At 44.1% G+C, this 72,089-nt stretch overlaps 1 protein-coding gene across 1 annotated transcript; it reads left to right on the top strand.

The window, feature by feature from the left end:
• Positions 1-35,469: 35,469 nt before the first annotated feature.
• On the top strand, positions 35,470-54,618 carry AADAC (arylacetamide deacetylase). The gene is made up of 5 exons (XM_081911278.1): positions 35,470-35,706; positions 47,452-47,674; positions 50,018-50,087; positions 51,404-51,575; positions 53,784-54,618. Exons 1-5 carry the CDS (start codon positions 35,569-35,571, stop codon positions 54,387-54,389), a joined length of 1,209 nt encoding a protein of 402 aa, XP_081767404.1. The 5' UTR covers positions 35,470-35,568; the 3' UTR covers positions 54,390-54,618.
• The last annotated feature ends 17,471 nt before the right edge of the window (positions 54,619-72,089 follow it).

Raw genomic sequence — 72,089 nt, 5'->3', positions numbered from 1 at the left:
CACATGGCATGCAAAGTTCCCCAGGTTATACTGGTGTTACTTAGAGGCACCTGGCAAAGCTAAGCACAGTAATGGGTCTGTATTGCGTTTTCAGCTGTAGCTGATTAAGCAGAATTTATTTCAGGACTAGACGCACAAGCCAAGAGGGCTGAATGACATTACTGATACGTTAACTCATTTCCGGAGACAGAGATTGTTTTCCTGGCTTCGATGGCAGAATGCGCGATCCAGTTCTTGTTTCTGACTCCTTTTGGAAAGAAGGGAAGAAAAAGTTGGTTGAAAAATGTGCTGACATTGCGAAAGCGTCGAGCCCATGTTGATCCAAGTTGATAGGTTCTTTGGAAAATTGTCTGGATAGTCCCATGTTAAACACACACACACGAATAAATTTGCCCTAGGTATTGCTATTTATTGAACAGACGTTGTGCAGAGGGAGAATGTAAGAATTAACTTACCATTGGGTTAAAGCTCATTAAGTGTGATCGGATTATACATACCGCATTCTCCAAAGAACAGTAAACTTTCAGAAATAAAATATTGAGAAGCAATAGTAGGTTATATCCAAAGAATACTAGATACTCGTTTGCCAAATTTATTTATTCATTTCCTATAATTCTCTGCTTCCCTGTGATCAGGGCCCCCTGAGAAAACTAATTGACAGTAGATTTGGGACAGGCAATAGCAAGTATTTCTTCAGACAATGTGCAACTAAACTTGTGGGATTTCCTGTCATACAATGTGTAGTGGTTTTTGGAAGAGGGTTAGACAAATTCACGGAGTATCTATGTCTATATCAACATGATAGCTAAGTAGAACCTCCATGTTCGATGGCAGTATGCTGCTGAATACCAGCTGCTGGAGAGTTACAGTTACCATAAATTCCATCATAGAGCTTCATTATACTGATGACAATGTAGTGTGTGCACACTCAGAGGATGACCTCCAAACCACCCTAAATATCTTCACAGAAGCTTATGGATAGTTTGGCTTATCGCTCAATATTTTTAAAAACCCAAAGTGCTGAACCAACAAGCACAAAACAACTCCTCTGCAGCACCACAAATCCAACTTAATGGTGTAACGTTGGAAAATGTCCATCACTTTTCCTACCTGGACAGTTATCTTTCTTCAAGGGCCAAAATTGATGCTGAAATGCAGCATTGCTTGAGCTCTGTGAGTGCACCTCTCTCCTAATTGAAGCACAGAGTGCTTCAGGATTGGGACATTCTCAGGGAAACCAAATTGCTTGTTTACAAAGCTATTGTACTACAAAATTTAACATGAAACATGGACCGCTTATAAATGCCATCTCCAACTCCTTAAAAGAATTCATCAATGGTGTCTCTGAAAAAAATTACACATCGCTTGGGAAGACAAGCGAACTAATATCAGTGTACTGGAAGAAGCAAAGACGCTCTCAAGGCAAATCTAAAAAAAAGTGGTATAAGCACCGATGACTGGGAAACACTTGCCTGCAAGCGCTCCAGTTGGAGAACAGCCTTTACCAAAGGTGTCATGGACTTTGAAGAAGCAAACTCAGGGCAAAAAGGAGAAATGAGGTAAGAGGAAGGCACACTTGGCAAACCTCAACGTGATCAACTCCTTCCTGGAAACCTATGTCCCCACTGTGGAAGGACATGTGGATCCAGAACTGGCCTACACAGTCACTTACGGATTCATTGCTAAGACCATGATCATGGAAGACAATCTTACTTGGCTATGAGTGATCGCCAAAGAAGAAAGAAACTGGAAGGCTTAAATGATCTGCTTGGAGATTCTCTGGGATCATGGGGCTAGCTATTGCTGGAAAGAGAATAGGTAACTAGGAGAAGGGGACGACCGAGGATGAGATGGTTGGACAGTGTTCTCGAAGCTACCAGCATGAGTTTGACTAAACTGCGGGAGGCAGTAGAAGACAGAAGGGCCTTGCGTGCTCCGGTCCATGGGGTCACAAAGAGTCAGACACGACTAAACGACTAAACAACAACAACAACAACTAGGAGGATGCTGATTCTATAGAGCAGGGGTCAGCAAACTTTTTCAGCAGGTGGCCAGTCCACTGTCCCTCAGACCTTGTGGGGAGCCAGACTATATTTTTTTTTTGGGGGGGGGGGAGAACGAATTTCTATGCCCCACAAATAACCCAGAGATGCTTTTTAAATAAAAGGACACATTCTACTCATGTAAAAACACGCTGATTCCCAGACCATCCACGGCCCAGATTTAGAAGGCGATTGGCCGGATCCGGCCCCCGGACCTTAGTTTGCCTACCCATGCTATAGAGCACTGTTTCTACTCTTAATGGTGCATATTCAGGACCACTTAATCCTGTGCACCAGTATGCCAATGGAAAACACTTCTAGTGAAAGTGTATTAGCAGAAGCCCCTCTCTTTTTCTCCCTTTATTCTTCCCATTTAACCTGTTACAAACTTCCTTCACCAAAACTGTTTTTGTGTTGAACATAGCATAAAAGATTTTAATGTGCAGTTCTTGTAGATGGGTGCAGGTGTCACTGTGGTGTAAAACGTGACTTCAGGGCAGTGTGGTGTTACATAACGGTAGGGCTATTGTAGAAAGCTAAGAGTTGCCTCTGTGCTGCACCCACCTGTGGCAAGCAGCCACTGGAAGTTGGCATCGGAGGAAATGTGGCTCTCAGGGTGAAAAAGATTCCTGGTGTAAGCTATATTAGAACAATTGAGTTGCCCAATGTAATGTTTGAACCAGTGGATTTCCCCATGTTCTTGGTTTCCTTTAACAACTGCCCTCCCCATAAAGAGTCTTCTGTTAAAATGTACATAACAAGACATTTCTGCCTCATTTCTTTTACTGTACTTGTTTTCAGCATTCTCTGCCCTTTAGATCTATTTTTGTTCCCCTGCCACGTCTAGCAGGGGACCTTGCATAACCTCTGGATTTCTTAGTGCTGATCTCTTTCCAGACGCACAGAGAGAACAAAGGCCCTTCCAGCTTCTTAGTATCCCACTTTCCTATTCCTTTAATGAAACATTTTAACATGAGGAACTTGGGTAATTTAATCAAGATCATGGCTGTCAAGGGGTTAATTTGTTTCTGAATGCATTTGCTGATACAGTATAATACTTTATAGCAGAGCTTTCCAAACTTTTCATGTTGGTGACACACTTTTTAGACATGCATCATTCTGCGACATAGTAATTCAGTTTTACTAGCAAACCAGAGGTTAAACTAACCCCTTTCCAGCCCTGGGGAGCATTCATGCGACACACCAACACACAGCAGCTGACACACTAATGTGTTGTGACACAAAGTTTGGAAAATTGTGCTTTATAGAAATAAATTTGTGTATGTTTGACCTAGGTTTTACAAGATTGTCTTTAAAATAAACTTGCTGGGTAACTAAAGCCAGCAAATTTCCCCTCTTTTCAGGCCAAAAAGAAAACCAACTTTTTACAGGGGGAACCCAGTTGACATTTCACACAGTGCAGAACAGAAACACACATACACAAAGCCTCATCCAGAACCAATGCAATTTTTCATGAACTTATTTTCCACTTAGTACAAACTGTTAGAATATTGTATGTATACGATTTGGGGTTTTTAAAAATATCATCTGAAAAACCAATTTTCTATTTCATTGTTTTTGTTTAAATTATGGCTATATTTGTATGTATGTTTGTTTTCACAAAAGTCCAACTAGTTTTAGCCGGTCGGTTTAAAAAATTAACTGAAAAAAGGAAAACAGAGATTGCCAGAGATGATCTTCCTTGTCGTGCTAATTTGTACGTGCTGCTAATATCTTGCAGATGGGCTGATAAAGGCATATGGTCTTTTATGAGTTGAGGAAGCTATTGTGGTGGCTCAATAACTTGTTCACACATTTTGGTAAAAGGAAAACCAACACATGGCAAGGAAACCACATTACATCACTGTGGTACTCCTGAAAAATGATCGTCTCCAAAAAGGGCTCTGTTGTTTTTTTATGTGGCATGAAGCTCTGTATCTTTTTTTACAGCTGTGTGATCAAGCCAGCAGGTGTTCCTTATCATTACTGCATTGCCATGGTGGGGAAAAATACCCTCTAGTATCAGCAGTAGCAAGACTGGCTCACCCATGAGCTGCTTCAGGTGGAATCCTTCAGGGTGGTATCTCTGTGGGCACCCTGCCTGCCCCAGCCACCAGGGCCATGCAGTTGTGGCTTCTGGCAAGATCTCATTAGAGACGTGGGTGGTGCTGTGGGTAAAACCTCAGTGCCTAGGACTTGCCGATCGTAAGGTCGGCGGTTCGAATCCCCACGGCGGGGTGAGCTCCCATCGTTCGGTCCCAGCTCCTGCCCACCTAGCAGTTCGAAAGCACCACTAAGCGCAAGTAGATAAATAGGTACCGCTTTATAGCGGCAAGGTAAACGGCGTTTCCGTGTGCTGCGCTGGTGCTGGCTCGCCAGATGCAGCTTCGTGACGCTGGCCACGTGACCCGGAAGTGTCTTCGGACAGCGCTGGCTCCCGCCCTCATAAGCGAGATGAGCGCGCAACCCTAGAGTCGGACACGACTGGCCCGTACGGGCAGGGGTACCTTTACCTTTACCATCAGATGCCACCACCACCACCACCACTGGTGAGGCTTTGGAGATTGGGGAGATGGCACCTTCTCTTTTAGCCCTGAGCAGTAGGACCACTTATGTGGGTACCCCCAAAGCAGAGGAAGAGCATCACCCAGGCTGAAGGTAAGAGTGGGCATGGATTTTCATGAGATCTGCGATTGGATAACATTTAGATTTGCTGAAATATGCTAATCTATTGCATAGATGCAGATGTAGAAAGAAATGCTATTAGTTAAATAGAAACACATCCTATCCATAATGAGGAGGACTCTCAGGTGGCCTGTCTGTGCAATCTGCTATCCAGGTTCTAATGGTTGAAGGACAGCTTCAAGGCTGTTGTTCACCCCTCCTTACTGTTCTTTGAAATGGACTTGAGTTGGACAGCTCTTCAAACAAAAGACACATTCAAATCTGATCTTATAAAGCAGTCCTCATAGGCTAGGGTTACCAGATGTCCCCGTTTCCCGGGGACAGCCCCCGGATTTACGAATAAGTCCCTTGAGGTCAAGGCGGCGGCCGCTCCTCTGCCACCGCCATCGCTGCAGCATTAACGTCCTGAACGTGTAGTAACTAATTAATTAATTAATTAATTAATTGAAGTGTCCCCAGATTCATTGAAATAAATCTGGCAACCTTATCACAGGCACTTTAGATAATAGATATCTCTAGATCTAGATCTCTGTCAAGGTAACTATTTGCCCTTCTTATGGTTCTTTACCATTAAGCTGCGCTTGGACTAGAGAGTCTTTTTACATAGGGCAAAAAGCTTCTCTGATCAGAGACGGTGTGCCTCTATATAGCAGTTGCTGAGGAACATGAGCAAGAGAGGACTATTGCACCCATGTCCTGCTTGTGGGCTTTCCATGGGCATCTGGTTGGCCACTGGTGGCACAGAAGACTTACTCTTACGCTCTATTATTCTTAACTGCCTCATCAACTGGGTCTAGCAAAGCTGCTCTTTTGAAACAAAGCCCTGCTGCCTGTTGATATCACAGAAGCAGCACTCAAGAACTCTTGTGCTGGGGCATAGACAAAGCTGCTTTGAGAGCCAGAATGGTCCAATGGCTAGGACAGTGTTTCCTCAAACTGTTGTTGGACTACAACACCCATCATCTCTGATGATTATCCTGTTAGCTAGGGGTGATGGGAGTTGTAGTCCAACAACAGCTGGGGACCCAAGTTTGAAAGACACTGTAGAGGGTTGGAAATAGATTGAGGAGACTTGGGTTCAAATAGCCATTGATTCACAATCATAAGTAAATTTTCTTTCCAGTCTGAGGACCATGTCCCCTTTTGGGAAGCCTTCCAGGTACCACGTGTCAGTGGTGGGTGAGGACAGATGCGAAAGTGAGCAGAGCAATGTGAATTTACCTATGTACTATAGGTTAGCTCCTATACACTCTATCCTCCGCCCAGGCAAGCAGGAAGCATTACCAGAGTGTAAGTACACATTCCAGCCAGGCCAAAAACACTCAGGGAGGGTACAAAGCAAGGCTGGTGAGGAATGTGGCTGGGGAAGGGGTATGGGCTGTGCAGAGTTCAAGGCACAGATAGAGAGGGACACATTTGGCCCCAGGCTTCAGGTCCCCTATCCCTAGATACTGGGTTATTTTAGCCAGTTACTATGTTTTGTTTGCCGATCGCAGAATAATTGATGCTTTTGAATTATGGTGCTGGAGGAGACTCTTGAGAGCCCCGTGGACTGCAAGAAAATCAAACCTATCCATTCTTAAGGAAATCAGCCCTGAGTGCTCACTGGAAGTACAGATCCTGAAGCTGAGGCTCCAATACTTTGGCCACCTCATGAGAAGAGAAGACTCCCTGGAAAAGACCCTGATGTTGGGAAAGATGGAGGGCACAAGGAGAAGGGGACGACAGAGGATGAGATGGTTGGACAGTGTTCTGGAAGCTACAAGCATGAGTTTGACTAAACTGCAGGAGGCAGTGGAAGACAGAAGTGCCTGGCATGCTCTGGTCCATGGGGTCACGAAGAGTCGGTCATGACTAAATGACTAAACAACATGTTTTGTTCCAACCTACCCCCAAGGGTTGTTGTGAGAGTAAAGAGAAAACACACTTATCATGCCATCTTGAACATCCTGGAGAAACACATCCTGGAGATACACACAGACACATGCGTTCTGTAACATGTGGACCCAAAGTAATTTTTCATATCACCAACAAAACAACTTCTTCTTCTTCAAAATTAAAATTTATTTACCACCATCACAAGCTCTCAGGTCTGTTCAGTTTGGTTTCCTTTTCCATTTGAAATGTTGTTCTTTGTGATCTGTGAATGAATTCGCAGGTAAGGTACGAGGCACATACATTGTCCACCAAAGAGAGCACTGAAAGACATTCAGTAACCTCATCAGTTCAACATGTTGTTTTTAAAAATTGGTTCTATTTCAAGAAGCTTACTGAGTTTCTGTCTGGTTTGTTCATTAGATTGGAAATACTATGGTGGTTTTCTCCTTGTGTGGCTTCCTCCAAGCACCTCATCATGCAACCCTTTTGCTTCCCACAAAACATCTGAAGCATTCAAAATGCAAGCCTTGCTGCTCATCCGTGACAGCATGAAAGTCATCACGGCTTCACGTTGTTCTGCAAGCCACCCTGGCTTTGTCAGTATGTGGCAATTGAAAACACCTATTGTTGTTGGGATAGGTAGTTGCATAACTCCACATAGAGTCAGGGAAACAACAAACTGAACTGAGACCAGGACACGATAAGCAAATCACCTGCATGCCTGGGTTTCCATAAAACTACCACCCTGTTGACCACAATCTGTGTTGCATTAGGGAAGTTAGCAAACTTGAAAGCTTTGTTATTTCAGACTGATCCAAGCAAAAGGGCAGGAGCCCTTCTGAAATTATAAACAGATCAAACTGACTCGAGACAGAATGGTAGTAATAAACGCCCATAGTTTTTCTACAACTCACAAATGTCCCATTCTGTTCTGATCATTAAGAGCTACATTGGATGGGGTCAATGATAATAGGGGTAGCAGATGCTTATAATCTGGAGGATGTACTGCATCACATTCCTTTGATGTTATAAACTTGCATAATCCCAGGTGGCATTTAAAAGTAAGACACGGCTCCTGTGGCTTTTGGAATGGTTCGTGGAAGTCATTGACAGTTCAGTCCACAAATCAATTAAGATTAAGTACTTGGATGCCATCAGAGTTAAGATGGTTTAATGAATATTAGGCGCAACACACCAGCAACTCTCAATGAGATTAATGAGGCCTACTTTCAGGTAATTGGATATAGGATTGTAGACTAAAGCTGCTTGTTTGGGGCTAGCTAGCATGATAGATTATGCATGTCTGCATACATTGTTGCATGGTATTGGCAAAGGATTCCACAACACGGAAAATCACAGAGTTTGGCATGGCATATTTGCCCAATAGCAAACAATGGTGTGGAATGTGTCAGGGAAGGTGGGAGCTGAAGTCCACCACTGTCTGGAGGGCTGCAGCTAATGCATGTACTCCAATGGCTTGCTCTGCCATTTTGAAAGCTAGTCTGGAGCCATCCTCAAGAGTCAGACTTGACATGGCTTTAATTATATGGCAACAAATGTGCTTAGAATAGCTACTTCTCTCTGTTTACCAAAAGGAAAGGAAGGGGAAAGGAAAAGCAGGCACACACAACTTAATATAGATTGGGATCATGGCACAGTGAGAAGGTGAGTTTCTCCTGCTTTCTACCCCAAAACCTTGGAAATCACCCACAAAACAAGTTTAAATGTTTTGAAGTTGATAAAAATAGCAGCTTGTGTATGGGGTTGGGTGTCAGTAGAAAAATGACATGGTTGGAAAGGTTAGTAAACTCCCCTGTGCTGTATTCCCAATCTGGATCACAGCCCCTCCCTGGGCTGCTTTTAGTAAACAATAAGATATGGTCACTCTAAGTGTAGGTTTGAATCACGTGCTTAAAGTCCTATCTAGTTTTGCAGTCCTACTGGCGTCCTGATTTTTTTGTGACTCAGCATAGCCTGACAGCCTAAACCAGGCCTAGGCAAACTCCGCCCTCCAGGTGTTTTGGGACTACAACTCCCATGATCCCTAGCTAACAGGACCAGTGGTCATGGATGATGGGAGTTGTAGTCCCAAAACATCTGGAGGGCCGAGTTTGCCTAGGCCTGACCTAGACCTAAACATTGCCAGGAGCAATTCTGTCTTTGTCCGGAGCGCTAAAATGATGCTACTCCAGTCTATGACAGGGCGTTGATTGCTCTATCCTAGGAAGACTTAATGCTACTTTCTCACTTTGAAATTCACAAACAGGGGCTTACAGCTACACTGCATTTCTTCAAGAGAAACCAGGCTAACTATTTTCAAACTGTACACCAGGCCAGTGTCACCAGGTGCATTGCTTGAGTACCGGTAGTTGAATGTGCTTTTAATTTAGTGCCTGCCAAGAAGCACATTTCACCTCCAAATACATGTCAAGACCCTGGCCAGCAAATAGTTTTGCTGGAGGCCCACTTTGCAAAAGTGTGCAGGGGAAGGGGAGACAGCAGGGTAGGACCCTCGTGCACCCCCACATTAGCAGAATCCCTCAGTCATTCCACAGCCTCTGCTGCTGCTCCTTCTTCCCATCCTTTCTTCACCCTGCCACCTCTGCCTCCTCATTTATTTATTTTTATCCATTCTGCTAGATGCTGCTGATTGCCTGGCCTATTCATTCCAATGCTAAAGGGTAACTAGTATTTCCTTCTCATGCAGACGTGGCAGTCTTTTTCTTGCAAGTAACACCTGTTCAGACATAGCCTTATCTGGCTTAGCTCAAGCAAGCAAGGAAAATTAAGTGCATCTTCCCTCTAAACATGACGTCTTGTCATCAATGTGCAGATGTGTAATATAAGCTCAAAGTTGGGAGGGGATGTATGCAGTATAGATTTTCCTTGGTGCTGCTTCACCAGGAATAATGTCACAGGTACATTCCAGGACTCAGTGCCTGAGACAAAGCTGAGTCGCCCCCCCCCCCCAGTGGCTTGGCTCATATTATGCACAACAGAGGCTGGTACATAGGGAAAATGGGGCACTGCCCCAGCAACTTCAATCTGCCCTCAGCCAGCTCCCCACCTGCATGCCTTCCTACATGTGTTTGGTATTTTTAGCATGGTAACTGGGTTAGGCTAGCCAATAACTGCCTTACATCCTATAAAGAAAAGTCAGAGCCTTCCTGGTCCCATGATGTAGTGTAATAGCTCAAGAATAGTTCATTGTACAAGGAGTGTGCCTACCCTGCTTTCAGTGATGCCTTTAACATCCCCCAGAGCTCAAAATACGATGCCTGCTTTCTCCATCATAGGAAATGGAAGCAGTGGAAATCGTAAAACGCTGGTAGTCTGCCCAGTTTGGAGAACAGAACAGTCAGCAGGTTTCAAGTAAGTGAATATAAGAATGAAAACTTACATGGCCTGGTCTACACAAACCAGCAGGTGAGATCGTAAAAGTGCTCCTGGACTGAATGGCGTTAGATTGCAGGTGTGTGAACCATACAACCTTCCATATAGAAAAAGTAGAGAGAGCTTTGCCTTTTGAAAGCAGTGCAGCAAAATAGTCTGGCATATCCCTTTCCCCAGTGGATTTTGCTTAGGGCTGACCTTGAAAAAGATAACTTCACATCCTTTGTACAAAAGCTAACAAGACTGGTAGCTCCTGAAATCTTACTTCCAGTGCTGGACAGCTTCTTCTGATGCATCTGAGGGCAGCCAGCTAGATTAGGAGGTGCAGGACAGGATGTATCTCACACAAAGCTCTGTCCTCCAACACCTCACCAGTGTTCCTTTCGCCTCCCAACATGAAGCATCTGCTTCACTCCGCCTAATGGTAGAACCGGCCCTGTACGTCACAGATAGAGGTGGGGGCAAACCCTTCCAGTTTATTTAAAATGATGAGGCGAAGGTTCTCACTAAAATATGCTGTATTTCTCTTTCTGCTTCTCCAGATGAAATTTGGTCCCAGGGCTTATGTGGCCATGATTGTGATAGTATATTGTTATGAGTTTGTGTCTATGTGTGTGTCTGTGTGTGCATTAGGCTGTATGTCTATGAGTTCCTTCTTTGTTGCAGCACAGATTCAATACCTGGAATAGACAGGCTATCTCCCCGGTGAGGTAATGGCCATTAAGGTAACAAAGGAAATAGCTCCTTGTCAGTTGGCAAGTGGATGGGCCCCCCCTTCCCTCAACTCGCTGGTATTTAGAAAGACAAAGGCCAGCACTGACAGTTGTGTGTGCAAGCTAAAAGCTGGCAGGCTGGGCAGCTGGAGGACAGAGTCATGCCTGATTTCTGTTGGAAACCAAGGTTGTTGCTATGAGAGAAACAAGACCCCATTGATCTGTTGAGACTGTGAACCTCTCCATCATAGGCTCAGGTTGTATATGTGTAAATAACTGTATATCATAAAGACACAACAGTCTCTGATGTCCCTCATTCCAAAGGAAATGCAAACCCTGGGTAAGTGCCTGGAAACCCCTGGAATCTTGCACCGTTTCAGAGATTGGGGTGTCATGCAGTGATAACGTTTGCATGCATGCAGTTTTTGCTGTGTACAGAAAATTGCCAGATCCACACTGCTACGGGGAACAGTTACCATAGGGAACAATTTTAAAGCATCTGTATTGGCCCTTTATTGTTTTATGAAAGCAGGTGAGCATACTGAATTCCTAGGGATGAAGGGAGTGTGAAAACAGTGTCACATTCATAAGAAACATATTTGGAATAGAAAACCAGAGAATATTGCTTTTCAATCTGGTCAAAGGTTTGGCTCGCTATAAATCCCGGGAGTCAGTTCTAAGGAAGGTCTCTCTGAAATAAATCCTAAATTTAGGATTCAATAGAGTATCCAAACTGATTGCTGAAACAATTTATTTTTTATTTAAAAAATCCACCTCAGAGAGCTGTGGATCTAATCTGAAGCTCTGACATACCGTACTCACTGCAGCATTACATTAAGTACTTGATTTGGTCACAGCTTGTTCTTCACTACTTAAATCCCGGGTGAACTTTTCCAGAACTTCATATGACATTTCATTACAGCTTTCTCCACTAGTTAAGGTAATCCGCCGGGATGAAATGCTACTACGTGTGTAGATAGTATCCATCTGGAAAGCTTGTCCTGGGGGTATTTATGATGATGGGAAAACATCAGCATTCACCTTGGAAGCAATTTAGAAGTTTCATTACTCTTACTTATCCTTCTGTCGAAGGCAGTACTGCTGAATATTATACAAATCTAGCAGTCTTAAGGTGTTGTTGTTTTTTTTGTAAATTGCAAGAAGAGGATATAAATGGCACATCAGCCCTAGAGCCCACTGTAGTTTTGCTTCAAGTGAAAATGCATGGCACACCAGTCAAGAAACAAAGATTTAATTACAATATCTGCATGGGTTTTTTTTGGGGGGGGGGTTGTTCCATCTTTCTAAGAGCATCCTCAAAGCACAGAGTCCTCCTGCCTGCAATCCCAGCTGCTTCCATCTTCTGTCACATACAAGCTGTCCCTTGCATAGCTTTATACAGATCATGGGAAACTTCTGTGTTGCTCTGCTAGGTAGGACATTATGATGTGCCTATTTTAGATGCTGGATGTGAGGAGGAATTTTGAACAATGTTGTTTGGCGTCAGCCCAAAGAGCATATCTGCACCGCAAATCACTTGGAACTGAAACTTGTTTACATGGTTTCGCCAGGCCACACACCTGGGAAACATCTTTTCTTTCACCATCACCAAGCTCACCCCAGAGGAATGAACAGGCAGTAAGGTCCAATATGAAATCAGTTTGCCTTGTGGCCACACAGTGGTCACAGAACTCTTTGGGGGCCTGTTCAATAACCTTCTGAAGCTGGTAAATTGCTGGCCAGGGATGGGAAGGGACAGAAGCCAGGGTTGGGGAAACGTTATGAAAATGGGGGTCTGAATCGTTACATCCTTTCTACAGTATAATATTTTTTACATGTGGATGGCTAGAGAAGGACAAACCTCAGAGGTTTTCCTTTGGATGTGTGGTCTCGCTTTGCATGTTTCTTTCTCTTTGCCCAAACCTCTGTGGCCTGGATCTTTTGAGATTTCCACTGCTGCTTTCCTGAGAGCTAACCTCAACTTTTCCTGAGAGCTAGCCACAAGAACAAAGGTTCTTGCAATATGAACCCTCTTCCCCGTTCTTCTCTGTTATATGAAGTTTCCAAGATACAACAGTGTCCTGAAAATGAAGCCCAGATCTATTTGTTTGTTCACCAATAAACTGGCCACTTCAGGGTGCCCACTCAGGCTCCCAAAAAGCACACAGAGGTTTTTTGTGTGTCCCTTTGCATGTGTAGATGCAAATGCAGAAATCATGACTGTAATGTAAGAAGAAATGCACAGGGAAGCCTGTGTCTAGGTGATGTGTTTGCCTCCTTAGAGGCAGATCCACAGAACACATTTAAAGCAATCCAACACATATTTAAAGCACATGAATGTCCCCAAAGAATAATAGGAGCTGTAGTTCCCTCCATTGAGTGGGGTCACTCAAGGCTGCTCCTCGCCCTTCTTATGGGATGTGAACTGAATAGCTCTTCAAATGCATTCACAATTGATACATTCACATAGAGGACTGGCCTTGGAAAGCAGATCACATAATAATAATAATAATAATAATAATAATAATAATAATAATAATAATAAATTTTATTTATATCCCGCCCTCCCCAGCCAAAGCCGGGCTCAGGGCGGCTAACAAAAATAAAACAGTACAAAGTACAGTACATACAACACTCTAAAATCATTCATTGTAAAATTGATTCGATGTGACCTCTCCATCATCATAGCCTATAGAAAGTGGAAAGTCTACTTTGATAGTTATTTTGTAGGAGTCGTGTGACACCTTAAAGACTAACAGATTTATTGTGTGGTAGGCTATCATGGACTAGAAGTATCATTAGATGCTTTTGATAGTAACTGGCTCTGAACCATGAAAGCCGATGCCACAGTAAATCTGTTGAATGGTTCACAAGACTCTTTGTTATTTTTGCTGCAACAAACTAGCACAGATATCCTTCTGGCATCCATTCAAGTCAGTTTCTGATTAAAACATTTTCCGTAATGCACATTCATCAGCTACGACGTGCCTTACTCTGGAGAACTGGTTACTCTCTCCCTCCCCCAGTGGCCTGCTTCACTTCCCTAGATAAACTTCCCAAGCAGTTTAGTCAGCTCAGCAGTTTCACATTACCCCAGATAAAGAAGGGTGCATTTTAACAGCAGTAACTTTAATGAGCCAGCATGTAATAGCTGTCCTTTTAAAATCTTATGATTCTACCAACATATGTATCATTCCAGCAATGTCCTGTTCCTGTTGCTTTCTTTGTTCCGGTCACTTTCTTTATTTTTTTGCATACAGCAGATAATTTGTTCTGGAATTATGTAATGCTGCTTTGTTAAGTAGTAGCTTCTTGTGACCTTTCAGAGTTTTTAAAAATAACATTAAATTTAAAAATTTGGATCCAGTCAGTCTTTCTAGTCCCGCAGAGTTGAAGTCTATGAAAGCACTCCAGTGGAAACTTTGGAGGGTGTTCGACATGATCCAGAGGTTGCCTCATTCTTGCTGATGCTGGAACAGCTTTGCAGACGCAGTGGAAAAACACATGTGTGGAGCTCTCCTTGACATTAGAGCAGAGCAACATCCTTTGCACAGAGTAGAATTGATGCTTTTGAATTATGGTGCTGGAGGAGACTCTTGAGAGTCCCATGGACTGCAAGAAGATAACACCTATCAATTCTTAGGGAAATCAGCCCTGAGTGCTCACTGGAAGAACAGATCCTGAAGCTGAGACTCCAATACTTTGGCCACCTCATGAGAAGAGAAGACTCCCTGGAAAAGAACCTGATGTTGGGGAAGATGGAGGGCGCAAGGAGAAGGGGGCGACAGAGGACGAGATGGTTGGATAGTGTTCTCGAAGCCACCAGCATGAGTTTGACCAATCTGCGGGAGGCAGTGGAAGACAGGAGGCGTGCTCTGGTCCATGAGGTCACGAAGAGTCGGACACGATTAAACGACTAAACAACAACAAAACCATGCACACATCAGAACCCTCCCTGCACAATTTTTGAATAAGGTTAATTGTAGTCTTATCCATGTTTAACTGACTTCCATGTGGCTATAAGGAATGTGTCCAGAGGAGGGCAGCCTGGATGGTGAGATGTTTATGCACTGGCTTTCTTAAGAAAGGGTACTGGTACTGAGCACTAATTCCTCTGCCTCCATGGCTGCCCCTGGAACACAACCATTGCCCCCTATTTTGACCTCCTTGCTTCCTTTATGTCCTCTGTAATAGTGCCACTGTATTCTGCTCTGGTCAGACCTCACCTGGAGTACTGTGTCCAGTTCTGGGCACCACAGTTCAAGAAGGACACTGACAAACTGGAACGTGTCCAGAGGAGGGCAACCAAAATGGTCAAAGGCCTGGAAACGATGCCTTATGAGGAACGGCTAAGGGAGCTGGGAATGTTTAGCCTGGAGAAGAGGAGGTTAAGGGGTGATATGATAGCCATGTTCAAATATATAAAAGGATGTCACATAGAGGAGGGAGAAAGGTTGTTTCCTGCTGCTCCAGAGAAGCGGACACGGAGCAATGGATTCAAACTACAAGAAAGAAGATTCCACCTAAACATTAGGAAGAACTTCCTGACAGTAAGAGCTGTTCGACAGTGGAATTTGCTGCCAAGGAGTGTGGTGGAGTCTCCTTCTTTGGAGGTCTTTAAGCAGAGGCTTGACAACCATATGTCAGGAGTGCTCTGATGGTGTTTCCTGCTTGGCAGGGGGTTGGACTCGATGGCCCTTGTGGTCTCTTCCAACTCTATGATTCTATGATTCTATGAATCATACGGTGTTCCTGCATTGCAGGGAATTGGACTAGATGACCCTTCAGTTCCCTTCCAACTCTGCAATTCTATTATTCCCCCTGTCCTAGTCTGTGCCCTGAGGAGGGTGGCCGGGTAGCTGTGGGATTTTGGAAACCAAGGACTCAGCTACATTAGTAAAGAAAAAATGTTTTGTATACATTATAATGCTGTGACACTAGATGGCGCTGTGGAGTCTCATGTTTCACCAAGATGATTTTCCACTTTGAGTTTACAACACGTTTTCTCGAAAATGTTTTTTTTTTAATGCGCCTAGATCCAGCCCAAGTCTTAGGAGGAATGATATGTTTAGCCTGGAGAAGAGAATATTAATGTGAGACCTGATAAAGGTAAAGGTAAAGGGACCCCTGACCATTAGGTCCAGTCGTGACCGACTCTGGGGTTGCGGCGCTCATCTCACTTTACTGGCTGAGGAAGCCGGCATACAGCTTCCGGGTCATGTGGCCAGCATGACTAAGCCGCTTCTGGCGAACCAGAGCAGCGCACGGAAACGCCGTTTACCTTCCTGCCAGAGCGATACCTATTTATCTACTTGCAGTTTGATGTGCTTTCGAACTGCTAGGTTGGCAGGAGCAGGGACCGAGCAACGGGAGCTCACCCCATCATGGGGATTCGAACCGCCGACCTTCTGATTGGCAAGTCCTAGGCTCTGTGGTTTAACCCACAGCACCCAAATGTCCTAATGGCTGTTGGGCAGAAGATGGGCAGACCTGTTCTCTGTTGCACCAGAGGACAGGTGTAAAACCTATTGATAGAAGAGTGCAGGGAAGCAGATTTGGGATAAAACTTTATAATAGCAAGAGTCATTTGACAGTGCCCAGTGTGGCAGGCTCTCCTTTTAAGCAGAGGCTGAATGTTGTAGCTTTACCCTGCATGGCAGATCCTGCACTGAGCAGCTGGTTAGATTAGATCAGTTGTTCTCAAACTGTGGTCCAGGTTTATTCAGGTTTGTGAAGAACATCGGGAGCTACAGCTGTGAAACGAAGGCACGGCAATTGCTACAACAGGCAAAAAACAACATTGTGGTTTGCTAAGACCCTCAAAAAAATTCTCAAAATTTCTCTTCTGTACCATGAAAATAAAAACACACATACTTTTTAAAAAATTCAGATGGTCCATGGTGGGGTGATTTGGGAACCATTCCATTAAATAATGCAACAAAATTTAATTCCATTAAAACTGGAAGTTGCACAAAAAAGTATACACTTCCTACAAAAGAGACACAAAACTTTAGATTCCAGGATATGCTAAAGCTATCCAATTATTAGATTCCATAGTTTCCAACTATCTGCTTCTATGTTTCTCTGGAGTGAGGAATCAGAACTTATATCCAACTGCCCAGTTCAGGCATTCCTATCTGCTATCCTGTCACATGTATTGGGAGTCACATCGTACAGTGGTCTATGCAAACTTTACCCCCAGTTTTGAGATGCCATGACAGCATTGATTGTGTCTACAAAGGTTGGGTTCTGTGTAGGAATAGATCCTATAAATGAAGCAGGCACTGAAGGAAGGACCGCCGCACTTCAGAAATGGAGCAGCTGAGCCACATCCTGTTAATTCACTGTAACTAGGCTTGGTGTCAGGGTATTTTTCTGCTCCTAGTAATAATAATAATAATAATAATAATAATAATAATAATAATAATAATAATAATAATAATAATAATAATTTAATATTTGTACCCCGCCCATCTGGCTGGGTTTCCCCAGCCACTCTGGGCGGCTTCCAACAAAGATGAAAGATACACTAGAAGATAACGTTGCTTTTAAACACACACATTCACATACTAAATATATTTTCAGAATTTCTTAGAAGCCACATTTCATCTGACTTATGTTCGTGTACAAAATCTGCATTCCACTCGGATGTACTAAATAAATCGCCCAATTACACTTAACACACATACACACACATATATATACATGGAATAAGTATAGGTTGGGGTTTGGCTAGCATAATTTATGAGGAGGCAGGCTGGAGCCAGTTCACACAGAGTTTGCAGCAACATCTGTGGGAACAGATATTGGCTATTGCTTGGTCTGCTTTATGTCTGCTCCAGGCAGCAGTTTTATTATCTAGCAGGAACAAACCCTGTGTTATGTCAGTGAAACAGAGAATTACTTAAATCTGGGGAAGCGCCGTAGTTCAGTGGCAGAGCATCTTCTTTGCCTGCAGAAGGTCCCATGTTCAATCCCAGGTTGGGCTGGGAGAGACTCCCTACCTGGAGAGCATCTTGTCAGTGACTGAAGACAATACTGAGCTAGATTGACCGATGATCTGATTCAATGCACATAAGGCGACTGTGTAAGCTTGTTTTGAAATCTGAAATATTGCTCTAAAACATCATCATCGTGCAAAGCAATCTTTGCATACAGTAGGCAGTGAGAGCTGGACCATAAAGAAGGCTGATCCCGAAGAATTGATGCTTTTGAATTATGGTGCTGAAGGAGACTCTTGAGAGTCCCATGGACTGCAAGAAGATCAAACCTCTCCATTCTTAAGGAAATCAGCCCTGAGTGCTCACTGGGCTGAAGCTGAGACTCCAATACTTTGGCCACCTCATGAGAAGAGAAGACTCCCTGGAAAAGACCCTGATGTTGGGAAAGATGGAGGGCACAAGGAGAAGGGGACGACAGAGGATGAGATGGTTGAACAGTGTTCTCTAAGCTACTAGCATGAGTTTGACCAAACTGCAGGAGGCAGTGGAAGACAGGAGTGCCTGGCGTGCTCTGATCCATGGGGTCACGAAGAGTCAGACACGACTAAACGACTAAACAACAACAACAAGGCACTCTTTTCTTCCTAGTAACTTCTTAGCCAAGATGCACATTAAGATATTTTATTTTTTCTCTTTTTCATTAATTATTATTATTATTATTATTATTATTATTGTTATTCTGCTCTGTATACAGAGGAGCCGGCGTTTCTGTTAGTATTTCATTCTCCACTGCTGGATCATACAATCCTGTGTTTACTTTTCTATACTGTTGTGAGTATGGGAACGGAAGTAAATCTGTGAGAACTTCCGCTCTTTGTTCTCTCACTCTCTTCTGAGAGACTGTCTGTGTGAGAAGATGCAGCTTACAGCTCGTAGTGATGCTTTTGTTAATTTTGCTGTAAATAAAGACTCTGATGCTACATTTCCGACACAACCGCGTGTTTCGCTGAACTCTGCAATATGATACCTGGTGCCAGCATGTGCCATATTATTTATTTATTGAATTTGTATACCACCCTTCATCCATAGATCTCAAAGCGGTTCACAACATTAAAGTACGCAATAAAAACATAATAATAATAATAATAATAATAATAATAATAATAATAATAATAATACCAATAACGCCTGTCCCCCACCCACCCAGTCCCACAACACAAAAAAGGTATCAGCCCAAGGCCTGGTTGAAGAAGAAGGTTTTGCTTGGTGTATAATGGAAGGCGCCAGCCAAACCTCCTTGGGGAGAGCATTCTGCAAATGGGGAGCCACCAAGAAGAGAGGCTTCAGATAATAATCTGAACACAGGGTCCGAGTAGGTTCATACTCAGGTTAATGCCAATGCCACCAGCAGGGGGCAGTCATTGTAGTGTCTGAGCCCACACAGCACCTCAAAGTCCCCCAGCACCACTCTCTGAATTACACCAGTTCCATCCCTGATGTCAGTGTAATTCAGATAGTTGTGGCAGCAAGTACAAGCATGTAGATAAAAAAATCCACTCGGGGCCAGTGCTGCTGAGATGCCCCCTAATTTGACAGGACTTGGGAGTGGCCTCTCTGCCATGCTGGCTGGAACTGTCATGTAATTAAGCCGCCTTCACCTGATGTCTTGGGGAACTAGGCTGCCAGGGGCCCCACTGAGGCCCGGATCACCCCACCCCAAACTTGAAGCCAGGCCTGAGCAACACATTTTAAGCCAAACCACTCAGAGTAGGGGTTCCTTCTTTGCAAATTGGCCAACAGATGCATATCTTTAAGTCTCCCAACAAAGGAAAAGATTAAGCAGCCACAGGTCATTGTTGTCGTTGCCCAGTAATGTGGCTTTAAAAAAATAATAATAGACAAATTCATGGAGAGGAATGCTACCAGTGGCTACTAGAAGCCACAATGTCTAGGCTCTACTTCCACTTTCAGAGGTTTTGTGCCTCTGAATACCAGTTGCCAAGAGTCGCATGAGGGCAGTGTACAGTGGTACCTCTTGTTAAGAACTTAATTCATTCCGGAGGTCCCTTCTTAACCTGAAACTGTTCTTAACCTGAGGTACCACTTTAGCTAATGGGGCCTCCTGCTGCTGCCGCACCACCACTATGCGGTTTCTGTTCTCATCCTGAAGCAAAGTTCTTAACCCGAGGTACTATTTCTGGGTTAGTGGAGTCTGTAACCTGAAGTGTCTGTAACCTGAGGTACCACTGTATACTTTACTGCCTCTATTGCATCCTCACTGTGCTATCCATTTGAGCTTTTCCAGCCAGTATGGGGCCTTTTACCCTGACATACAGCCAAGGTGGTCGACTGAAAGGAATGGCAGCATGTTTCCTGCCAGTGCCGTCACTGCTGCTTACCAGGAGGGAGAAGGGGTGGGGTGAGCTGGCGGTGGGGCTGGCATCATATGGGCGTACTGGCAGAGCCAATCAAAGCACCTTCTTCCTGTCCAATGTCCCAACCTGTGACAACCCCAGATGGCTCTGGGAGGCCTGACTCAACTCTGGGGAATCCGGGGTTGTCTCCACTTGACTTGGTCAAAGTCTAGTTCTGCCCAAATTGGCCTGATTTGGTTTGGGTGATGGCCAAAGTTCTTAACCCGAGGTACTATTTCTGGGTTAGCGGAGTCTGTAACCTGAAGCGTCTGTAACCCTTTAGCATATGGTTGGCCACTGTGAGAATAGGACTAGATGGGCCATCAGCCTGATTCATCAGGGCCATTCTTATGGTCTTATGATACGGGTTTTCAGGGGGAGGGAGGGATTATTTCCAGCTCCTTGCCAAACTTTTTGTGCATTCGTATGACGATCATCACCTCTCCCAAAGCAATGTGCAAAATACATAAAGCAGCCCCAAACAGTTACTTAACAGTTAACAAAAATATCAAATGGGTTCCAGCATGGTGACATCTCCACCCCAAGTTCCCAATATACTTTTCAATACCATCAAAGTTAACTTGCAAAACATGCAGTGTATTTTATCAGTATCTGCTGTTGTGTTTTCCATATATATATATATAGAGAGAGAGAGAGAGAGAGAGAGTGCATAGGCATTGGCAATCATACCCAATTTATAAGCCAACTGGACTGATTATAGCAAGCATTATTCATCGGGTTGGACCAATGGCTTGGCCACAAATATGAGTGTTTCTGAAGAATGATTACATGTGGTCTGAAGACTGGGACAAAGGGGATTGCTCTTTGTGGTGCTCTTCCTGCAAGACAGTTGCATGTACGTCTGTTCGTTCAGTGGAATCCAAGCTTTGTCTAAATCAAGCTGTGAAATGGGCCAATTTGGAAGAAAGAAGTAGCACGCGTGATATTTTTTATTCCTAAGCTGCTGCTGCATCTTCCTATAAGAAAACACAGAATTAAAATGCATTTGTGGAAGCTTATAATAAATTAATGACTGCAAGGCACAAGTGTGTTGTTTCCCATAAATTAGAAGAAAGAGTAATAATAATAATAATAATAATAATAATAATAATAATAATGCTTTTTTATATGCCAACCATATGGCTGCAGGACTTATTATGTGATCCCAACAGCTAATCCCTACTCATCTATAAAGCCAAGCAATTCTGTTTGCATTTAAAGATGAGCCTTCTGTATTTTCTGAAACAATATGCAAACTGAAATACAGCCATTCTTCAAAATCCACACTTTGAATCTGAATTTTGTGGTGCAGTTCTGCAGCCAGGGAATGTGTGCACAGAATGAGATGAAGTGTCCATAAAAATGCATATGTTGGTGAAATAGCATATGAAAATACGTTATTTCAGAGGGAACTGCTTTGGAAAGATGTGTATAGGAGGCAAAGTCCCATACAAAAGTGTGTATGTTAGGAGAAATCCACACTAATTCACTGGTGAATTTTCATGAGAGCATTAAAAAGAAACATGCAGGCTGACGGGAATATGTTCAGAACTGCAGGAAAAGAATGAGAAACAAAGAGAAACCAAAACTGATGGCTTTACCCATGCCTAATTTTATTCTTATTTTAATTTTGCATTTCATTTAATCATCAATGCAACTTTGTAGTTTGTTGTACATTGCCCTGTGTTCTACTCAAAGAAGGGTGATTCAGGAATACAACAAACAAACTGGGCCACTGTCCCTGACCCCTCAGACTCTAATCTACCTACCAGTGGTTCCTTGGACCCTGATTTGCTTGCTCTGCCAAAATGGAAAACTGGACAGAATAGCACTTCCTGCGTTCCTTCAGACACATAGCCTTATCTGAAAAGGGTACTTCCACATCTCACTCTATGGGGATAGAGGTATGCTAAATCTATGAATCATATACTGTACATACACATATCTGTGTGGAAACCTGTCTAAGGCTGTAGTTCTATACACTTACCTGAGAGTAAGTCCCATTGAGCAGAATGGGACCTGCTTTTGAACAAACACACCTAGGCATGCAACCGTCAGTTCCCACTTCACGGTAGTGATACACATGAATACCAGAAGCCAGGTTTTGCTCACGTATCATAAAATATCAGAGGCAGTTTTGGTATGCCAATGACAACCTGCTCTGCCTCTCCTCCCCATCTGATCTTCATTTTGCAAAGTCTTGGTATAGATGGGGATGGATGAGGAGCCCTACTTGAAAGCTTTACACATGATTCTTGTATCCATGAAATATACTCGGAGTTGAGAGTGGATTTCATGCTCTTTATTCAGCTCATAATGGTGAGGAGGAATGGAAGTTCCCTCAGAATGTCTGCTTTATATATATTATTTACACAATGGGCCCCATGTGATTGGCTAATTCCGGGATTCACCTGTAGGCCAATCAGGTTGCGGATTCACTTCTACCTGCAGCTGGATTGGGTGGCTCCTGTGGACCAATCAGACTGCTGCATTCTGGATCTTATTGTTCTAGGACCAATCAGACTGCTGCATTTTGGATCCTATTCAACTTGGTACATAACAATCCATGTGGGAAGGCCATTCTCTGAAGCCTTCACCCACATAGCTAAGCCTGATGTCATGACCCTCACACTTCCCCAGATTCTAGTCGGCTGGCACTTTTGAAAAATCTGCCCCTTTCCTTTGTGTGCAAAGAAAGAGCTAAGTCCTGTTCAAAATCTGGTATTTATTTTGGGGTAGAGAGAGGGAGGGAGAGCACTCTCGTGAATCTGGCTCTGAGCTCCTTTCAAAACTCTGGCCCTCGCTGTTATTATTGGCTTTGATGCAAGCACATTTGCAGTGAAGTCATTAATTACTTGTAACTGGATTGACTGATCACGTCCAACTCACATCCCCTTTGTATGAAAGAAAATTGAATCCTGAGATCCTTCTTGGAATAGAAATATGACACAGGAGCATCTATTAAGATACATGGTTATTCACAAGGAAAAATAGTTCTTAATTAAAGCCACTTCCCCAAGGGCAGCAGCAGCAGCAAAAAACCACAGACAGGAAACATTTGACATCTCAAATATAACATGTCTGTATTAAGAGTCATATTCACAATTACAATAGCTTCACTTCAGCTAAAGTTATTGAATCCCATTGAAATGGGATAAGTTGGGCTGTGGTTCTATACACTCTTACCTGGAAATAAGACTCAGTTATGTAACCCGCTGTTACTGAAGTCAGTGGGACTTGTTTCTGAGTATAAGTATATGAGTGCACTGTTGGTCACAAATAATTTCAGTCAATAGGATTTAGTTACAACTAACTCTAGCTAGACTAGAGTCCATTTACCAAATCCTCACATACTTCCAATCAATGCAGAAAGGCAATTCCAAAGTTCAAATAGAGCAATTTGAAGTTCGTAGCTCTTTAAATGTTTATAACCAGTTGTGGTCCAGCAAAAAGCTTCAACTAATAATAAACAGGCTGCTCCGTCAAAACACATGCTACTCATTGAAATCTCTTGAAGAATAAAACCAGCTAAATTCAAGGTTCTTGGAATGGTTTTGGGATATCTGATAGCTAATTGTGATGTTTCTACCATAAGTCAAATGGAAACACATGATTCTAGCAACTGTAGGCCTACCAAAACATTGGTCCTGATTTTCATTACCTTCATATAAATGAGGTTATACCCTGTGCCATTATATCCGCCAAAAGAGACAAATAGCCACAAGCTACCACTGAATAGAGTGACCACCTAGATAGACACAAAAACAATGCTTCTCCAAGATATGTTGGTCTACGTGGCTGACAATCCAGATGTTCCCACCCTAGAAATTAACAGTGGTAAAATGAACTGAGAAGTCCTTGGCTGCACAAAACGTTCTAAGTGAGCCTAGGAGAAATTTCAGCTGCTGGAAGAATATCTTGATTGGGATCCTAAAGGGGGCAGAGGATTAAATTCCCTCATCATGCCATACAGTTCTGATTCTGATCACCACCCACCACCGCTAATATTTAGGCAGTTGTAAAGCTGCCCATAAGGGACACGGGTGGCGCTGTGGGTTAAACCACAGTGCCTAGGACTTGCCTATCAGAAGGTCAGCGGTTCGAATCTCCGCGATGGGGTGAGCTCCCATTACTCGGTCCCAGCTCCTGCCAACCTAGCAGTTCAAAAGCACATCAAAGTGCAAGTAGATAAATAGGTACCGCTCCAGCGGGAAGAAGAAGAGGAGTTTGGATTTGATATCCCGCTTTATCACTACCCGAAGGAGTCTGAAAGCGGCTAACATTCTCCTTTCCCTTCCTCCCCCACAACAAACAGTCTGTGAGGTGAGTGGGGCTGAGAGACTTCAAAGAAGTGTGACTGGCCCAAGGTCACCCAGCAGCTGTATGTGGAGGAGCGGAGACGCAAACCTGGTTCCCCAGATAATGAGTCTATCACTCTTAACCACTACACCACACCACACTACACGGCTTAGTCATGCTGGCCACATGACCCGGAAGCTGTACACTGGCTCCCTCGGCCAATAAAGCGAGATGAGCGCCGCAACCCCAGAGTCGGCCACGACTGAACCTAATGGTCAGGGGTCCCTTTACCTTTGCCTATGCACTCTCCGACACCCAGATTCATATCCAAAAAATATCACTTGTGACTATGCACCTAATTTCTGCCCCCAGATTTCCTTTCACTATGTTTGAATGGCATCTGTACAATTTGCTTCATATACTTTTTCTCCAGGCTAGGCTAATAATAACAATGATGATGCCAGTAATACTTTAAACATCTTGAAATGTGAAGTTTAGAAAGCATGAGTGTTGTTTCATGTAACGGATATTTTAGCTGAGTGGGGGAAATGGCAGAGCCATAATTTCTCACTAGAATGCCCCAAACATTCATATTTTTAAGGACATTGCAGAGAACATACAGAGAAAGAAAAGATGCAACCCTGTGAAATACGTGAAGGGCCTTGATGGTTGCATTGTTTATTTAGCCTACTTCTGTGAAGTCTCTGTGGCGCTGTGATGTTGCCTACAAAGGGGACTGCTTTGGGATGGATAACTTTGGCATGCCCAGGAAACTTACATAACTCCATCGCCTTTACATTCAGAAATGTCACGTGCTGAATGAATGCTTGTTTTTCTTTCGCACTGTAGTGAATTTCTGTTTGCGCAGATGACAGAATATGAATGCAGCATTGAGGAGGACATTTCTTTCCATTTACATAGCTCATGATTCGGTAATGAGAAGCAGATGGGGGGAAACGAAATCCAAAACGGCTTTGTTACAGAAATGATCGTGGAAGCCACATCTCCTCATTTGATTAGAAATAAAGCAATAAAGAGAGCCCTACTACTTCCTCCTCACATGCATCAGTTCAAAGGACATTCGGCAAGAAATTCTAATGGACCCCTTTTTGCATAGGGATTAAAGGTAATTGTATAGCTAAGCAAAACTAACAGAGAGTAAAATAACCGTTCCAAGAGCAGTCAACCCATTAGTGGAGTGTGTCGAAGTGATTACTGTGTTATATATTTAAAACAGTTAATTAACCATGTACTACGCTTTTAGTTGGGGACGCGGGTGGCACTGTAGGTTAAACCACAGAGCCTAGGACTTGCCGATCAGAAGGTCAGCGGTTCAAATCCCCACAACGGGGTGAGCTCCCATTGCTCGGTCTCTGCTCCTGCCCACCTAGCAGTTCGAAAGCATGTCAAAATGCAAGTAGATAAATAGGTACCGCTCCGGCGGGAAGGCAAACAGCGTTTCCGTGCTGTGCTCTGGTTCACCAGAAGCGGCTTAGTCATGCTGGCCACATGACCCAGAAGCTGTACGCCGGCTCCCTCGGCAAGATGAGTGCTGCAACCCCAGAGTCGGTCACGACTGGACCTAATGGTCAGGGGTCCCTTTACCTTTATCTTTACCCTTTTAGTTATACTTCTGGTGCACCTGTGAATCACTACCTCTGGTGCACCTCTGACCACAGAGAAGAAGTTCTGCAGCATCCTAGGTAAGGTAAAAGGAAAAGTCCCAGTCCAGTCAAAGGCGACTATGGGGTTGCGGCGCTCATCTTGCTTTCAGGCGAGGGAGCCGGCGTTTGTCCACAGACAGCTTTCCGGGTCATGTGGCCAGCATGACTAAACCACTTCTGGCACAACAGAACATGGTGACTGAAGCCAGAGCGCACGGAAATGCCGTTTACCTTCCTGCCACAGCGGTACCTATTTATCTACTTGCACTGGCATGCTTTCAAATTGCTAGGTTGGCAGGAGCTGGGATAGAGCAGCAGGAGCTCATTCCGTTGTGGGGATTTGAAAAGCAGACCTTCTGATCGGCAAGCCCAAGAGGGTCAGTGGGTTAGACCACAGCGCCACCCATGTCCTGTAGTCCCCTCAGCCTAGGATTGTACCCTTCAAATATTAATAATTCATCATTCATTATAGTGAAATTAATCACTTTTACTTAAAGCTAAAGCCAATGTGGCTATGAATAAATATATGTGCTCTCCGTAAATTCAATGTGCTCTCCATAAGTTTTGGAACAACAACAACAACAACAACAACAACAACAACAACATTCTTTATACCCCCTGCTCATCTGGCTGGGTTGCCCCAGCCACTCTTGGCAAATCTGGACTACAACTCCCATCATCCCTGAGCATTAGCTATGATGGCTGGGGCTGATGGGAGTTGTCCACAACCTCTGGAGAATTCCACACTGGCTATACATGCTTTAAACCTTCAGGCCTTAAGGGAAGATGTATTGTCAGTTCCTTCACAAGTAGAAACTTGTGACCCTTTTCATATACAGTGGTACCTTGGGTTAGATACGCTTCAGGTTACATACGCTTCCGGTTACAGACTCCGCTAACCCAGAAATAGTACCTCGGGTTAAGAACTTTGCTTCAGGATGAGAACAGAAATCGTGTGGCAGCAGTGGGAGGCCCCATTAGCTAAAGTGGTGCTTCAGGTTAAGAACAGTTTCAGGTTAAGAATAGACCTCCAGAACGAATTAAGTTCTTAACTCGAGGTACCACTGTAAATGATTAGACAGTGTTTAATTGTATGGTTTTACATTTATATTCATTTTTTAATATTGAATGAGCTGTGGATATACTATGCACTATGATTTTATAAATACACTGCTCTAAAAAGTGTTTATATAGGTGCAAAATAGAATGCATTTATTTCAGTTACAAGAGACTATTATTTTCTGGTTTTGTGCTGCCTCTTGGTGGCGGCAAGTGACTATTTCTCAACTTTAGGGCAGAGACAAAGCATGTCACCAAGTTTCATGTTTTGTTTTCATGACTATCAAACAGCACTTTGGTTAATTATTTTTTAACACTCATAAATGATATTTATACTGCTTCAGTGAAATTCAGCATTCCTTTCTCTATGTGGCTGCTGTAGCTTTTTGGAGCCATGTATCATTCTTTTTGCTGCTGGGAAGAAGCAGGAGCCATGAATATAATGTAAATAGTCAGGGAGATGATTATTTGCATTTTTTAAAATAACCCCAATAATGAGGAGTCTTGTGGCACCTCTAAAGACTGGAGCTACATTCACACATTAAAGCACTACTTTAAACAATCATGTCTTCTCCAAAAGAATTCTGGGATCTGCAGTTTGTTAACTCTGTCTTTTTCCTAACAGAGTTGCAACTCACAGACTTTCCTGGGAAAGTGTGTTCTCCTTCATGGAGAGCATGTGTTGCGGTGGGGACTGACAGGACACTCCAAAGTTGTGGGGCGGGCTAATTGATCGTTGGCCACTGATGTGATTGGGCTTCCCTTGTTGTTGGGAAGAAGTTAATGTTGCCATTTGTTGATTGACAGCCAGAAATACTAAAACTCCCTGCACGAGACGTAGAGCTTCCTCTTTTCACCCTGTGCATCGGATTGCCCGTCCCACCCTCCCTATATTTAGGGTTGTTCGCTTTGACCTTGCTATGCCTGTCATGGGGTCATCTGCTCTTGGGGCAGGGGCCCGGTAGGAATTTTGTCCATCTGGCAGATTGGCTGGGGCCATTTGGCTTTTCCCTACTGCGTAGCAAATCGTCACAACTTGTCAGGTTGCGGTTAGGCATTGGTTTATGGTTTGGTTGGTTGAGGGGCATGGATTGGCTGTGCCTGCCCCTCTAATGCTGCTGCTGCTGCAAGGGATTCCGTTAAAGGAATACAGGGGCTCACTATTGCTTTTGTCCACCCTGTCAAGGGGCTCGGGCCATGCAAGAGCCCCTGGTTGCATTTGGGGAGGGCTGAGGGCAGGTTCCTTGCTCCGTCGCTACCCCCAAGTGTATTCCCCTTTTCTGACTTTCGCAGGCGTGCGGAATGTCAGTCTGTACCCCATGGGGGGGGCAGATAGTCGCAACCAATGCCTAAGCAAGCACTCACATTTTTGTATTTTAATAAAGTTGTGGCCAAAATTATGCCAAAAACCTTAAACAAAATTTCTGTGTGATGTGTGAGTTATTGGGGTGGCCCTGGGGACCTCGACACGCAAGAGGGACTGGCTGTTAAACTGCTCTGACATTGTGAAGGAAATAGTGGTCCCCTAACAACTCACAGCGGGTGGCGCTGTGGGTAAAACCTCAGCGCCTAGGACTTGCCGATCGCATGGTCGGTGGTTCGAATCCCCGCGGTGGGATGAGCTCCCGTCGTTCGGTCCCAGCTCCTGCCCCCCTAGCAGTTCAAAAGCACCCTTAAGTGCAAGTAGAGAAATAGGTACCGCTTTATAGCGGGAAGGTAAATGGCGTTTCCGTGTGCTGCGCCGGTGCTGGCTCACCAGAGCAGCTTTGTCACGTTGGCCACGTGACCCGGAAGTGTCTGCGGACAGCGCTGGCCCCTGGCCTCTAGAGTGAGATGAGTGCACAACCCTAGAGTCTGTCAAGACTGGCCCGTACGGGCAGGGGTACCTTTACCTTTACCTTTAACAGCTCTCAACACTTTTACCAAACTGCAACTCCCAGAATTCTTTGGAGGATGCCATGACAGTTTAAAGCGGCATCATAGTATCGCACGAATTTGGCCTAACTCATTTATTACAGACCCTCCAAGTGTCCCTATTTTCCAGGGACAGTTCTGGATTTACAGAAGCCATCCTGGTTTCTGATTTGATCATGGAATGTCCTGCTTTTCCTTAGGACGTCCCTTTTGTCATTGGAGAAATGCTGGCAGCTATGGTAGGTTATCCTTATTTTAATCAGAGAAATGTTGGAAGGTATGGAGCTATGTGACCGCCAAGCCAAGGAGATAAGCCATAATAGCATACCCTCCAACATTTCTCTGATGAAAATAGAGGTGTTTAATAATAATAATAATAATAATAATAATAATAATAATAATAATAATAATAATAATAATATTTATACCCCGATGATCTGACTTGCCCAGCCACTCTGGACAGCTTCCAACATATATAAAAACACAACAAAACATTAACCATTAAAAGACTTCCCTATACAGGGCTGCCTTCAGATGTCTTCTAAAGGTTGTATAGTTGCTTAAGTTTTTGTGGGCCACTGTACCCTTCAGCAGATGCTGAAATGTTGCACCTTTACTGGAAGTTTTGGCCTGTGGTCACAAAAGGCTTACACCATGGGAAATGTGTTAAGTCTTTAAGGTGCCACAAGACTTCTTGTTTTGCTGCAAAAGACGAACACAGACACCACTCTTGGAGTTTCATCTGATTGTTAATTGGGGGATGGAAGCTGCTGTCCCCCCAGCTGCAGCCCATTCCTCCTAGGTTATAGGCTACACACACATTTTTCTAGAGATTTCCCCTGAGTCTGGAATGGCATTTTAGGAAGAACAAGGAGTTCCTCCTAGTGGTGGGCTGGGGCAGAGCAGCTGCCCACAGCATAAGCAATGACACCATCTGCCTAAGTGCCTAAAATCAACCCGCCTTGCTATGAGATGGGGATGGGACTGTCAAGTGTTAACTCCTGTTTGCAGCAGATTAGCATGGAGAAAAGTCAGGGAATGTGAACATAATTAAGCAGAGGTTGGAAACTTTCCTTTGATGCTATTCCAACTTCATAGCAGCAGTTTCAATGATAACACTGCTTTTCTGTCTGCATTTCTGATTAAAAGCTACAGGTTGCATTTCAGCTGACTGGAGATCCTTTGTTACAGCTCAGTGTGTTTTACAAACTCTAATCTATGCAGCTAGAAGCAAACACCATGGATTTGGGTGGTTCCCAGAACAACCGTGTACAGGGTGCTCAGCCAAATTTCAACATGCTAACTACTTTCTCACCCTTTTCCAGCTCACTGCTGCTGATCCTAATACAGTGGTACCTCGGGTTAAGAACTTAATTCGTTCTGGAGGTCTGTTCTTAACCTGAAACTGTTCTTAACCACTTTAGCTAATGGGGCCTCCTGCTGCCGCCGGAGCACAATTTCTGTTCTCATCCTGAAGCAAAGTTCTTAACCCGAGGTACCATTTCTGGGTTAGTGGAGTCTGTAACCTGTAGCGTCTGTAACCTGAAGCATTTGTAACCTGAGGTACCACTGTAAACTGTGTAGTATTGTACCATGTATTGCTGCTGTTTTGCATCTATCTATCATCTATCTATCTACGGTATCTATCTATCTATCATCTATCTATATCTATCTATCTATCTATCTATCATCTATCTATCTATCTATCTATCTATCTATCTATCTATCTATCTATCTATCTATATCTATCAATCATCTATCATCTATCATCTATCTATCTATATCATCTATCTATCTATCATCTATCTATCATCTATCTATCTATCTATCTCTCTATCTATCTATCTATCATCTATCTATCTATCTATCTATCTATCATCTATCATCTATCTATATCTATCATCTATCTATCTATATCTATCTATATCTATCTATATCTATATCTATCTATCTATCTATCTATCTATCTATCTATCTATCTATCTATCATCATCTATCTATCTATCTATCTATCTATCTATCTATCTAATCTATCATCACCATCTATCTATCTATCATCTATCTATCTATATCTATCTATCATCTATCATCATCATCTATCTATCATCTGGTTCAACACATCTGTGTGGATGTTTTGAACACCCCTTGGGAGTGTGGCAATAGGAATAGTCTCCTTCACTTTAAAATTTACCACAGCAGCATTGGTTGTAGTGTACCAAATATTCTCTAATGACTTGGATTTTAAAAAACCACCACCACATGCATAATAGGTTTACACAACACACTTTCCCCAGCAACCAGAAACCCTATTGTGCATGTGTTGTTTTTTATCAATGCAATTAGAGAATATTTTGTACAGGACTATGAAAAAGCCTTGAGTGGATGAGGTCAGCCTCTGTGGTGATCAGCCCCACCTGCTTCTTCAGCTCACCCCCAGTGCTGCACCTCTGCTTCCATTTCTTGTCGGTGACAGCTGTGAGAAGATCAGGCAACAACAACAACAAAAAGGAGGGGATGCTGGTTCCCACAATGTTGTACCAAATAGAGGATCTGGAAAGAAGCTACTTTGAGATGAATCTGCACATTCCAAAACTATTCAGAGCATGTCTTTAAGAAAGGATGCCAGGCAGACACTCTCTGGTGGCAACGGTGAACATTTCTCAGCCCCTTGAGATTTCAGAAGAAGGATGAAGCCTGCATGCTGCTATCACTCCAAAGCAACTTGGCAGACCAGCCCTCATTGGCTCATAAATAGAATCTGGCACTTTCCTCATTCAAGCCCCAAGATGCTTTTGTCACACACTTATTATACCTGGCTCCCCTGTGCGACTCCATTTCTTCTGAGATTGAGTGTACAGACTATTTCTATTCTGTATCAGTTTCACATGTATTCATTGATAGAGTAGTCCTTCCTGTTTCCTTCTCTCTCTCTCTCTCTCTCTCTCTCTCTCTCTCTCTCTCTCTCTCTCTCAATTTTGCATGAAAATTCCAATTCAAATAGCATTTAAATTAGAGGTGTGCACTGACCACAAAATCAACAGCTCACCTCAGTCTGAGGTGCTTCATAGGCCTGCCTGATTTGGCTCTTTGTTAACAATTTTTTTGTGATCTCTGTTCGCTTTAAACCATACCTTGTTCAAGAGGCAACAGGGAGTGTTTAGTGCTGTTTGGCGGAAGGCAGCCTGGGAAATGTAAAACTTTTCAGCTGGTGGCAGTGAAAGGTTCATGGGAAGGGAGTAAGAACAGATGTGGGCACTCAGCCTTGACCAGATCTGACTTCCTATCACAGTACGTAGCCCAGGGTTGATCTGGGGTGCCATGACATACTCAAATAAGCTCCCTGTGCAAATTAGAGCCCTAGGCCACATGCACACCATATATTTAAAGCACCATGGCACCCCTTTAAATAGCCATGGCTTCCCCCAAAGAATTCTGGGCGAAGTAGTTTGATAAGGTTGAGTTGGTAGGAGACCCTTATTCTCCTATTTGGTCCTTCTTCCCAGGGAACTCTGAGATTGTAGCTCTGGAAACAGGGGTCTTGTTATGTATTAAGCTTGGATCCTAGAACAATAGGCAAGTAGGATCCTGGAATGCAACAACTGATTGGCTTGCAGGAAAACACCAATCAGGCTCCAGGAGGAAGTTAATCAGCCTATTAGGCTGGTAGGATTGTAGAATGCAACAATGGATTGGCCCACAGGAAAAGACAAATTAGGCTCCAGCGAGGAAGCAGAATCAGCCAATCAGACGGGACTCATTGTGTAAATAATGTATATAAAAGCCTGGTTTTTTGGGGGGGGGCAATTCAATCACTGTTTTACAAGCTGCAGTAAAGAGCATGAAATCACTACAGGACTCCCGAATGTATTTCAGGTCTCCTGACAATTCTCTGCAACCTACAGCTCCCAGAATTCTTTGGGGCAAGTTGTGGCTGTTTAAAGTGGTGCTTTCATAGTGCTTTCAAAGTATGGTGCGAATGTGGCTCTTATAGTGTTCTTAATCAAGCACACTCAAATAGAGCAGACTCTCTGCTGCATGCATTCAGCTGCTCACACCTGGTGAGAGGGGCTGAAAGGCTCGTCTTAAGGGAAACGGCTTGGTAGCCTGGCCACCAGATCTATGTAAAGTGGCAAGAGGATTGCAGACAGGTGGCCCAAAGCCTTTCCAACTGCATTCATTTCTTGCATCTTCTGTAATTTCTCAACTGCTGAGGAAGAAGGAAATGTTCAGTATGTTACCACAACATTAGCACATTATCACAACTCACAAGGGCAGATATTAGCCATTCATAAGAAAAGATTAAGATTAAGAATTAAAAATTTTAGGCACTACATTAAAATCAATATCTGATGTCATTATAGAAAATTCTTATAACTATCAATAATCAGCTAACATTCCGTTCCGTCTCTTGTACGAGAGGACGGCTGTTAGGAATTTAGCAACCTGTAGGGTAATATAAGGATCCACATCTTGAAGAACCCAGGCGAGCTGGAGGTCTACTGGTTTGTCGGCCATAGGCTGGATTATGGGGTTTAGTATACTAGCACGGACTGAACTGTACAAAGGGCAGATAAACATAACATGATGTAGAGATTCAGATGTTCTCATTTCACAAGCACACATTGAAGAGACTTGGCCCTTAGTGAATCTATGTCTCAGCACATTTGTTGGAAAGACATTGAACCTAGCTCTAATGAAGGCATATCGGTGAGACGCGGCCATTAGCGATGTTAAGTAGGACGGAGCGCGGTAGATAGGGGTTATGCCGAAATTTAACGGCGAACAGGCTCCACCGCCAGCTATGAAATTTTGGTATAGCTCCACATCATCCAGCCTTTGATTTATACACTTTTTTGCCATATTTAGATCCAGCTTGAGCAGTTCAGTGGGCGAGATCTCATAGGACAGCAATTTGGCATGGATTTTCCCTGACCACGAATTTGTGAAGTCATCACGCCACATGCATTGAATGAGATAGTGGTTCGGGAGTTTGTGCCATAGAGATATCCAATAAATCAAAACTCTCCTCCATATAACTAACTCCACTGAGGGGATCTTCATTTCTAAGTGGATAGCCGCATTACTTACGCATGTTGGTAATTTTAGGAGTCGGCGTAAGAATTGGCTTTGAAGTGTCTCTAAAGGTGAGAGGTTTGCAAAGGCAGCCCATAAAGGTGCAGCATAGGCCATTGTGGCCATCACTTTGATGCTATACACTTTCAAGGCTGCAGGGATGAATAAGGCCCCCTCAGAGTAGAAAAAACGGAGGAGGGAGTGTGATAGGGCTTTTGTCTTGTTTTGAATATATTCAACGTGCGCTCCTGTTTCGACACCTTTCATATAGCAACTTATGAAAATAGGGCCATAAAACCTATTAGGGGTGATGAAACTTTCCTAACTGTTCTTCCTGTGAAAGCCATCCAAAACTTTATTCTTTCTCCCTTCCTCCCACTCTCTGCAACTAACACACCTCCAGTCTTTCTCGTATAAGTTCAAAAGTGTAGAAATTTTGCAGATCTTAAATATTTCAATCTAAAGCCAATCAGTCTTTCTGAGCAGTCTTGCTATGTGGCAGCTGAGCACAGACCCTCAAGTTTGTTGTTGTTTAGTCGTTTAGTTGTGTCTGACTCTTCGTGACCCCATGGACCAGAGTTAAAAGGTAAAGGTAAAGGGACCCCTGACCAATGGACCAGAGTTAAAGGTAAAGGGACCCCTGACCATTAGGTCCAGTCGTGGCCGACTCTGGGGTTGCGGTGCTCATCTCGCTTTATTGGCCAAGGAAGCCGGCATACAGTTTCTGGGTCATGTGGCCAGCATGACTAAGCCACTTCTGGCGAACCAGAGCAGTGCACGGAAACACCGTTTACCTTCCCGCCAGAGCGGTACCTATTTATCTACTTGCACTTTGATGTGCTTTTGAACTGCTAGGTTGGCAGGAGCAGAGACCGAGCAACGGGAGCTCATCCCGTTGTGGTAATTCGAACCGCTGACCTTCTGATCGGCAAGTCCTAGCCTCTGTGGTTTAACCCACAGTGCCACCCACGTCCCTGGACCAGAGTTAGGTGCACCTAAAATCTGATCTGCTGTTAGTATGGAGTCACTGGAGCAAATGTATATCTTAGTCTTTCCCTTCTGAGACGAAGTCTTTAGCTTATCAGTCACTCGGAGGCTCAAAGGTCTTGCTTATCACTGGTTATGTTGTTAGTTATTATGAGAACACTGCATTTCCTCACTTTAATTTAAACACCAGAGCTGTGGAATCTGTAGAACCAATAAGTGCAAACTTGTCGTCCTTGCTTTGTTATTGAAACCTCGGCTCAAGCAGCACAAACAACTCCAGTAATCCTATTGTAGGTGGCTGAATGCTTCGTAGCGTGAAGTTTTGCCTTTACTCTAGAAGCCGAACCTGTTTCCTAGTGATCAAAGGAGAGCTGGTCTCTCTGGTCTGTGTGAGTCATACTGTGTAACAGCAGACTAACTTTGTTGCTGTCAGCTGACTTGCCTCCGTTAAAACTCACGGAGACTAGTCAATGGGAATCAGTCTTGACTGAAGTAGATAGTAAAAGATGGGAATCAAATTACTGTGCCTTCTCATTGCTACAGTTTTGACTGCCTATTACATATACAGCCCCTTACCAGAGAATGTTGAGGACCGCTGGAAGCTGATGCTCATTGGTGCTGTCTTTAGAACTTTAGACCATGTGGTAAGCTTAGACGTTTCTTTATTCCAGGCGTCTTGTGCATGTGAGATTGCTTGAATGCAAAAAGGTGGTGGGGGGGAAGCTTACTGAAAAAATGTTGGGGTTGTGCAAAATGAGAACTAACAGCTATTAGTTGCATTATTTGGCAGGTGGTGGGGGCATCATGAAACAGAATTCATTTGTCTCTTTTTCTTTGACTATCTGGACAGAAATGTCCTGTATATGAAAATGTAAACAAATAGAAGGGAAGCTTCCCTGTTAGCTTTTAAAATCATTTAATAGCTTTACAAGACAGTGCATCCTGTTTTCTCTGTTATTCTCTAGCTGCTGCAGAAATATGAGCAACCCACTTTTGAGTCAGAAGCAGTGCAAAGCTCCCTTTGATAACGGATATAATTACGCTTCACATTTCATACACACTCTTTAGTCTGCACGGCTGTTGCTATAAATAACCAGTTTTAATGCTAGAAGCAATCAATCAAGGGGAAAGCTCTTAGAATTTTCCTCGCCACTGATGTAATTTCTAATTGAAATCTGGTGTAAGGGAGAGGGGAACATCCCTGCTAATATATCTACCATGCCAGACACTGTTAATGATCTCTGAGTGAATTGTGGCTACTGCAGCAATTGAGCATAGACTGAAATTACTTTTCTTTTAGGTATCTGTTTTGCTGTACTGCATACATGCACGACTTTCACCAGCTTGCCTGCTTATGTATTTACCTATAGCATCACCCAGGAGCTGCAGGGTGGATTGCATAAAAAGAGAGATACGCATAAAATTACAGAACTTGTTGTTACAATTATTTCCCATTTCTGGGTAGCAAGTGGTTGTGGGTTCAAGCTCCACATTGGGCAAAAAATCCCTGCACTACAAGGAGTTGGAATAGATTAGCTTTGTGGTTTCTTCCAATTCTGCAATTCTCTGATTCTATTACTGGTAAGTTGATGGACATTTTTGTCCCAAAGTGTAAAAATCTGTTTGCATATGCAGAAAGAGGACTCAATGGGTGGTAGTCACTAAATTTTACTTTGAATAGACCCACTGAAATTAATTGACTGAATGTAGTCATTGTCTTTAATTTCAGTGACTCTGCTTTTAAGTAAAAGCTAAGCGGACTAGCACCCAACAGCTGCATTTATTCACCAGCTATAAGGCATCAGATACATATGGGAATCTGACCTGTTTCTTAGGCAAGGTCCCTAGGGCTTTGCCTGCTGGTTTCCAGCCAACACTGTGATCACACCTCAGGGTTTGTGTGTTTTATTGCTGGCATGCTGCTAAAAGAGTAGCTTTCTGAGCGCTTGCTGAGGTGTGCAGAATTTAGGGGTGTGGCATCAATTTTCATGTCACTCCCTGGGTGTTTGAATTGCCTGATGGTGGAAAGGTCACAAAAGCACGGCCTTAGAAAGGAGGAAAATAAAGGGAAAGAAACAGAAGAGAGCAACAAGAAGAAAAGTGTCACGCGAAGCAAGGGGGGAGGAGGCACACAGCACATGCCTGAATCTGATAGTTGGGAGGTGTGTGGCAAGGCAAACAAGTGCAGTATGACTAACATGGGAGAGGTAAATTCTGGGTTGCCAAATTCTGCATGGAACTAGAGAGTTCCTGCATTACATACTGCATTATTGGTATGTGATTTCCCCATCACTTTGATGGAAGAAGCAGCCTGGGCTAGAATTCTCCATTCCACGTGAGAGCCATTTCTGGTAATAAAAAAAAAAGCATGAACAGAAGATGATGCCGTTCCAGTAGGTCCCAAAACTTTTATTATTTTACCCTGGGAGAGCTTTGATGAGTTCAGCTTCTCCTAACAGAGCCAGTGTGGTGTAGTGGTTAAGAGCGGTGGACTCGTAATCTGGTGAACCGGGTTCGCGTCTCCGCTCCTCCACATGCAGCTGCTGGGTGACCTTGGGCTAGTCACACTTCTCTGAATCTCTCAGCCCCACTCACCTCACAGAGTGTTTGTTGTGGGGGAGGAAGGGAAAGGAGAATGTTAGCCGCTTTGAGGCTCCTTCGGGTAGTGATAAAGCGGGATATCAAATCCAAACTCTTCTTCTTCTTCTATCACAGCTCTGCATCCTAAAAGGCTTTATCTATGTGGTGCCTGTTAAATTATGGCTTCATGCTAGTGTTGTTTAGATCACAGGTCCTAGTCTGACACTTTAACCACTGCCCTATTGGCTGTCTAGCGCTAATAGCAAACTCTGTTCTCCAAAATGGCACCATCTGCACAGAAGCAAGGAGGTATCAGCAGGCTGAGCAGGGGGAACAATGACATACGAGAAAATATCTAAAGGGTTGGGAATTCCTTCTCTTCCAAATGAGCCACTTTGATCAAGGCTAAGCACACTTCATGGCCACTGATTGCTGAGAGTAGGGAAGGAAAAACTAGGGAGAACAGAATGAAGTATCCTGCAGGCTGGCTGGCTTCATGAATAGGAGTGCATTGCAAGTCCCAGTGTGGTGTAGTGGTTAAGAGCAGTAGTCTCGTAATCTGGGGAACCAGGTTCGCGTCTCCGCTCCTCCACATGCAGCTGCTGGGTGACCTTGGGCCAGTCACACTTCTCTGAAGTCTCTCAGCCCCACTCACCTCACAGAGTGTTTGTTGTGGGGGAGGAAGGGAAAGGAGAATGTTAGCCGCTTTGAGGCTCCTTCGGGTAGTGATAAAGCAGGATATCAAATCCAAATTATTATTCTTCTCTTCTTCTGGTAACAGCCTGTAAGAGAAAACACAATTTTGTTTTATTTGCTCATAGCAAACCCCTCCAACAAGTGTTGAGTTCCCATATCTTTTTTGTTGACGTTGCTTCTCTGCCTGTAATAGCAGCCTAACAGTCAGATATTAAGCTTTCTCCCTTCACTTCTCGTTTTCTCTTCCGGGCTTCTTTTTAAAGGCACAGGAGGAAGGTGAGAAAAACAAAGTAGACAGACACTCGTAAGAAATCTGAAGCACTAAACCTTGTCCCAGTTATATTTTATATATGTAGATAGTAATCTACATACAACGTGAGTTTCTTGTCCTGCTTGTTCTTCAGGTATTGTGTGGGGGACAGCACAATATAAATGGATTGAAAAAGTGATCCTGGATAAATTCTAGTTGTTATACTGTGGGGTTTTCCTGGCAATGTGTGGTGTTGCTACATAATGGGAGGGGCTATGCCTCAGAGGTAGAGCATGCTAAAGGTTTAACCCCTGGCATCTTCAGGTAGGGGAGGGGGAAATCCTGTGGAGCCACTTCCAGTTAGTGTCTGCAGTATTGAGCTAGATTGACCAATTCTCTGACTTGGTATAAGGCAGTTTCTTATGCTCCTATGCCAGATGCCTTGAGCTTCATCCATGCCTCCTTTTGTATATGGTAAATGTATGGAGAGGGAGAGAGGTGAACTGTGCCACTGGTCCACCCCCACAAATCATGCACTACTAACTTTGCCCCCTTGATACCTGCATGTTCAGTGCAATGTCTGCAAAAGGGTGCCCATGAACAGCTGGATGTAAAGGTAAAGGGACCCCTGACCATTAGGTCCAGTCATGACTGACTCTGGGGTGGCGGTGCTCATCTCGCTTTATTGGCCAAGGGAGCCGGCGTACAGCTTCCGGGTCATGTGGCCAGCATGACTAAGCTGCTTCTGGCGAACCAAACAGTGCACGGAAATGCCGTTTACCTTCCCGCCAGAGTGGTACCTATTTATCTACTTGCACTTTGACGTGCTTTCGAACTGCTAGGTTGGCAGGAGCAGGAACCGAGCAATGGGAGCTCACCCTGTCGTGGGGATTTGAACTGCTGACCTTCTGATCGGCAAGCCCTAGGCTCTGTGGTTTAACCCACAGTGCCACCCACGTCCCAGGATGTATGTAGGCACCCTATATATCAGGATTTCTGATCACACAGGGGTTCTTGTTGTGGGTTCAGCTGCTCATATGTGAATATGCCTTTGCAGATAATACTTTTATTACTATTTTGGTGCTAGGCAAAAACATTCCTCTTAACCCAGGCATTTGAGGTACTGAAGAATCTATGGCCTTTGAAATGTTTCTTAGGCTGTGGGTGGGTGGAGGGTTATTGTGTTGTTGTTTTTTGTGTTATGTATTTTGTGCTTTTGTACTGTAAACTATCCTGAGATCTGCAGATGAAGGGCAGTATATAAATAAATATTAATACAATATTTATTAATGAAAGTAATCATCACCACCAACACCTAGAATAAAAGAAACTTGCATATGTACAGTACCATTAGCAGGAGCAATCAGTGCATGGGTGCAAGCCCCCCCCCCCCCATTTTAGGAATTAGGCTGAAGGGAAGCAGACTGCCCAGGGCCTTGGCTTGGAAATTGTACTTGAAGAAAATGCACCCTCACATAATGTGCATTATCTAAGCCCAGTTCCAACCCCTAAAGTATATTTTAAACTGAGAGCTCGGCTGCCAACCTTAAAGGATCATGGGGCACATCGGATGTATGTGTAGCTATTTCTCTATTCACAGTGCATTGATTTCAGCAAAATGTGCCCTACTGTCTACACTAGGCTATGAATTCTAATGACAACCAAAACAGTGTAGGTGGCTGTGTGTCCAACTTTCCAGAGGTCAAGCCCTCTGTTTGACGGAGGAGGACGGTTCCAGACGGTCAGAAGGAGAGTAGTGGGGAAGCACCTTGAAGTTGCCCATCAGCTGCTGGACAGCACACTAATCTGTCACACAGGTCACTTAACCACATTCTTCCTCACTATGGTGAGATAAATTATGGAAATCATTCCATTTTAAAAATTTATAAATTAGTAATTGTGCAAATGTTATGTAGACCCTTGTCCCCTTTTTGGTTTTGTGCAAATCTAATGCAGTACAGAAAGAACACCAGAAGCAGATAGGAACATGATCACAAGTCAGATCACTGATCCCATCTAGCTTGGTATGGCTTCATGGATTAGCAGGGGCTCTCCCAGGATTTCATGTAGGACTCCTTCCCTGTTCTACCTGGAGATGATGGGATTTGAACCTCAGCCCTGGAAGGACCACAGTGCTGTGGCAGAGCACCTGCCTTGCAAGCAAAAGGTCTCAAGCATCTGCAGGTACGACTGGGAATGTACCCTAACTGAAGCTCTGGAGAGCCACTGAGCTAGATGGACCAAGGAGTCTGATTCAGTATAAAGCAACCTTCTATGTTCTATGACAGTTTGCATGCAGTCCCTCCCCAACACTGTACTGTTTCCACAAGAATGTTTCATGCACCATGTCTAGCACCAAGTATCATGCACTCTGGGCAGCATAATGTGCTGATATCAGGCAGTGTTGCCAGAGAGGGTGTGGGTCTAACTATAAATCTAACCATATATCTATCCATGGATTCTGGACTGAAAGGATTTCTGGTCAGATTGTCCAAATCTTGGGTTGCAAAACAGCTCTTTGTGCAACCTTAAACAACATTCTAATTTTAGGTGATGATTCTTCAGAATAAACGAGATTGGTTCATCCATGGACATTTCATCTGCTTAGCAGCAGATAGTTCTGGAAGATACGTTTAGCATCACAAATGCTGCAGTAAAGTAAATTCAGGAATCATTCCTATGTTGAAATAGCATCTGTATCAGCTATGCAGTTTCCTTCGGATACTATAACCGAGATTTATATGCTGCCTGCCATGGCATACTGTGGTCATGGAATGTATTGCTTCCTCTGTAGGGGGAAAAGCAAAATAAGGAGAGGACATTTGAGCAGACAAAGGACCAGAAGAGAATGGATTAAGCAGCCTCTCCCTTTCCCTGTTCTTTTTCACAGATGCAACCTGCCCTAGGCTGCTCTAGGTTTAAAAGAAAGAGAAGGATTAAGAAAACTCTTCTTAATCCTGTCATTTCAGCCAAAGTTTGCTAAAGAATTAAGAGGCTTTTAATGAACTTCAACAGCCCTTTTCTGGTGTTACCCTTTCGTGCAACTGACATTGTTTCAGAGGGAGCACAGGGCTGCATCCTCTGGCCCCAGCAACTCCCCACCCCATTCACAAACACAGGTGTGGAGGGGGAATGTCTAAAGAGATGAACCTGCTCTACACAGGTAGACTGTGATGTAGAACCCCTTGCCGACCTAGCAGTTCGAAAGCATGCCAGTGCAAGTCGATAAATAGGCACCACTGCAGTGGGAAGGTAAACAGTGTTTCCGTGCGTTCTGGTTTCCGTCACAGTGTTCCGTTGCGGCGGAAACGGTTTAGTCATGCTGGCCGTATGACCTGGAAAGCTGTCTGTGGACAAATGCCGGCTCCCTTGGCCCGAAGTGAGATTAGCACAGCAACCCTATAGTCGCCTTTGACTGGACTTAACCGTCCAGGGGTCCTTTACCTTTTTTACCTTTTACCTAGAACCTGGCATGATCATGGTTCCATAGCCTGAGTTACAGTGTTCCCCCTCTTCAGTGTAGATGGTGGAGGGGCAGAGACCTCAGGGGCTTGTCGCTGGCTAAACCCTGAATAATGCTAAATTTTCGTTTGAATATATACTGGAACAAACTTTTTGTTTTAGTTTGTTCCATGATACAGAGTTACAGTATTATGTTACTGAGCTAACAGCAGGTTTTAAAGAGGGAGTCTCTGAATCCCACTTCCTTATTGTTGCAATTTTGTGACACATTAGTAGTAGTAATGATTTTATTAGTTGTTTTTCAAACATCATGTAGTATCATGACTTGGGGTGGCTATGACTAGGTGGAGAGGGTGGTGGTGGTGATATTGTTTTACAAAGGCAGCCCTTAGTACAGTGGTACCTCAGGTTAAGTACTTAATTCGTTCTGGAGGTCCGTTCTTAACCTGAAACTGTTCTTAACCTGAGGTACCACTTTAGCTAATGGGGCCTCCTGCTGCTGCCGCACGATTTCTGTTCTCATCCTGAAGCAAAGTTCTTAACCCGAGGTACTATTTCTGGGTTAGCGGAGTCTGTAACCTGAAGTGTCTGTAACCTGAAGCATATGTAACCCGAGGTACCACTGTATACCGCTCCAGAAAACTTAAGAGAAGCGTAGAGTCTGAAGATAACTGTATTCTCATCTGTGCTTTGGTCTGGGAACATGCACAGATACGATCCACGCAGCACCTCTGCTTGGCTCCACTGCCTGTCTACTTAACAGTTATTGCCTCCTGCTGTTGCTTGTTTATGCTGCTATGACTTACTCTTCACATCTGGCCTCTCCTGCAGACTGTAAATTAAGGATGCCAGTGATTGATTACCTGCCTGGAGGTCAGCATTTCCAGGTGGGCTACCTTCACTTCCTGTAAAAGGAAACAAGAATAGGCTGCTGACATTTATCACCCTGCATGTGGTTTGGAGTAGTCCAGCTGCTGCTGGGTGGGGGACATTGTTTGTTGTGGGTTTCAGGATCAGGTAATGATGGTATAATGAAGTCATAAGAGTGTGGTCAGACCTCCTCTGGCCTTTAGCAAAACTTGAAATGTAAAATATAAAACTTAGCAAGAAACCTAAAGTTGTTGACACGGGCTTCGTTTGCACTGTACATTTAAAGCTCTCTTGTACCACTTTAAGACATGCCCCGCCCCCCGCCGAATCCTGGTAACTGTAGTATTTAAAGCGTGGGATTGATTGGTAAATCACTCTGGGCCCCGAGGCTTACACACCAAAATTACTTGAGAAGAACAAATACTTAGCCATAGGGATTGCATATAATCACTGGAAACAATCCAGCATCATTAGGCAACCAATAGCAATACAGTGGTACCTCCAGTTACATACGCTTCAGGTTGCATACGCTTCAGGTTATAGACTCCACTATCCCAGAAATAGTGCTTCAGGTTAAGAACTTTGCTTCAGGATAAGAACAGAAATCGTGCTCCGGTGGCACGGCAGCACGAAAGTGGTGCTTCAGGTTAAGAACAGTTTCAGGTTAAGAACAGACCTCTGGAACGAATTAAGTACTTAACCCGAGGTACCACTGTAAATCATTGCCAGATGTGAGTGAAGTAAGTGAGTGGACTAATTAATGTAATGAAAAGGCTGTGTCACTTCTTGATGGTATCACATATGCAAATATATTTTGTTACAAAAGATTACAAATTTTGTTACAAAAGATACAAATGGTTTGGGAGTGTTAATCCTCTCTTTCCCTGGAGGAGATGTATGTAAATAAAAGACTTATGGTGCAATCCTATATGCGCCAACCCAGAAATAAGCCCTGTTGAATTCAGTGCTCACCTAGGCAATTGCAGCCACAGCCTTTTTTCTACTAGGGCCACATTCGCACGATATATTTAAAGTGCTATGGTACCGCTTTAAACAGTCATAGCTTTCCTTACCCACAATTCTGGGAAATGAGGTTTGTTAAGGGTGTTGTGAGTTGTTAGGAGACCCCAGTTCACCACACGGAGTTATAATTCTCAGGGTGGCTTAACAATCAATCCTTCTTCCCAGGGAATTCTGGGAATTGTGGCTCTGTGAGGGGAACTTGCGTTTTCAAATGTTCCACTGAACCAGTAGTACCTGCGCATGACCAAAGTTGGAATTGAATTGGGGCGCTAACCCAAACTGGTTCTCAAGAACTATCAACGCTGACTGGCTTTTCTTTTATTTTTTTGACATTTTGTTTACATGAGGCATTTGTACAAACCAAGTCATGCAGCGGAACACAGGACTATGGGAAGAGAGGGGTTCAGAGGTGTGCAAAACCTCTGGCTGATTGTTTGGACAATCCTTTACATGCCCATATCTGTATCTGAAACAAAAATCTGTTGGTTTATAGATCTTAAGAGCCTTAACTGGAATATCTAGCTCAAGCCGGCTGAGCTGCATAACTGATTGGTGAGGGTGCGGCCATCTCTTTCAGAAGAATACAATTAGTGCATTTTCTGCAGTATGTGTGCGAAGAGGCAGTTTACTCTTTATGTGCGCTGTAGAAACAGATTGTAAAAGGGGCGGTTTTCGTGTTCCTCACGTACTTCCCCTCTTGCACAGTGTTATATTGCCTTCTGTGGGTGTTGATATCTTCGTTTCTTTCTGTTTGTTTTCTGTGAATTGTATTCTGTCCATAATTTCTCCTTGACCCAAATCCAAGGACAGCATCAGACTTCACTGAGGCCTTGTTATGATGCCAACAATGGCATCCAACTCCCCCCCCCCCCCGCCGCTGCCATGATAGTAGAAGCTACTTCACTTGCCACCCTGCTTGCTGTGTCTCTGGGAAGTGTTTGGGAACTGGGCAAGTAGCATGTCACTTTTGAATGGCAGCCAAATTTCACTCCCCTCCATAGAGGCCTCCATAGAGGCCATGGGACGCGGGTGGCGCTGTGGGTAAAACCTCAGTGCCTAGGACTTGCCGATCGCATGGTCGGTGGTTCGAATCCCCGCAATGGGGTGAGCTCCCCTCGCTCGGTCCCAGCTCCTGCCCACATAGCAGTTCGAAAGCACCCCCAAGTGCAATAGGTACCGCTTTATAGTGGGAAGGTAACGGTGTTTCTGTGCGCTGCGCTGGTGCTGGCTTGCCAGAGCAGCTTCGTCACGCTGGCCATGTGACCCGGAAGTGTCTTCGGACAGCGCTGGCTCCCGGCCTCTTAAGCGAGATGAGCACGCAACCCCAGAGTCGGATACGACTGGCCCGTACGGGCAGGGGTACCTTTACTTTTACCTTCATAGAGCCCACCTGCCATTTTAATTGATTCAATACACTACGCCATGAACCACAGATCTGTGAAATTTCATAGGTCTATGGCAAGGGTCAGCAAACCTTTTCAGCAAGGGGCCGGTCCACTGTCCCTCAAACCCTGTGGGGGGCTGGACTATATTTTGAAGAAAAAAATATGAACAAATTCCTGTGCCCCACAAATAACCCAGAGATGCATTTTAAATAAAAGGACACATTCCACTCATGTAAAAACACAGTGATTCCCGGACCGTTTGTGGGCCGGATTTAGAAGGCGATTGGGCCGGATCCAGCCCCCGGGCCTTAGTTTGCCTACCCATGGTCTATGGAGTGAGTAAATGGAAATGGAAACTGTGCTTGGCTCCCATGCAATAATGGCATCACCATCCAGACAGCACTTAGATGGTTTTTCATGGGTCCTGTCCAGAAGTTAATTGCTTTTCTTTTTGTATGCACATTACTTTCCATCACATATAAAAGCAGCTTCAGATTCTTTAAAAAGCATGTCCAAACCCACTCAGATTCTCTAGTTTGGGAGATTCAAAGGGGGGGGGGGGAGCCTTACAAATAATAGGCTATCACACTGAAGGTCTCAGTGGTTAATCTGGACAGTTCTGGTCTTATGTGGTCATATCTACTCAATGTAGACCCATGAAAATTAATAACCATGTCACGCACATTTGTTTGCATGGGTCTACTCTTGAGTATGACTATCATTACATACAACCACTGATTTTGGCACTGGCAGGGCTGTTGGAGCTAAGCTGAATTTGGAATCTCTCCTGAGGAGCTGGAAACATAAATACAGCACACACAGAAAAGAGAAACACTCTAACAAAGGCTAGAAGCACATCTAATTTATTTCTCTCCAAGAGCATGACAGTTTGCATGAACCACTTGATGACCCGTAACTGTGTTTCGTTCTTTTCTTTACCTCCCCTGTCTCCAGTAGGAAGTAAAAATAGTTAAATGTCAGGTGGAGAGCGTGAGATTTATGGTGGGAATGTGGCTGTGAGGAAAGTGTTTGTCCCCCTCTCCAGCATTTAGCTATCATGAAAGCTAACCAAAATCTGTGTTCACAGTAGTGTGAGCAAGGCAGTATGTGGGATGGCATCTCACACACCTTGGGGTGTCCTCACTGTAAGTGCAATGTTATAGGCAATTCCATCTGACCTAGACAAGCAATACTTCACCTTAGCAGAACAAACCTAGTTACACACACACACAAACACCAGATTTTTTGCAGTTTGGAAAGTGACAGGTAAATGCATTGAAATGTGTGGGATGAATTACTGAATGCAAGATGAATGCATACAATCATATAGCCACCCTGTAAACAAATAAGAACTGTTATGTAAAGACCAGCCTTAGTCCAACCATTGCATGAACTTTGTGCAAGGGAATTAAGATAAATACCGAACAAACAGGTCAGCTGGTGTAGCCTTGAGTTTTGCATTTGGCTGGAAGAAAGAAGGAAAGGAGCGGCAGGGGGAGCTGCAAGTGGATATTGCTTGCTTTGGGGAAACTGCTGTTGCTGTGTAGATGAGCACAATATACCGTATTTTTCACTCTATAAGACGCACCAGACCACAAGACGCACCTAGTTTTTGAAGGAGGAAAACAAGAGAAAAAATATATTCTGAATCTCAGAAGCCAGAACAGCAAGAGGGATCGCTGTGCAGTGAAAGCAGCAATCCCTCTTGCTGTTCTGGCTTCTGTGATAACTGCACAGCCTGCATTCACTCCATAAGACGCACACACATTTCCCCTTACTTTTTAGGAGGGAAAAAGTGAGTCTTATAGAGCAAAAAATACGGTACTTGGGTGCCTAGTCCCTCCTTTATGTTGAACATGCATATTTAGAAACAGATATCACAAAGTCTCCAGTGTTCTTTCTAATGCAAAATGCCACTTCTGCTTTGCAACCCCTGGAACTTCTTAATGCTCCAGGATGTGCATACCATTCCAAATGATTAACGATGATGTTAATATGCATGCCCAACTTTTAGGCTATTTTTGATATGAAGGAGAAGGGAGAGAGGCATTGATGAATGTAGTCTTTTATGTGGCTTGAGAGTTGCATAATATATTGGCATTAATATACCTCTTGTTTTCCAGGGTTCAGTTGCCAACAAGCTGGGTCTCGCGCACCACATGGATGTTATGATGAGCCTCACAAGTTTTGAACACACACCGCCAACATCGGATGAAAAGGTCACTGTGACTGACACAGAATTTAATGGTGTCCCAGTCCGTTTGTATATCCCCAAAGGGGAGCCCAATTCCTTGAAAAGGGCTATGATTTATATTCACGGGGGTGGATGGTGTCTAGGATCAGCAGGTGAGCATGTGTGCTTGTTTCTGCTAATGTGGGTCTTGAGTTGAAAGTTGAAATGTCTTTGGGACAGGTGTCGTGATACAACATAGCATGGTGGCTGCTACTTGACAATGTGCTTTCAGCGAGCGTCTCCTCTGCTCCAACGACAATATACCTAGGGGTTTTTTTGGGCGGGGGAAATAAAGAAAAAAAATTATTTCCCCCCACAGGCCCGAGCTTCCCCTGACCCCAGCCCCCAGAACAGGCTGCTATCCGCAAGCCTAAGGAGCCCGGCGGGAACTCCCGCAGGCTCCCCAGGGTTGCGGATATCTGCCTGAAGCCTGGGGCGCGCTGCTCAGCGTGCCCCAGGTTTCGGGATGCAAGCTGCTATCCGCAAGCCTGGGGAGCTTGGTGGGAGTTCCCGCCGGGCTCCAAAGGCTTACGGATAGCTTCCTGAAGCCTGGAGAGTGAGAAGGGTCGGCCAACCCCTCTTGCTCTCCAGGCTTCAGCAAAAGCCTGCATTCGCCCCATAGGACACACACAGATTTCCCCTTCATTTTTGGAGGGGAAAAAGTGCGTCCTATAGGGCGAAAAATACGGTAATTCTCTGCAAATCTGAGAGAAGCAATTAACTTGTAGATTGCATCTAGCAGGTAGACCACATGAGCTATATGGCACGCAAGGAAAGAACTGAAATAATCAGATTGCATCCATTGGTTATGGAAGCAGAAGGCAGCTGTCAGGCTTCTGGGAATCCAGTCCTTCCTCCCCACGGCAGGCTGACAGTAACCGACAGACAAGAAGCTCTTACCAATGTATTTCATTCAATGTTCACAGAGAGAGGCTTAGATTGTCGCCTCTCGGGGTAATGGCGTTGCTCCAAGTAATTTCTCCCCCCCCCCTTCCCTCTCAGTTGTCTACAGCATCACGGGGGCTGCTTAAGACCATTTGGCTTTTAGCTTTCTGCTCTACCACTTTCACTGCTCGCCGGGTTCTGGGAAAGGGGGCGCGTCTGGAATGCATTCTAGTGATAATGTGTCAGTCAGCTGTTCCGGCTCTGCTTCTCACCCCTCCTCTCCTCCCATTATCTCCCAGCTTTGTCCCTCTTTTGTCTCAGAGCCATGACCTTCAGCAAATCCCTGTTGTAAATCTATACCATGGGTATACTAAGGCCCGGGGGCTGGATCCGGCCCAATCACCTTCTCAATCCGGCCCGCGGACGGTCTGGGAATCAGCGTGTTTTTACATGACTGGAATGTGTCCTTTTATTTAAAATGCATCTCTGGGTTATTTGTGGGGCCTGCCTGGTGTCTTTATATGAGCAGAATGTGTGCTTTTATTTAAAATGCATCTCTGGGTTCTTTATGGGGCATAGGAATTCGTTTATAATTTCCCCCCCCCAAAATATAGTCCGGCCCCCCACAAGGTCTGAGGGACAGTGGACCGGCCCCCTGCTGAAAAGGTTTGCTGACCCCTGATCTATACAGTCTTCCTCTTCTCTGGGAGGTGCTGGAGGAGGGGGGGGCTCTCCACTATTCTTCCTAACCCTGACAGCAGCCGGACAAATTTATGGAGGATATACCAATTGCATGAAGCCACAGGAAGGGAGTGTGTGGACTTATGCTCAGGTCCTGTGTAGTAGCTTTCCCTGTCATCTGCCCAGCCACTGTGAGAATAGGTTGCTGGACTAGATGGGCCATTGGCCTGATCTAGCAACCAATTTTTTCCCTCCTCCTCATTCCTCTAGCAACCTCTTATAATGTGCTAGATCAAACCATATCCAGGGGTTCAGCCCCTGAACTCTGGGAGCAGTGTCATTCAGGGCTTCAGTGGGGATGGGGAGAGAATCACCCATACTGGGTGGATGGACCCTGCAGCAGCAGAGTGTATGTGGGCCCTAGTATTGCATTTTTAGTACATTGCTAGCATTGATATTGTGGTTAGTCTGCTGCATATTTTGGTTTAACTCTTGCTCCCCCCCCCAAAAAAAAATCAAATCTAATTTGTATAAATGAATGGCTTGCTATTTTGTAAGTTATTCTTTATGAAAAATAAAATAAAATTCTCAGAGTGCAAATGATGCCTCTTAGGGAATATAAAGCTGCAAAGGACATATTATATCCAAGGTGTGAGATATGAAAACTAAGATCCCTTCTTGGACTGCAGCCAAGTCACTTGTGCATGCTTTGTTGAGTTCCTGTCTTTAGATAAAGCGGTGTGCACAGGAGTTTGTTTCATTGCCAAGTGCTGAATTGCAGGGATTCACAGAAAGTGCAGGAAAAGCTACTGTCAAAAGAAACAGGGAACTGTGTGTCTATTTGTTTCAGAAGAGCAATAAAATATTCTTTCTTACTTACTTTGTTGCAGCCATGCAACCCTATGACCTCCTGTCGAGACGGACTTCAGAAACACTAAATGCTGTCGTCGTATCAGTCGAGTAAGGAATGGTGCTTCAGCGTGTTTATTGTGAATAACACCTGATCCTTTGCAAATAGAAAATTAAGCTTAATTGCTGTAATCTAACCCATGCACTGAGCATACTAAAGCCCACTGATTATTTATTTAATAAGTGCTATATGTTGCTTGATGGTGAAAACCCCAGGCAACCTCAAAGCAGTTTACAGTGAGCTTCAGCACAATGCAACCTGGGTTTGGACTTTGTAGCATGCGGGGAACGAAGTCCTACAGTTAAAGGTAATTGCATATCAATCACATAACATGGGAGTGATGCATAGCCACCAGTCCCATTGACACGAATGAAGTGAGTTTCCCAGCACGCAGCAGTCAAGAGAGGAGGGAAGAAGGACATAGCTTTGCTAATTTTTCTCAGCTGGAGGCAGAGGATTGTTGGCATCTGTCTGTCTGAAGAGGCAATGAAAGAATGTGCCATCGGGGGTCAATCCAAACCATTGGAGAGTTACAGCGCCTGCTGTGACTATAGAAACCGATAAGGGAGAGACATGTTTTATTGCAGCTGGGACAAATGAAGGCATCCAGTTTCACTGGTGCAGATGCACCATGGTGTAACGGATGGATGGAGTGTGGTAATGGGTGGACGGTTGCAGTGTGGGCTAGCTCTCAATTAAAAATTGAAAAAATGCAGGTCTTCAGGGCTTTCCCAAAACCCTGCAGGTCCAAAGGGAGGGAATTCTGAAGTGGGGGAACCATTGCAGAGAAGACCTGAACTAGGGTTAGGCAATGTAGTCCACTCCATATGTTGTTGGACTCTAGCTTTAGGGAAGCTTTTAATGTTTAATAGGTTATTGTATTTTAGTGTTTTGTTGGAAGCCGCCCAGAGTGGCTGGGGAAACCCAGCCAGATGGGCGGGGTATAAATAATAATAATAATAATAATAATAATAATAATAATAATAATAATAGTTGTTGTTGTTGTTATTCCATCAGCCAGGGGTGATAGGAGTTGGATGTTATGTGTGAACCATGCCATACAGCAAAATGTGGGACTCTTCAAGGTCAAGTTGAAACCCAGTGTTTATATCTGCCAGATCAGGTCTTAAACTGCATTGAGTTTGTAAACTATTTGTAATTCAGTGAGAGAGAAAGGGGGAGTTAGTTTGCTTGGGGTGCAATCTGTGGTACAAGTTTGCAAGTGACTGCTCCAAACTGTATGTTGAAGCAAGTCAATTTAATTGAATGGGGGGGGGGGAGGGGAAGACACCTAGCATCCATGTCACAAATTAGATTTGCTTTCCTTTCACAACCAATTCTTCCTTTTGAAAACTGTCCCACAAAGGTACAGACTGGCACCGAAACACCACTTCCCAGCTCAGTTTGAAGACGTGTTCACAGTGGCGAAGTACTTCCTGCAGAGCAGTGTCCTTGAGCAATACAACGTAGACGCAAGCAGGGTGTGCGTTGCAGGAGACAGCGCAGGAGGGAACTTAGCGGCAGCAGTGGCACAGCAGGTGAGTCATAACGTATTGGAAAGTCGGGCATTCAAAAGGAGTTGCTTTCGTCTTTGTTATGCATCTGAACCCTTGCTCTCCGAAGCCATCCTGTAACCTGCTACCTTGGGGCTGACACCATCATCAGCTGGGATCCTCCAACGGGAGCTTATCCTAGGCACCCCGCACTTGGTGACTGGGTATGGGAAGCCACCTTTCTAAATTTCCCATGGTGCCCTGGAGCAACATGACACCAGATGCTCTGGGGTAGGAGCTTCATCACAGGCAAACTTTTGGCAGCGCATGGTGTGCAGGGCCAAAGACAAAGGTGGACCAAGCAATGGCTGCAACTCTTACCTTTGTTTAGCATGCTAAACCAGGGCCAGGGCCTTCTCAGTGATGGCTCCGACCTGGTGGAATGCTCTATCCCATGAGACTAGGGCCCTTGGGGATTTAACCTCCTTCCGTCGGGCCTGTAAGACAGAGCTATTCCACCCGGCTTTTAATTTGAATTCAGCCTGATCTTTTATTTCCCTTCCCTTCTCTTCCCTCCCCCTCCCCTTCCCTTTTATGAAGATTACCCACTCTGAGACCCCACAGATAATTCTCCCCTGGCCTTGTTGCTGGCCCAAGTAGGACTAATTCAGTCAGTTAGCCCTGGTGATTATCTAACGTTTATTAGATGGATTTCCCCTAAATTGATTTCTGAACTTTGAATGTTATTGTTATTCATGTTTTTATACTGTATTTTATGCTGCTTTTACAATTAAGTGTTTTAAATTTGTTGTTAGCCGACCTGAGCCAGGTTTTTGAACCAGGAAGGGTGGGGTATAAATAATTATTATTATTATTATTATTATTATTATTATTATTATTATTATTATTATTATGTGTTGAGGCTCCATGCCAGATTTGAGGGGAAGCTGGGCACGGTTTCCTCAGGGTCCTGCAATACTTCCCAAGTATCAACCCCCCCCCCAGCATGCCATCCCTCAAGAGCATCCATGATGGTCCATCGTACAGCAAACCTTTACTGTGTGACCTAGTTCCCCTAGTAAGCCTTTGTGGCAGTTCCTTGCTGAAATCAAGCGCTGGGAAAGTGCCCAGCCCAAACTAAGTGGGTATCCTAAAATGCCTTCAGGATCCAGGTGCAGTTTGCTGAGATTTTTCAGCGGATGATCAGAGGGATATTCTGGCAGACAACTTGGCATGGAGAAGGTTCCCTGAATAAAGAAAAAGAACCTTGAAGCACCGCCTTGTCGCCAATGATAATTGCATTTTGTTGGCTGTGCATAAATAGTACCTCACTATGCCAGATTCTGCAGAATTTTGTTCAAGAGAGGTTAAAAAAACAAACCCAGGAGACATGTTTTTGTATAAATCATTTCAAAATGTGATCTCACTACTAAAATTGAGTCAATCCTCTGTGGAGTTTATAGGGCAGCTGATTGTGTAGATTTGGATATATGAAGTGTCTGGAGCTCTCGTAATATTTATCAGGTCCATCAGCTTTGATCGTTGTTGAAAACGTGGAGCTGAGCTTCTCAACAAAAGTGTGTGTGTGTGTGTATCCCTATTTATGCCTAGCAGTACAGCACATACAAATTGGTTTACTTACTAAGTAAGGCTTAAATCCTAAACACATTTACTAGGGAGCGAATGCTATCGAACACTATAATGTCATTCTGAGCAGGAATGCTTAGGATTATGCTGAAAATCACATTGAACCTTGTGGGCTTCTGACTTCTGTCTTTTAGGGTTAGGTGTAAAACAGCCTTCCGCAATCTGGTGCTGTCTGTATGATTTGAACTGCAACTTCTTTCTGCCCAATCCACCATCAGCAATGATGGGAGTTTTAATCCAGCATAATCTGGAGGGCACCAGGATGGGGAAGACTGATATAGGATTAGGGTGTATCTTGAGCTTCTATTAGCAACTTCCACAGATACAGATGAGAGCTTGGTAAATACGAATTACTTTAAAAAGAATATTAAGCACTTCAGATGATAGTGTAAATATTGGAGGTATAAATATCAGCATGTGTAATTTTCAATAAAAGAGGCAGGCAAACTGCAAGTCTATACTGTGTGTGTGTGTGTGTGTGTGTGTGTGTGAATATCTCCTTTTCCTTGCACTGTAAAATGTTTTCTGGTAAGGTGGTCTATCTGACATGGAGCCAGGAGGGATTCTTGTGTAATAAATGACATCTCCCCCCCCTAACTGTTACAGGTTCTACGTGATCCTGGTATCAAAATTAAATTCAAGATCCAGGCTTTAATTTACCCTGCTCTTCAGACGATTGATCTGGACTTGCCGTCTTATCGAGACAATGCAAACATGCTAATTCTGCCTAAATCGTTAATGGTGAGATTCTGGAGCGAATACTTTACGACTGACATGTCTCTAAACAAGGCGATGGAGGCCAACCAACATGTCCCTGCAGAGCTAAGCCATTTGTTTAAATTTGCAAACTGGAGTCACTGGCTACCTGAAAGGTATAAGAAGGGTCACGTTTATACCAAGCCAGTCTATGGCAATTCCGAGCTTGGACAAAAATACCCAGGATTTCTGGATCCAAGAGCAGCGCCACTGCTGGTCGATGAAAGCAAACTGCGTGGCTTACCCCTCACATATGTCATCACATGCCAGTATGATGTCTTGAGGGATGATGGACTCATGTATGTCTCACGACTTAGGGAGGCAGGAGTTAATGTAATACATCAACATGCGAATACTGTTCATGGGGCTGCGATGTTTAGTACAGGCCCATTAATCTTAACTGTGGGAGAGAAGATGGCAAATGACTACATTGAGTGGTTGAATAAGAACTTATAAACAAAGCCACAACTATGGAATGCCTTTGGCTCCGATCAATTTGACTTGGGTTTTATACAGGAAGAAATGATTGTTTCTCTGAGTAATTTTGATATTGTACTTTGGTGGTGGTTTGGTAATTGTTATAGAATCCTTTCTTTGAACAAGACCGAGATGGTTGTTTGGGGTTTCTTTTGTTGTATCTGTCAAATTATGCTTAATTTAAAATAAAACATTGGAACAAAATGAATGGTGCTTTCCAGGTGTGAAATTGCTGTTTTGGACCTATATGTTGTTCTGGCTTGCTTTTGTGAAGACTCATGTGATTCTGCCTGGCTCTGCAAAGTGACCTTTTGGCCAATGGCTCATAGTACCCTCAGGTATTTGTCTCGAGTTAAGATAAGACTTTGGATGAATAGCAGGTTTATTACTTGACTTAAAGGTAAGGATTTTGATCAATAGCTTGAGGGTTTGGCCCGAGTTCCATAGCTGAGATCACTTGACAGTTTCATATGAGCCTATTTTATCTTCTCTTTTGGTAGACAATACCTTTCCAAGAAGATCTGTCAAATTGTGGCTTTCTCTGTTTCTAATTCTTCCAATCTTAAATTCTGTTCTCCACTTTTTTTGCAACAGTTTTCGATTATTATTATTTTAAGCTTACAAATATTCATCATCATTTGAGTGCAATTTTCCCCTAATAAACACATTTTTGTATGCCACTTTTAAAATCTACACGTTTGCAAGCACATTGTTTGGTTGGGAAACTGCTCTGCAAAATTCAGAAAAGTACAAATTTGGAAGGATGGTTGCATTCTGGTTTGCATATTGTTTGGGGAAGATGTGAATTTGGTAAGTTTGCCTTCCAAAGTGAACTGAATAATAATAATAATGTCACTTTATGTTGCAATGAGTGATGCCCATGGAACCTAGTATTTTCCCCCAGAAGGCTGCTGCTTGAGAAAGTAGCTGTGAAAGCACTCCATGCTTCCCAAAAACACCCCCAAAACACCCTTTGCCCATTTGACAACATTAGCCATTTAAACAAGATGGTTTTCAAGCAAAAAAGCTGGAGGTGTTTTTTAAATTTTATTTTACATGTGATAGACCAGCAATCAATGCTGCCCTCACAACCCATGTAGCTCAGCTCTCTTCCAGTGACCTCACTGCAAATGACTTAAATTCAGATGTGACTGGAAAACAAGGGAATAAGGAGAAACTTAGGATTCTGTTCACGGCCAATTACAATTAGCCGTCTCCCAGCAAGCTTATTGCAAATAAAGCCACACTTCGTTTCAGGCAGTGATGATATTCAGCACCAGCTCTTGCCCATATGTATTAGATGTTAATTTTATTAACTCTTCCCAGCTTTCCTGACCGACTTCTCCTCAGTGTTCAGCCTCTGTGTTTTGTCTGATCATCACCAGAGAAAAGTTTTTTGCCATTCAAAACTTCCATTCAAAACTGCCCCAGAAAGCTCCCCCAAACTTGTGAACCAATAACATTCAACTCTACTTTCAAAATAAATGTCCCAAGAAGATTATGCTAATGGGATTCCTTTAAAAAGCACACTCTGGAATCCAAAAGGATATATATCAGAACTCGACTCCAGAGAACAATTATATGTTTCAGGTTAAACAACGTATGGGGGAAAGGAAATAGCTGTGTATTACTGGGACGATTTTTAAAATTATATTTTCATAAAGAAATCAGAAATGTACGTCTTTCTGAAAATGGCAATATGATCAGGCAGACTGCATGCAACAGCAAAATTGGCAATGGGCTGCAGCTGGTGCAGCAGTGTAGAATAAAAAAAAAAATTCCAGCTACTTGGGGAACAAAGATGACAGAATGAAGGTTTCAATGTTGCCATGCATCCAGAATTTCCCCGGACATAGCTGGTATTCAGCCCTTGCAAACTGTCTGGGCGCATGGCAGTTCATGTTGGAAGTGTTAGTTTTTGGTGAATTTCATTTAAAAAATAGCTCAAAAACTTGATTTGGGGGAGCAGGGCAAAAAGAGAGAAAAGCTTAACTTTCACTTTTTGAAATATGGCAATCCTAGGGCTGACACCTTTATTTTTGGACTAGCTAGAATGCCTGTGCATATTCTATGTCAGCTAAGCCAGGTGGTCGCTACTAACAAACACAAACCATTTCCTACACAGATTGGAGCAGTCTGATCGCAGTCTGTTTAAGCCATGAGTCACATGAACCTATTGTGAATGGGTCTTTATTGATGTGATGTGCTGTAATCTTTTTAACCAGTCAGATTTGATGCTTATATAAATCCCCCCCCCCAAAAAAAATAATTTGTAAGGTTTCTGATGTGACAGAATTGTGTGTTGTACTTCTGCCACCTAGTGGACAACAGGTGTGCTCGCAGATGTTGCCAGTGCCCTGTCTGTCATTACCTTTTAATGTCTTCTGTGCCTTAAATAGCAGATTGCAGAGGCTGTGATTGGATGGTAAGCAAGGAGGTGGTCCGTCAGGTCTGTCTCACTCAAGTGTTTTATAGATTTTAATGTCAGATTTCATTCATGTTCCTTGAATTGTTCTAGAGCAGGGTTAGGCAGAAGGTAGCTATCTGGGTGATTTGCAATAGGTCTGCAAGGTTTCTGACACCCAATGGCAACAAGAGAGAATATGTCACCCTTCTAAATTAGACTGTGGAGACAAAAAAAGTTTGGGTGGAGAAATCAGGGGCAGATTTGTGTGAGAGAGAACCGGGAGCCTCGTTGTGGTATTGAAAACAAATTCTTGGGTTGAACATGTGTACAGAGGTACCCTATTCCTTAATGCTTAATAGCTCCCTATTAATGCCCCCACCACTAGTTTGCACCTAATAGATCTTGGAGTTTCAGTTAAAAACTCATCATGAGATTGCAGAAGTCCAAAGTCATTACACACCCAATTTGGAGCACCGAGATGTGCCAGGGTGCATTCAGGAATGGGGAATAATGTGTTAGTTTTCCACATTATAATGCTAGCTGTTTCTGTCCCATTTCCTAATGCTCCTTTCAGCTGCAGCATCTATTGAAAGACCTACATTGGCTCCCAGTACGTTTCCGAGCACAATTTAAAGTGTTGGTGTTGACATTTAAAGCCCTAAACGGCCTCGGTCCTGTATACCTGAAGGAGCGTCTCCACCCCCATTATTCTGCCCGGATGCTGAGGTCCAGTGCTGAGGGCCTTCTGGCAGTCCCCTCGCTGCGAGAAGCAAAGCTACAGGGAACCAGGCAGAGGGCCTTCTTGGTAGTGGTGTCCGCCCTGTGGAACGCCCTCCCACCAGATGTCAAAGAGATAAACAACTTACCTGACATTTAGAAAACATCTGAAGGCAGCCCTGTTCAGGGAAGTTTTTAATGTGTGACATTTTGATGTATTTTTAATCTTTGTTGGAAGCCTCCCAGAGTGGTTGGGGAAACCCAGCCAGATGGGCAGGGTACAAATAATAAATTATTATAGTATTGTTGTTGTTGTTGTTGTTGTTTTTACGGAGCTGTGGCTTTTGACAGATATGCCAGCGTATCGTGCTAAATTTCATTTACACTTGTTGGCATGCTGTTACACAACAGTGGAAGTTCTTGGACATCATCATCACTTCTCCCACCTTTGCTTCTTTCTCCCTATGATTCCCCCAATATGAAAAAGAACTATATGCTGATAAACCATCTCAAACTTCATCACTTTGCTTCTGCAATTTTCTGGGTTTAGGGAACTGCAAACAGATTCCCCCCCCCGCCCCCAGAATCAAATAACATGAAAACGAGTGTGAAACATTTGCTATATTCCATCAGCTTCCCAGAACTGGCTTTTACACTGTGTGAAAACTAAAATATAACGTGGAGTTGGGGAAACGTCAAGGAAATTGAATAAACAGCCACGTGAATGCGGTCTCAGCTTCCACCAAAAGACAAGTTACAGGATTCTGCTATGGTTGCAGTCCTGCACAGAGAAGCTAATATCCCAAGAGGGCATGGAACTAGTAAAAATATCCTTCCAAGGTGAGGCATTTGCCATGCAGCCTGTGGGCGGTTGCTTATACTACCAATCTAGCACTACCACAGAAACAATGGATATGTCAGTAAATCAAGAGGCTGTACAGAGAAGCTGTGAAGACAATGATATTTTCAAGCTTCTGGCCAATGAAGGAACAGCAAAGTCTAGTTTTCCTTTGAACTAGAGTATGAATAATATCTGTGCTTTGCCCCCTTCCCTCCGCCCAGGAGTGCAAATTTGTATGTTTGTAGTGGGTGGCGCTTTGGTCTAAACCACTGAGCTTAGGGCTTGCTGATCAGAAGGTCGGCGGTTCGAATCCCCACAATGGGGTGAGCTCCCGTTGCTCGGTCCCTGCTCCTGCCAACCTAGCAGTTCGAAAGCACATCAAAGTGCAAGTAGATAAATAGGTACCGCTCCAGCGGGAAGGTAAACAGCGTTTCCATGCGCTGTTCTGGTTCGCCAGAAGCGGCTTAGTCATGCTGGCCACATGACCCGGAAGCTGTACACTGGCTCCCTCAGCCAGTAAAGCGAGATGAGCGCTGCAACCCCAGAGTCGTCCACGACTGGACCTAATGGTCAGGGGTCCCTTTACCTTTACCTTTAGTTAGTTAAGCCTCCCCAGTACAGCAGCAGTTTTCTGTACAAATACTGTAGATCCATAAATAAGCAGAGAAATAAATACATCGCACCCTAGGGTCTGTTACAGAACTTGAGGAAGGAGAGACAACAGCCGGGGCACCATGAATGCCAGAGACTGCAGTAGGTTAATGTTTACTCTTTTGTTGTCTGAATGGAGAATGAGGTGAGGTAAAGTTGCCTCAGATAGCAGATCCAGCCTCCTCTTTCACTGCTCACCAAACACCTTGCCCCCCTCCATGCCAGCCCCCCACTGCACTCGTAGGCACAGAGGAAGAAGAGGTGGGCATGGGGGGGGGGAAGGCTGGCATGGCTTTTTCTGTTTTGTCTGAAGTGGCTAAATGTCCTGAGCAGTCCCTGAGATGGGTATATGATCTGAGGACTTGCAACATTTCTCAGTTATGCACCCATCCAGGCAGACCTTAGCCTCATGCACCTCCAGAACATAGCCCGGGAATTCTCTAAAGAGCTCTGAGAATTTTGGAGGGTTTCGGAAATCAAATACTCCAGTTGGTACAGAAGTTACACAGAGGCAAGGAAGTGAATACCTGTGATGCGTGAGGGAATAACAGAGGGGGAGTCTGGGGATGATTGTGACGTAAGCGCAAGTGGTGTGTCGTATGCTGTGGGCAGTTGCAAACATGGTGCCAAATATGGCGAGCCTGGCTGCTTATAAAGGGGAAATCACTCAGCAAAAACAGGAGCAATGATGCTGAAATGGGGGTTTTCTGACAGCCCACAGGCTCAGACTTGAAATCCTGGATGTAACCTTTAAGTGGCAGCGTGATTCATATTTTTTTTTCTTCTGACCAGAAGTACATATTTTTGTTTTGGTGGGAAAAAAAATCTCACCCGTTATCCCCATTTCCGTTTTTTCCTGTGAATATGTGCCAAATTGGTGACTTGTCCTCTCCCCCACCAACCCAAAACTGCAGCAATACAACTTCCCGCTATAATTGTTTACTATTCACTGCATGTATTCTCTCTCCTAAATCACATTCATTTGGCATAATGCTTCATTTAGTATAATTGCTTCTTTACTGCTTATTTAGATGATAAAGAACAAATGACAGTACAAGGACAGTGCTACGTCAATAACAAAGCAATGCTCTCCTCTTTTCCTATCTTCTGGGCTCCTTCAAAACTCAGCTTGATTAATCTTAAGGATCAAGGCGTCTGCTTTCAAAATCTGTCATAATCCCTTAAAAAAGGGAAGAAGATGTTCTGGTGCCATAGTTTCCTTTTATCTCCTTGGGGGAAGCCCTTCAAGCATCTGATCTCAAGTAGAGATGTAGATGGTCCTTTGATTCGGCTACATAATTAAGACATCCAAGCACTCTCAGTATTTTCAAGGGGAGGGCAGAAGTTTTCCAACAGTTCAAGAGGAGCTCAAAAAAGAAACAGAAAACAAAAAAATGTCAGCAAACAGCACATGGATATTGAACAGGGGAGTTTGTCAGTCACTAACCATCAATGGACTAGAGCAAGGTTTCCCAAATCTGGGTCTCCAGCTGCTTTGGGACTGCAACTCCCATCATCCCTAGCTAGCAGGACCACTGGTCAGGGATAATGGGAATTGTAGTCCCAAAACAGCTGGAGACCCAAGTTTGGGAAGCCCTGGGCTAGAGCATGGGTGAGGAAACTTTTCCAGCATGAGAGCCTCAATAATAATAATAATAATAATAATAATAATAATAATAATAATAATAATAAATTTTATTTGTATCCCGCCTTCCCCAGCCGAAGCTGGGCTCAGGGCGGCTAACAACAATCAAAATAATCCAACATTCTAAAAACATTCATTATACAATTAATTAAAATCAAATTAAAATCAAATTGATGGCAACCATTAAGCAAAATTCTGTGCAGATTGCCAGAGGAGGGGGTCAGGCTGCGCCCTGACCAAAGGCCTGGTGGAACAGCTCTGTCTTGCAGGTACCGCAGGGCCCTAGTCTCTTGTGACAGAGCGTTCCACCAGATTGGAGCCGTGGCCGAGAAAGCCCTGGCTCTAGTGTAGGGCACCCGGGCTTTCACGGGCTTTCAGGGGTGCCAGGGCGAGAGTCCGGGGTGTCGGGAATTCAAGCCCATATCAGGAGAAACTGGCAACAATCCCAGGCACCCGGCTTGATTCCCTGTTGACCTCCCTGGCTGCATTCCCCAGCAAGCGCAATCCATTCTGGGCAGCTTTCCAGGATCACATGCAAGTCGTGGTCAGGACCAGAGCAAAAATGGGTGGAGCAACAGATGTAATTTTTAAATCTTTGTACAGTAGAATAATTTCTACACCCCCACACTCATACCAGTCTGTATTCTCCATCCAGACAAGCAAGAGTAGCTGTTACAATTTGAGACAATTCATGTTACAATTCATGTTGTTTAGTCGTTTAGTCATGTCCGACTCTTCGTGACCCCGTGGACCAGAGCACACCAGGCGCTCCTGTCTTCCACTGCCTCCCGCAATTTGGTCAAACTCATGTTTGTAGCTTCAAGAACACTATCCAACCATCTCGTCCTCTGTCATCCCCTTCTCCTTGTGCCCTCAATCTTTCCCGAAATCAGGGTCTTTTCCAGGGAGTCTTCTCTTCTCAAGAGGTGACCAAAGTATTGGAGCCTCAGCTTCACGATCTGTCCTTCCAGTGAGCACTCAGGGCTGGTTTCCTTCAGAATGGATAGGTTTGATCTTCTTGCAGTCCATGGGACTCTCACATCATAGCCAGCTCAAAACACTCAGAGGGAGTGTGTGACACAAGACTGGTGAAGAGGTCTGGCCTGTGGAGGGGTGGTGTAGCTGGGGAAGGGGTTTCCTAAGAGTCAGAGAGGCCTGAGGCTTCACACTCCTGGACCAAAGGAGTTTCCTATGTCGGAGGAGTTTGGAGCAGCATCCCAACTCCCTTGCACCATCACTGCAAGGTTTTCTGCTTGCATAATGGGACACACAGATTTGCACACAAACACACACACACATTTGCACTCTACAGTGCATGCCCACATGGAATGAGAGAGGAAAATAACAACAGGTACGCTTTCTTTCATTTTTTTCAAGGGCCTCTCTCTACAGAGCTAGACAATCTAGATGAAAGATTCTCCTTCGGAGAGAGCGCTGGCCTGCATCTATCAAGAATTCCATTGAAAGAAGTTCCATTGTACCCTCCTTGTGTATTTCACAGGAAGAGATGCCTTTCTGAGCACACCAGCCTTCGTGGCGTGTTCAGAGGCATTGCCATGGGGCTTGCAAGCTAAGAGCAAATCCTATGATAAAAGCAGGGGGGGGGTTGCACTGACATCAATGCACTAAGAATAAAAAGCATGAAAGTGCTGCTTAGATAAGAAGGCTTGTTGGCTGAAGGCTTCACATACGGTTCTCAAAAACATATTTACAGTAGGGTCAGATTCTTTGGAAAATAAAGTACTGCATTTTATTTGAAATGCTTGGCCTTTTATACTCAGAGATTAATTGTATGCTCCGTTGAAGAAAGCAGTATTTACATGCTAATATATTTTTGTTGCTTAAATCACGGTGAAGTCAAGGGAATTTAAAGCAGCTTAAAGGTGTGCAGGATTGCAGTGGCTGTAAACTGATGTTGTCCAGCTTGTTTGACATGCAGCACAAGCCTATGTATATTTACTCTGAATTAATAATAATAATTTTATTATTTATACAGCCCCAGTCTAGCTGGCTGGGTTACCCCAGCCATTCTGGGTGGCTTACAGCATATCTAAAAAAATAATAAAAACATCAAGCATTGAAAACCTCCCAATATAGGGCTGCCTTCAGATGTTTTCTAAAAGTTGTGTAGTTCTTTATCTCATTGACATCTGATGGGAGGGTGTTTCACAGGACAGGTGCCACTACCAAGAAGGCCCTCTGCCTGGTTCCCTGAAGCTTCACTTCTTGCAGTGAGGGAACCAGCAGAAGAACCTCGGAGGGGACCTCAGTGTCCGGGCTGAATGCTGAGGGTGAAGATGGTCCTTCAGGTAAACAGTCATACCTCGGGTTGAATATGCTTCATGTTGAGTGCGTTCCAGTTGCGCTCCACAGCAACCGGGAAGTAATGGAGCGCATTACTTCTGTGGTTTGCCTCTCGCACATGCGCAGGCGCTCAAAATGACGTCACGTGCATGCGCAAAAGCGGCGAAAAGCGACACGCACAGACGTGCCATCACTAGTTATGTTTGCTTCTGGATGCAAACAGTGCGGATCTCGTTCGCATCCCGAGGTACCACAGTGCTGGGCCAAGGCCATTTAGGGCTTTAAAGGTCAGCACCGACACTTGGAATTGTGCTCGGAAATGTACTGGGGTCCAGTGAAGATCCTTTAGGACCGGTGTTATATAGTTCTATATTCTATTGGATGTACTGCCATATGACCTTGTTCCAAGCAGAACAGGGATAGAAGAATGTGCCCATTTTAGTTTCTCTTTTTCCAGTCTTAAATTCCAATCTCCACATTTCCTCATCAATGTGAAAAATTTCTATTTAGAAGCTGGATGAAGATTCACCAAGATTTGAGTGTGCTTTTTCCCTAGCACAGTAAGCCCGCCACTTATGCACATTTAAGTTATGTGTATTCAGCTTTATCTGCATGGCAAAAAAATCTTGATTTTTTTTAAGGGGGTGGAAAGTGGGTGGGATTAGAGGAGAAAAATGTCTTTGGCAATCCCACCCACCATTGATCCCAATGGATTTTGACCATACATGGTTTTCGCTTTAGGTTCGAACCTCGGAACATAACCCCTGTCTAAGTTGTGGGCTTCCTGTATAAACATTTTTGTATGCAATTTCTCCTAATACAATGCATTCTTGTTCAAACAATAAAAGATAATTCTTGTGTGCTATTTTACACTGTTCCCACATTTTTATGCACACTTTGCCCTAATACATACATTCCCCCCCCCAAGGATTTCAGTTCAGCTAGGTTTTTTTTGAAAAGTCAATGACAATTTTCTCCCCCTCCCTAGACATGACTGCAGCCTTAATGGCTGATTCTCAGTTCCATTTATTTTGTTTTATTTAGATACTGCAAATCACTATAAATTGAATTTCTGCTCACCACCCATTTGTCCGTATGGTGACCCACCCATATGTTTACCACGTCAGATATGAGATCCACCAAACCTTGGGTCCCTGTTTGCTGGTTTCCCACAGGCACCTGGAAGACCACTGTGAGAACAGGATGCTGGGCCATTGGCCTCATCCAGCAGGCTCTTCTTATACCAATAATCACTTGCCTGTTCAGGGTTCTTGTCAGGGAACTGCCATCGGAACGAGAGGAGGAGGCGAGGCTCCACGACAATGCTGGAGAGGGGACAAGTAGGGAGAGAGGCAGGTCTCCTGTTGGGGAAGAAAATCAGCGCAACACCAGGGATGGAGGGGGGCCAATGGGGGAAGCAGAGAGCAGGCTCAGAGACTCTTCACTGGACACCAGTGGGGAGAGCACAGGTCCTCCGCTACCCACACCCTCCCTGTGCAGAAGACTTCCGCGCAGGGAGAGTAGGAGGAGACTGGGCATAAAACAACTTTTATGTTGGAAAAGGTTTAAGAAACGCCCACTGTCGGATTCTGCCAGCGACTGAACAGCCACGAAGTGAGGGGCTGTCCAGCCAGGAAAGGTTTAACCAGGCCACCTAGCCAGGAGTGGCGGCAACTTACGCACGAGCAACCCCATATAACCATTACAGTTCTACACAGCCTGATTTCACATTTTAGGGGTTTGAAGCTAACCACCATAGTGGTTAGCATGTCAGGCTAGAAATGGGAAGAGGTAGATTCACATCTCCACTCAGCCAGTAGAAACCTGGGTGACTTAGGTTAAGCTGAGAACTGGTGACTATTTTGTAGTATTGTTGGGGTGGCAAATGGTGAAAAGTCTGTTGCTTTGAGCAACATAAAGAAAAAAGGAGTGCACTTGCCCCTACACACACCCGTCAGACACAAGCCCTCACGTCCTGGCTAGTGGAATACTACAGGAGGGCTGAGACACTTTTAATATGTATAATTTTTATTAGTTTTTCTGTCTTTGTAATTTAAAACACTCATTTTACATCCTTAAGATATCCATGACTTCCCTTCTTCTCTTTCCCTGGTTCATTTTACATACCATAAATCCCTGCATATTTTACAAAAACTATACCATTCAGTATTCCATTATTGCATCTATCAAAACTTATTTACACCGTTGAATTTATATTGATGCTGCCAGCATTTTCAGCTGTACACAATTATATCCCATATATTCAATAGACGTTTCTCAATCTTCTTTAAATGTATGTTCTTCTTCTCTTATTCTATATGTTAAGTCTGCAGGTTGTGGGCTGAGACATTTTTTAAATGCAATGCAGGTCATATAAAACCCTGCATTCATCATGTTATGTGCCCATCCAACGCCACATTTAAACCAGCTTTGAGTTCTGCAGGACATGGTAAATTTTGAATCTCACCACATGGGGGTGCTTTTGGAGCGAATTTTTATGATGTTAAAATTGCAGGTAACCATCACCTTGGGCTGTCTTCACCTTGCCGGCAATTATCACGAACACCCATGCTAAATCTGAAAGACTGTTGCTTGCCTCATTTTTCTAATTCCTTGATTTTGCTGGTGCCTCACGGCTGCTGATGGAGCAAGTTTGCAATATGTTATCTTGAGAGCTTATGATCCACAGTCTTTTGATACATTGCCCATCTATCTTCGGGATGGATGCAGCCTGTTCTACCAATCCATCTTTCTAGCACGGTGACCCCTTATGTCAATCTACTAGTACATTCCAGTCTCGCCAGAGATTGGTTTCAACTTCCTGTGGTGATTTCTACAGCATATATTGGTTTCCTTCAGAACCTCGCCTTCTTTCCTCTATGCATTTTGAAAATGTCAACGAACAGCTGTCAACTGAGGGAGATTCCTATGATTACTTCCTAGATCTAAGCCCAAAATACTTATGCGCTGTCAAAGAAAATTCACCATTGACAAAAAAAGGTTTTGTTTTCAGATTCATTTATTTATTTACAAACATATACTGCTTTATATTTTAACTTAGACAGTACAATGTGCAGCAATAATAAAGCCACACATTACACCAGAAAAAATAGCTAAAAAGGTCATACGAAATCTGAGAAATAGAGCAGTCAGTGGCAATATTAGGGGTTCAGGGTTGTGTTTTGCCCCCCAAGAAACCAAAAATGTTCAGCCATGCTTATTTGCATTTTGAATAGTGCGGTTGATGTAACCATTTACAGTGGTACCTTGGCTCTTGAACTTAATCTGTTCCGGAAGTCCATTCCAAAACCAAAATGTTCTTAAACCAAGGTGCGCTTTCCCATAGAAAGTAATGCAAAATGGATTAATTCATTCCAGGCTTTTAAAAACAACTCCTAAAACAGCAATTTAACATGAATTTTACTATTTAACAAGACCATTGATCCATAAAATGAAAGCAATAAGCAATGTACCGCAGTCACACAATCAATCAATCAATCAATCAATCAATCAGTAGCTGAACTGGGTTCCACAGAGTCACACACAAAAAACAAAACAAAAAAACCTGCAAAATAAATAGCAAAAGCAGACCTCAGCGTAACACTCAAAGCGGAAGTTTGGCACTCAAAATGGAGCACGTTCAGCTTCCAAAAAAAGTTCGCAAACCAGAACACTTACTTCCGGGTTTGCAGTGTTTGGGTTCCAAGTTGTTTGAGTACCAAGGCATTTGAGAACCGAGGTACCACTGTACTAGAAAATGATTCCTCCTTATAGAGTATATTGGTAGCGTCTCCTGTTGTCAGTACTGAAATAAGGTTGAACTACCAGACCCCCCCAGCTACTGGGACGTGTGTATTGTGGTTGCCTTGTCCCCTGTCTTGAGATGGTGGATCAGCAGGAATTGAGCCTTCCTCCTCCTGTCCTGGTTGTCAGCTTACCAAGAAGGAGGCAGAATCCTGGACTACATGGACCGGACTGTCTGGTTCAGGAGCCTCTTCTAATGTTCTTATGACAAGTGTGTTAGCCAGGTCACTTAACACAGATGGAGTCCAGAGAGAAAAGTCGTGATACCCCTTTACTGAGAAAACTGAATAAAACTGTATATAATTTGACAAGAAACAAACAGAGGGGTCTTGCCCTTCTTAGTTCAGACTTTGTACATAGCAGGAAAACATTCAACCAAACATACAGAGGAAAAACTCCCTCAGAACTACATAGCTAATTGGAACACATGTCACTCAGCTTACGGTAGTTGCTAAGCAATATATCCCCTTCTTGGTTAGCAGACCTTACAAATAACTAAATTAACCCTTAAGTCACAAATGGAATGATCTCTGCCGTTCCACTTCCAACCCAACTAAACATGGAACTTCCATATTCAGAGCAATATGCATCTGATTAAAATATGCTTTGTGGACAAAGAACTGAGAATAGCTGTGCCACCTTTTGCTGCTCATGTCCTTCCCTGACACAACTGGAGGTCGCAGGTGGAAACAGAATGCTGGACTAGAAGGACCCTCAAGGCAATTCTTCTTGACTTGTTTTTTAGGGAGGAAGCAATTACAAAAGTGCAAGCTGCAACATATTGCTTCAATAAATTGGCACCTTTTGTCATGTGCCATACCTTTTGTTTAAATTATCATTGCTTGATGAGATTTATATGCTGACAGCCATAAAAATTTTATTGCCCCATCATATGGTGGTGCTATAAATTCAACAGAGAAGTTTCTTTGTGTCTCCTTGAAAAATGTTTTCTCGGAGGAGTTTGTGAATCTGGTAATGGGGGAAATGGGTGTGGAAGAGACAAGTGGTGCTCCTAAGCAGGGGCACCACAACTGGGAAATCTACATTTTGTAAACTCACTGCAAGCTGAACAAAGAGCACACGAGCCTGCAAGATTAGGTCAATGGCTATGTGGACTAGCGCGACTTGGGTGGCGCTGTGGGTTAAACCACAGAGCCTAGGGCTTGCCAATCAGAAGGTCGGCAGTTCGAATCCCCGCAACGGGGTGAGCTCCCTTTGCTCAGTCCCAGTTCCTGCCAACCTAGCAGTTTGAAAGCACGTCAAAGTGCAAGTAGATAAATAGGTACTGCTCCGGCGGGAAGTAAACGGCGTTTCTGTGTGCTGCTCTGGTTCGCCAGAAGCGGTTTAGTCATGCTGGCCACATGACCTGGAAGCTCCCTTGGCCAATAAAGCAAGATGAGCACCGCAACCCCAGAGTCGTCCGCAACTGGACCTAATGGTCAGGGGTCCCTTTACCTTTACCTATGTGGACTAGCATCTTGCTCTCACAGTGGTCAGCCAGATGGACATGAGTGAAACAGCTCTCTGCCCACCTGTGATTCCCAGTACACTGGTACCTCGGGTTAAGTACTTAATTCGTTCCGGAGGTCCGTACTTAACCTGAAACTGTTCTTTAGCTGAAGCACCACTTTAGCTAATGGGGCCTCCTGCTGCCGCCGCGCTGCCGGAGCCCGATTTCTGTTCTTATCCTGAAGCAAAGTTCTTAACCTGAAGCACTATTTCTGGGTTCGCAGAATGTGTAACCTGAAGCGTATGTAACCCGAGGTACCACTGTAACTGGTATTCAGAGGCATGATGTCTGTGATGGTGTAGGTAGAACTTAACCATCGTGGGTAGCAGCCACTGACAACCTTGTCCTCCAATGATTCATCTAATCCTCTTTTTAAGCCATCCAAATTGGTGGCCTTTGCAGCCTCCTGTGGGAGGAAGTTCCTTAGTTTAACTATGCATTGTGTCGAAACAAAATAAAAAAATTCCTTCCAGTAGCACCTTAGAGACCAACTAAGTTAGTTCTTGGTATGAGCTTTTGTGTGCATGCACACTTCTTCAGATACACTGAAACAGAAGTCACCAAACCCTTATTAGCGGAGTTAGCGGAGTCTGTAGCCTGAAGCGTCTTTAACCTGAGGTACCACTGTATCATGTATAATGAGATAAGAATCCAATATGCATTGTGTGTAAAGAAGGAAATTCTTTTAACTGCCCTGAATCCCCCCCACACACATTCAGTTTTATTGGAAGTCCACGAATTCTAGTGTTATGAGATCCTGAATGTAAGTTACAAATTCAGAATGAGAGTTACAGTCAAGTGTGATTAGTAAGCCTGCTTATGTTCGGGGTAGATAACACTAGGTTAGGCAGTCTGCCTTGGTACAAAGCAAGCATAAATTCTATGTGATAATTTAGTCTGTCTGCTGTTCTCTGAAGGGGCAGAATTAATCTGAGCAATGCTTATGCCAGTTGAGAGGGGGGCAATCTTAGTGTACAAGGAGGAACATTTATTATTATTATTATTATTATTATTATTATTATTATTATTATTATATTTTATGGTAAGAGTGGCTTGGGGAAAGTTTTCATAAAGTTAAGTAACTATTATTATTATTATTATTATTATTATTATTATTATTTTGCAGGGCAGGGGGTGAAATCTAAACCATAGCTGCTGATTGGTGGGGCTTTACAGAGCAGCAGGGTAATGACAGTTGGGGGAGAAGGTGATTGTTGGACCACCCTGGAAGTAGGCCTCAAACTGGGCCTGATTCTGTTACACAGCAGCAGTCGTACCAGCTCAGGAACGAACAGATCCCTGCTTGACTTTTCTCTGCCTCCGGAATGCTCTGTTTTTGAGGCCTTCTCCCATTCAACCAGCAGAAGGGGAAGATTTGCACTGGTGGAGCTCAGTTGCTTAAAGTGCAAGGCTGATCATGCCAAGGTTGCAGGATCGATCCCAATTTGCACAGCAGGGGGTCCCTTCCAACTCTACAATTCTGTCATCGCTCTGTAGTGTCCTGCTTAGTGGGCAGAGTTGTGCCTTATCTTTTCCGCTCTGCTGTGTTTTTGTATCTTTTTACTTTCTGTTCTCTCTCGGAGCGAGAGTGAGAGGACTCCATAGCATAGCTGTCAACTTACAGATTTGAAAATAAGGGATCAGCAGCCAAAATAAGGGATTTTGCTTAGCTTATACAGAAATCCACCACTGATGGAGCCATGCTGCTTTGGCTGCGACTGACTGTGTTTTGCAGGGGGTTGGTCTAGATGATCCTAAGGGTCTACAACTCCTACCAAAGAAGAGTGGCAGACAAAACTGATGAATGATGTCGAGATGGCAAAGCTTACAGGCAGAATTAGGAACCAGGAAGAGGACCTCTTTAATAAAGAATGGGGAAAGTTTATAATTTAGTTGAAAAGCTATTGTAAATAGTTACATACATTGGTAGGATTGACAGAACACTTGTAGTAAAAATTTGAACTATGGATGGACAAATGATTTATAAAAATAGAGTTATGAAAGGGATGCAGAGGGGGAAATGACTACATTAAGATGCTGCACTGGTTGGAGGGTATGCTAAGCAGCACGTTGGGGCTGCCGTCGTCCTGGCGCAAGGAGTTCCATCGGCCCTTCCCCACCCGAGAGAGGGGGAGGAGGGAGAGAGACTCTCACCCACGCCATCCACAAGCCCGGCATGAGGCGGTTGCGCCGCCCTTCTGCGTCCCTCCCCACCCCCTCCTCTTCCTCCTCCCTCAGGCTGCCTCCTCAGCCGCCGCCACCGCTGCCTTCAGCTTCCCCTGGGAGCGCGGCGGAAGTCTCGCAAGAGAGGGGCTGCCTGCCTGCCCGCCACCACCTGTCTCCTCACGACGTGCCCCTGAGGGGGAAAAGGGAGAGACGGAAACGCGGCAGCTCGTGCGCTCTCTCTCTCTCACAGTGGAGGACCCCGAGCCGTTGCTTCCCTCCCGAGCAGGGTGAGCATGAAACCCAGGAAATTTAAGGGACATCATCAATAAGGGACAGCAGCGAGACACGGCGCTGGGATAAGGGAGTTTCCCGCCAAATAAGGGACGGTTGACAGCTATGCTCCATGATCATTTGTCCTGTAAATATTGTTGAATAAAAGCTTAGAATGAGCACACCACTCTCCACTTCATTTCTGCTGAGTGCGTGCGCATAGGCATCTGCTATATGTCATTGGAGCATCGCAGGACTGTTGATTTATGGACGTCCCGGAGCTGTGCAACACCAGGAAGAAGCTCAGAGAGATTTGTCTCATCCCAGGGGCTGCGTGGGCCCCCAGGTGCGTATCCTGACATTCTTAGCCCCTCCCATAGCCCAGTGCAACGTGCCAGGTTTTGGATTGCTCTGCTGATTAGTTGTGCTTTATTCTTTGCTGCAGTATGACCCCTAACTTTCCCAGTTTACCAGGGACAGACCTTGTTTTCTGGTGCCTAGAAAACCACTGTCCTTTTGTCATTATTTTTGCCTTTGGAAGATGCTTCATTAAAAATTTTATGCGTGTGAGATTCAGATCAGGAAACCATTGCAAGGGAGGGAAAGAACTGTGTAGACCAGGGGTTGTCAACCTGCCCCCTACCGCCCACTAGTGGGCATTTCAGGATTCTAGGTGAGCGGTAGGGGGTTCTATGGCACAAGCTGAATCTTCTTTCCATAGAGCACTGGTGGGCAGTAAGGAAATTTTACCATCAGGAAAGATAAATTAGTGGGCGGTAGGTATAAAAAGGTTGACTACCCTGGTGTAATAATAATAATAAAATTGTATTTATATCCCGCCCTCCCCAGCCAAAGCCAGGCTCAGAGCGGCTAACAACAGTAAAATAATACAGCATTCTAAAACCAATTCATTATAAAATCAGTTCAAATCAAATTAACAGCAACCATTGGGCTAGAGTTCTGTGAGGATTACCAAAGGAGGGGGTCAGGCTGTGCCTTGGCCAAAGGCCTGGTGGAACAGCTCTGTCTTGCAGGCCCTGCGGAAAGATGTCAAGTCCCGCAGGGCCCTAGTCTCTTGTGACAGAGCGTTCCACCAGATTGGAGCCACAGCTCTGACAAACCTTTATTGTGCAAGTTGAAATCTACTTAATTTCACACTAGAAGTGGGTGAATGCTGACTGTTCACTGAAGTGCCAAATGTGGTAGCCATCCATTACTGACCCAGCAAGGAAGGTTTGGGCACAGCTGATGCAGATGCACATCTGGATGTTTGCTGCGGTCCTCATTGCCACTGGACTTCAGAAATGTTTCAGATGTTTTTGGGGAGGCGTATTGCCGTTTGGTCCCACTAGTCCCATGTAGCA

This window comes from Podarcis melisellensis, assembly GCF_964234715.1.
Source record: "Podarcis melisellensis genome assembly, chromosome: 5".
NCBI lineage: Eukaryota > Metazoa > Chordata > Lepidosauria > Squamata > Lacertidae > Podarcis > Podarcis melisellensis.
This window is presented reverse-complemented; position numbering and strand designations above follow the sequence as displayed.

Excerpts from the sequence above, each read along its gene's own strand:
- AADAC (XM_081911278.1), top strand. The coding sequence starts at position 35,569 with ATGGGAATCAAATTACTGTGCCTTCTCATTGCTACAGTTTTGACTGCC. Across the intron at positions 35,707-47,451 it reads TTAGAACTTTAGACCATGTG|GGTTCAGTTGCCAACAAGCT; the intron begins GTAAGCTTAGAC and ends CTTGTTTTCCAG. Across the intron at positions 50,088-51,403 it reads GCTGTCGTCGTATCAGTCGA|GTACAGACTGGCACCGAAAC; the intron begins GTAAGGAATGGT and ends TGTCCCACAAAG.